Source organism: Mus caroli, unplaced genomic scaffold (assembly GCF_978045245.1).
Source record: "Mus caroli unplaced genomic scaffold, Mus_caroli_1 scaffold_15, whole genome shotgun sequence".
NCBI lineage: Eukaryota > Metazoa > Chordata > Mammalia > Rodentia > Muridae > Mus > Mus caroli.
This window is the reverse complement of record NW_028227270.1, coordinates 111,410,408-111,475,782: the sequence shown is the minus strand read 5'-3', so window position 1 is coordinate 111,475,782 and position 65,375 is coordinate 111,410,408. Positions and strand designations below refer to the sequence as shown.

The window sequence follows — 65,375 nt, the reverse complement described above, 5'->3', positions numbered from 1 at the left end:
GGACTTGCTGTGAAACAAGCCACCATAATGGAGCTTGAGTGGTGGTTGCTGTTTTTCAAAGGAGGTGTGTGTGTTAAGTAAGCCTGCCTGACCCGGAACTTGCTTTGTAGAGGTGAACCTCACCCTCAGTTATCTGCCTACCTCTGCCTCAGAAGTACGAGATTAAAGGCATGTGCAACCATCATCAGCCCTCTAGTGTTTTCATTGCCATTCTGAAATCTTTCACATACTTGTATGTCCTACTGTACATAACTGGGTTTGCGTCCTGTATATACATGGTCTTCATTGTAAATGAAAAAGGAAACCATAGTGGACAGGAAATGAAACCCAAAAGGGTCAGTGCCCTCTTCACTGTGATCTACCTAACATCTAATTAAGCTTAAGTGCTTGTGTGGCACCCTTGAAGGGAATGGGGGGGGGGGAGGGAAATGAGCTGCTTTCTATCTAAATGTCCAGTTTCTCTATTACTGAATTAATACAGTTCCAACTTCAACAGACTTTTTAATATCCAAAATAAATTCAAGACCACCCAGTACCTTCCCCCTTCAAGAAGGACTTTCCAAACTGTACTAGCAGGCAAAGTACAGAGCCAGATAAGGAAGCTGGCTAAACAAATGTAAAAACAGTTTTAGCAGCCAAAATGACTAAGCCTGCAACTGCTAAAATAATATTAGCTGTTTTCAGAGAAATCTTCATAACAAGATAGCAGATCCCAGAAAAATCCCAGTACCCCGCCCCACACTAAATTCTGAGAAAGACTGCAGATCGCCCTGACCTTGCTAGAGTTCCCTGTGACATTAATAACCCACTATGGGGGCAAAGTGAGTCACTAGGCCAGAGGTAGTCACTATACAAACCAACCAATGCGTGAAAGGTTACTTGCTACACCAATGAGAACCCTGTTGCTCAAATCTGCCCCTTACAAAGGTATAAGTGTGTTCTTTGTTCTGGGTCTCTCCTCTGACCTACATGCTGAGGGGGGAGTCCCCAACATGTTGGATCAATAAAAATCCTCATGTGGTTTGCAGCGATGGCAATCTCTGTGGTCTTTGTGAGTGAGGGTCTTTTGACGAACTCCAACAATTTCCATAAAGGAAATAATCTTAATGACCGGAAAATACCACAAGTGCCAGCCAGATGCGGTCTGGGTAGATCATGAAATTGGCTACTTTCTGTTGGTGAGAAAATACCTTATGCTAAACCCAGATACCAGGGAAGTGAAACTCTACTACTATATGAGCTGGGACGTGCAGGAGCTACTGGACAGGGAGGCCTGTGGAGAAGACATCACTGCATAGTTCAGAAGCATGGTAGAGGACTTCCTGTTCCCTTGATGGTCTTATTTTGAGGATGTGTGTGAAAAGATATATCGACTCTGAGGGATATAAAAAGTAATGTTCGAAGCAGGGAATGGGGTTGAAAAATGACTCAGTAACTAAGATGCTCTTGCGTGAGTCCAGGGTTCCATTCCAGCACTCATGGTGGCTCACAACTATAACTCTAGTTCCAGGGGATCTTACACCTTCTTATGACCTCTGTGGGTACCTGGCACGCATTATGTGGTATACATACAGATCCAGGCAAATAACCCATACACATTAAAAAATTTCAATATCTAAAAAAAAAAAAAAAAAGAAAGAAAAAGAAAGAAAAGTTGGGTTCATTACTAGCCCATGGTTAAAATTGTCATGTTTAACAGAAACTTGAATACTAATTTCCTTTAATTGCACTAAACTAAAATTCAAGCTCTTCATTTTAATTGCTTCTTTCTCTCCAGCTCTTAAAAATTTTCAATATCTATGGAAAGTGTCAGTTTTCTCTTAAAACCTTCCCCTGGTGACACCACTCTCCCATGGGTAACACAGGCTCACCTGTCCAGGGTTCTCTCTACAGGTGGCATATGGTGAGTGAGGATGGATATAGATAACATATGGATAACAAAGAGCTTCCTTGGTTTTCACTGGGTTCACAGATTCCACAAGGACTCTTTGTGGAGCTGATGAGGATAATCAAATACTTCCTGCTGTATTTTTACCTAAGCCAGCGCTGAGCCCCAGCACCAAGCATTAAGTCTATCTTCTACGCATAAAACAGTGGCAAAAGTCAAACAATTTATCGTTCGTTGGTGTGGATCAAGGAATACATTTGCTTGGTCAAATGTTATTGTGAATATACTTATCAATAATGACCAAAAGTCATAATCTTTACTATGAGAATTGTGCTAAAAGGTTCAGTCATCAAAAAAACCTGGAAAAGGTCAGTTTACCCCTCACTGACTTCTCATTATTTGCCTAGTGAAGGGAAAACAAAATCAGCCTTCTATTTCATTGCTTCTTAGACTCCTTGCTACCGGTAATTTTATTAGTTATGTTTCTTTTCTTTCTTTTTTTGCCTTACTATATAGCTCTGACTGTCCTGGAACTCACTGTAGACCAGGCTAGCATCCCTCTCAAAAATCCATCTACTTCTGCCTCCCAGGTGTTGGGATCAAATTCATGTGCCAAGCTTTTATACCAAGCTTAGACAATTTTCTTGAAAATTAAAAAAAAAAAAAAAATTGAAACTCCAGGATGTCTTTTATGCCATCACCCCTGTTCTGCTGCAACATTTAAATTCAGCAATTTTTGCACTGGAATTCCCAGGAAGAATCCAAGACTTTTTTCTGTCATCTCTGACCTTCGAAGGCTGATTGCAAATCTGTTTCCCCCTAAATAGCTTCCGTGCAGTGTTGAGGTCACTTACCTCGAATCCTCCATCCTTATGTGGAATAGACAAGATGTGTGCAGTTGCTAAGACCATGTGAGTAATGTTCCCACCTGCCTTCGTCAGGGTCCTCTAAAGTAACAGAGCTTAAAGAATGACTCTCTTCTCTCTCTCTCTCTCTCTCTCTCTCTCTCTCTCTCTCTCTCTCTCTCTCTCACACACACACACACACACACACACACACACACACACACAGGATTCATTAGAATGATTTACACGCTGTATTCCAGATAATCCAATAATGGCTGCCTATGTACAGAAGGTACAAGACCTCAGTAATTGTTCAGTCTACGAGGCTGGATTTCTCACTTGGTCTTTGGTATATGCTAGAATCCTAAAGAAGCTGGCTCTAGATGGCTCAGGAGTTAAGAATGTATGCTGCACTTGCAAAAGACCTGAGTTCAATTCCCAGAACCACTATTGGGTGTTTCACAAGTACCTGTAGTTTCAGCTACAAGTACCCAACACCTCTGACTCCTATGCAGATATCTTCATTCACATGTGCATACCTTACAATAGACTTGCAGACATATACTTAATTAACGGCAAAAATTAACATTTTAAAAGAAAACATTGGTATATTAAAAAAAAAAAAAAGCTGGCTCTAATGCTAATGAAGGAATGGACTTGCTGGTGTAGGCAAAGAGCAAAAGACTCCTCCTTCTATGTCCCTATATAGGCAGAAGGTGCAACCCTAATTAGAGGTTATGTCTTCCCTTATCAAAAGATCTGGATTGAAGTGTGTCTTCTGACCTCAAAACCTAGCATCTTCCAACTTCAAATTAAGCAAAAATCCCTCACAGCTATGTGCTCTCCAATTTGGGTTTTAGTTAATTCCCCATGTAGTCAACAAACAAACATCACACCCACCCCACTGTAAACAACGGTTTGGTTTGGTTTTCTGTTTATTTGAGACAGGGTTTTTCTGTGTAGCCCTGGCTGTCCTGAAACTCACTCTGTAGACCAGCCTGGCCTCAAACTCAGAAATCCACCTGCCTCTGCCTCCCAAGGGCTGGAATTAAAGGTGTGCATCACCACTGCCTGGCTGAGCAATGGTTTTTACCTTGATAGAAATAGACCCTAACTTCAGATCACTGTATTAGTGATATTATCACAGACAGATCTAGAGAAAAATCTAAATCTAGTGAACAAAGTAACCTAGTTAAAAATAATTACATTTTCTGGTTATAAACATTTTTCTTTTTATGTATTGAACCCCAGGAATAGAATAAACATATTATCACTCTTACAAACAAGATGACTGCTATCTTTAGAAAAAAACTAAAAATGAAGGAGATAGTTTTTACAATAGAGTTAGTTATGTTTCTCAAGGGAGGAAGGATAAGTATTAAACAGGATAAGCAGCCAGGCATGAGGAGGTTTCTCCTGGCCACCTGGGTGTTGACTGTCTATCCCCATGTGTGTTGCATGTCAGGTAAGCATTATACCCAACCACCCGAGGGAAGAACTACAAGGGAAGGATTTACTTGGCTTTCTGTGCTTGCCCCTTCTTGGCTGTTGTTTGATCTGACCTTCTCGGTGCTCAGTCGTGTTTCTCACTGACTTTCCCTAACGGTTATAACGGCGAACCCACAGATGCTTTCCTATGGCTATCTGAACATTTGACTCTCTTGTTTGGAAAAACAGATAGTCAAGACTTTTGCCGACTTTTGGTCACTGTTGAATTTACAAACCATGTATTACTCACACTTGCAAACCTGCTCTCCCATTCTGTAGGCAGTCTCCTACAGAATTCTAATCTAGTCCTGTTTATGTACTTTCTCCTTTCCTGCCCATAACTCTGATGTCACAGCCAAGAAATTGTCAAATCCAATGTTATGATGGCTTTATCATTTTCTTTAAAATGTTGTCGTTTTAGGGGTCTTATACTTAGGCTTTTAAAAATGTATGTATCTAGTGGGGTGTAGAGTCGAGTCCAACTTTTGACCATATATGTTAACATTTCCCAAAATGGCTGCTGGAGAAAGAGTCCTTTCCCCACTGTTAGTTCCAGTCCATTTTTTAATACAACTATTTCTGAGTTGTCTACTTTGTTCCAACAATCTGTATGGCTCTCTTTATGACAGTATCACAATGCTATTACTATTACTTTGTTGTATATGCTTACAATCAGAATGAGTCCTCTAACATTTTCCTTGTTAAAGATGATTTAGTGTCTCTCTAGAGGGGATGCTGCTGAATCTTCACAGCATCCCAGCTTCTCCTGCTGGTAACCAGCACTGCTGAAGGACCTGGTAGGCAGAAAGGTAGCCTACCTACCAAGCCAGCATTCACAGCCACCTCTTCCTATTTCTAACAGCAATGAGAACAGACCCCTAACACAGTTCAGCTCAAGGTCACAAACATTCTGTTCCTAAATATGCGTAAGTCCCTTGTATTGAACAGCACTGTTTTGAGATGTCTTTAGAAAAGCCAGGATTATGTATGTCAACAATCTTGGTTTCATAATTTGTGTTGAATTTTCCTGATTTCTGCCATCGGGAAATACAAACTCTAGCTAAGCCTTGTTTTCCTCCTCCCATTAATTTTTCCAGTCTCTCTACCCTTTCTCACTAGTGTCTCAGAAATTTAAATAAATACAAGTTCCATTAAGAAAAAAGCTTTGTCTAGAACTTCAAATGTTACATGACTAATTCTATGATTTAATTAAGTTACTAGGCATACCAATGATTATAGACTTTAATCATCTAGACATTAAAAAAAAAAAAAATCAAGACATCAAACTTCATCAGAGAACTAAAACACATTAGAAAGCCAATTTAAAAAAGAAGTCTCAATAGAGTCCAAAGAATGTTAGGATAGAGTACGTAATCCGTTGGTAAGTCGCTGGATTCTGATAAAGGTCAGAAGCTGTAGCCTAACAGGAAGCACTGACAGTTTGAAGATTATCTTCTAATCTGAGGACAGGGCTGTAGTTCCAGGTACACCGGGATCCCTCTTATAAATGTTTTTGTACTTTCCAGGACATCAATCTTAATTCAGCAATTGTTTATGAAAGAAGACATTTTCTTTTTCTTTTTTCTTTTTGGTTTTGAGCCTATACCCCAGGCACTTACTTCCTTTATTTTTTATTCTAAGAACAAAAAAGCAACGTCCTATTCCCTGCCACCACCACCCTTTTTGGCCATCAAGTGTCTTGCAATTAAATCAAACAAAAGGTAAGTCATCAACTATGTTTTTGCTGGGTGTTTATTTTGGATGAAATGGTTGAAGTTACAATGATACATTGTACTACAGGTTTAGAAAATAATTTAAGAGTAGTTTAAGCTCTGATAAACCCTAAATGCAAGGAGGAGAGCCTTCTGCCTAGACCTCCCAGCAGGGATATTTTCTTAACAAAAATAGGTACTCTGGGTGACAAAAGTCCCACTACAAAACAGTTTTCCTCCACCCATGCTGCCTCCGTCTTTTCTGTAAAATGCTGAAAGCTCATCAAGTACGGAACGCACTGGACGTAAAAACCCAAACTGCGCAGTGACCACAGCACTGCACACTTAGTAGGCTTTACCAGTTTCCAGCAAAGCAGCAAGCATTTACAAGTCATTCCCACTGTTTCTTTTGGTTAACAAATGGTGATTCCAAATTCTATAGCACACCATACCACACCCAAAATAACCAAGAGTCTATTTAAACTGTTCCAACTGAAGAGGACATTATCTCCTGTCCTTTTTACCAGCTTTCCTCTTCCCAGACAGCAAGTGCTTGGGCTTCATATCAAACACATGCCTATCAGCTTCCCCTTTCTTCCCCAAGCGATTCATCTTCTTCTGAGCTTTCTTCATCATAGTCTTGGCTTTCTTCACCATCTATGCAGGAGAAGACACATTAATGAAAACCACATTTCTGTCCTGCACCATAACTCCCTGGGAACCATTTTACCAAAGCCAGTATGTCAACCCCGTTGTCTCAGTCACCACTCTCTCAGACCACCACACTATCTGCAGGAACTCCATGACTATCTGAGGAAACCTTGGATCAGGCTTTCAGAGTAACATACTGAAACTCAGGACCATGAGAGCACATGCCACATCTGACTCATGTCAATGCCAGTATTAAAACCCATAGTTCCATAGTGCACACTTGTAATCCCAGCTGAACATGGAAGCAACCTGTCTGGACTCTCAGCCAGCCTGGGATTCATAGGAAAACACTGCCTCAACTCAACACTCACTTCCAAGACTTCCAGATGAAAATGACATCTGAAATGAGAACTTCAGGCTTCCATTAGAAAGCCTACCAGTTTACAAAGGTTTTCTCTTATATTTGACTTTTCAAAATACTAAAATTTAAAAACAAAAAAGTTTTTTCTTAAAAAGAAATTTCAGTGAGATTTTAAATACCTACCGCACTTCCAAAAGGACATTACAAATAATACCATAGTGACAAGCTACCAACTTGAAGGGGAAACAATTTCCCTAATGACATAAATGAACTATTTTCTCCCAGCTACTTCCTTACAGGAGAAAGCCTAGACTATCCATACTTTATGAGGTCATGTCTCTGTCTATCCTCCAGGTTAAGGGTTTCATAATGGTTTGCCAGACAGAACACCTATCCAGGGCATCCAACTGCTTCTGGTCCAAGTTCCTCTCCAAAGGACGCTACAAAGTGGAAGGTGGAGTGAACAGCTAATCTCTTAATCACAACCCTGCTCAAGTAATGGCTTGTGCTTGCTGGAGGTTCTATAAAGTAAACACCCCTAAAGGTTCTTATTTTTATTTGCCCCAGATCAAAGAAGCAAACCTTGACATCCCGAAGACCAGAAACATCACGTGGAGTTCTAGAACAACTGCGACTCCGGGCTATGGAAGAGGGTGGAACAGATTCTTCTCGTTTTCTTTTCCTAGTGACACTCCGAGATCTTCTTGCCTGGACTGCATAGTGGGCCTGAAACACACAAACAGTGCTCTTGGTAACAATTAAAATTTGTCCAACAAGAAGAGAAGACAGCCAAGATCTTTTTTTTTTTTTTTTTTTTTTTTTTTTTAAAAAAGATTTATTTATTTATTATATGTAAGTACACTATAGCTGTCTTCAGACACACCAGAAGAGGGCATCAGATCTCATTATGGGTGGTTGTGAGCCACCATGTGGTTGCTGGGATTTGAACTTCGGACCTTCGGAAGAACAGTCGGGTGCTCTTACTCACTGAGCCATTTCACCAGCCCGACAGCCAAGATCTTAAGAACCATTATCACACAAGTGAAAGACTCTGGAAGTCCTTTTGCGACTTACTAGCAGAGTGAGGGTCTAGTTTGAAGCCAGGGGTTAAGGGTCAAAGGTACTGTCCCTCCTGAGGTTTCAGGAACGTCCAGCTCAGCACCCATGCTGGTAGTGAGTGAGATGGTGCTCTCGAGCCATAGCTCTTGCACATCCTGTGTGCTAATGTTCTCTACTGGTTATCACCAATCATGAGCGGCAACGACAATGGTCAATGTTGATGTTTTAACCTCCCACTCCAAATACTTGAGGTAGTAGTAGACATGCTTACCATCTACATTTATGTACATCATGTGCATGCTATGCCATTTACATTAATAGAATCTCCTAGTGACAAATTTCTCAGTAGGTATCTACATCATTAAGCAACACCTGCCTCTGGGTAGGGTTTGGTAGCACATGCCTGACTACCAGCACTAGAGAACTAGAGGCAGGGAAATACTGAGTTTGAAGGCGGGTTGGGCAACACAGCAAGACAATGTCTCAAAACAACAAAAGAACAGATCATGTGAAACCACGCTGCCCTCCAGACTTACATTGTTTTTATCATCCATGTCCACACCAAGACTACGCATCTCATTCTCTAAATCTGCCCGCTGAACCTGAAGGAAGGGAGGGAAAATAATTTATTTTAAGTAAAATGTCTGTTGAAACTTAATTTTAAAAGAAAAAAGAGAGGGAAAATATCCAGGTGATACTGTGATGGATGGATAAATGAGTAGGTAGTAGACACATGTTTGCCCCTGTTCCTGTATCCTAGTGTTCACAGCCCTTATCCTTTCCTCAGACACTGGGACAGAAAGGAATACAATGGTTGGACTTTACTCCTTCATTCCAGAAGCTGCCCGAGGTAAAGGAAAGTCTTCACGAACTATGGCACTTCAGTCAGTCAGTCCGTCTCTCAGTTTGTTTTTCTTATCTCTGTCCCCCTTTCACATGCTCCTTTTTCTTCCTAAGGAATAGTAACTGCACCAATTATGTCTCTATGGAAAAACAGGCTACAAAATTGTACCAATACATGTAATATTATATACATTCTCTTCTCCAAGGCAGATGACAGAACTTAAACATGTACCTTCCCCCACCTTTCTGTCTGGGAGCTGCCAGCTCTGATTACCCTGCTCTAAGACCCTGTTTCAGAGGAGCAGAGGTGTGTAGCAGAGAAAGACCCAAGAGGATAAGCAGACCGTGGTGGTAGTCTGTTAGCATTAGATTAGACTCTTGCCCATCACACTTCTACACTGCAGGATCCAAGTTTGTTTATGCAAAAAGCTTTAATAAAAACCTAAAATAACAGAGGTTGAAAGTGAGAAACACACCCAACCACGTGTTAAGAGGGCAGCATGCCCCAGGACGGGAAGGTTCCTTCAGATTGCCTCCTATTCAGCACTGCACTGCCTTATCTTTTAAATTTTAAAATACACTTTATAGTAAACTGGCAAATGTAACCAACAAAAGAGAATGTTTCCCCAATTTGTGAGGTAGTCTAGTAAATTAATCATACTCAAGACAGGATCAGGGAAATCATTCTCTGTAACTGGAGAGTCGAGCTCTAGAGGCCCAGACTCATGACTGACGTCTCAAATGGGGCTACTCTGGTGCAAGGGAACTTGCAGCTTCTCGGTTTTGATGTTACCTTCAGGTAGATGGCGTGAGAAGGGAATTAACTTAGGGGATATCTGGCAGAGTCTGTTGCAGGGTTCACTGATGGCTTGATGATGGAGATTTCATCCACCCACCCACCTACCCTGGGATCAAATAAAGGATCCATGTTGTCAGCACACAGCAAGAAAACCTGAGTTTGTTCTTGCTCTGGGTCTTCAAAGTACACCTTTTACAATGATCTACTACTACCTACAACAAAACGCTTTCTTTCCAGTTGAGTTAACTTCAGTTTCTGGACAGTTCAATTAAATCCCATGAAAACAAACAGTGTATTTGCTACATAGAAGCCATGGTAAGACTGTTAACGTTCTGGGGATAAAAGAGAGTGGCTGCATAGGCTAGAGACGGCACTACAGTTGAGGTAAGACAGACTCAATGAACCAGACTCTCTTCTCAGAGACAACTAAGCAGCAGGAGAAACAACATGTCTGTAAATATTAGCAGCCACCCAATCACACAAAAATAGAATTTTCAAACCAGGAATACCCACTGTGGAATCTACAATGCCAAATCCCTTTCCTCCCCCTCCCATTATATTTTAACTGCCCGGTATGTTGTCTTTTGGGAACCCGCCGCTCCCTTACCTCAACTTTCAGGAAGGCTCTGGAGGTAGTGCTCTGACACGGGCCTAACTTGTCATTCAGACAAGAACAGAAGACTCAATGATATCCCAATACAAAGCCAACAAGTGCACAGAATTTTGATGTCTTCTGATCCACTCAACACCTCCCTATCCTCACCAGTAACAGGGACTGATAAACTGCCTTGTGGATCTAGAAGTCTCAAACAATAGAAAAATTAAGTAATATAAAAATGTTAGCAGCAGCCATAATAGCACACAGCTGTAATCCCGGTACCTATGGAGCAGGAGGAGTCAGGAACTCCTTGGCTAGAGGCTCAAGGCTAGCCTGGACTGAATGAGACCTTTTTTAACAACTAACAAACATCCTCAAACACCATCAAGTTTAGTTCTAACTCATCACTGCAGCAATGACTCAGTCTGTAACAAAGATGATGCACCTGTCAGAGTCTAACAGCCCCAAGCAAAGACCCTGCTAAGTCAGTGCCCCTGAGAATCTCAGGGTGTGCCCAGGTATGGAAGCCTGTCACTCAGGGGGGTTACACAGGATCCAACATGCAAGCGTGGGCCCTGCCTCTGCAATGCTCAAGACTGACCTTCTTGGCAGTTCGGGGCATCCTGGGTCCCTGTGTATTCTTTTCTTTGGACTGTAGAATTTTCAACTTCTTCTTTTCTCTAATTTGCTTTGCCAGCTGTCGGATTTCCATCATTTCCTCATCTTCACTCTCAGAGTCACTGTCATACTCCCCAGCAGCTGTTCTTAGCTCTTCTTCCTTTTCCAACTCTTCTAATTTCTTTAAAAAGAATCACAAAATTCACAAAGAAAAACTTGCACGGAAGTGTAGCAACATATTTATAGAAATGATGTTTCCTTAAGTACCTGAAAATATCAGAATATTGTATGGTCTAGTCACAAGTGGACCCCACTTGTATAGAGTTAATCTCATGGAAAAGGGGATATATGAAGGCCAAAGAGACAGCATGAACACTATATGCACTATTTTTGCCAATTCCATTTCATCTTTAAAGATAAAAGATGTAGGGAACTCTTCCCTCATTCCCTAGTGTTCCCAGCAGATACACAAAATAAATGTGTACAAACCCCCATTCGTCCTCTCAAATAGCACACTAAACACAACTACACTGGTTACAAAATGCAACTTTACACATATAGGTTGGGGATGCAACCAAGTGACAAAGCCTAACAAGCACAAGATCCTGGGTTGATTCCCCAGCACACACACACACACACACACACACACACACACACACACACACCATCCACACATGCACAAACATAGATAAATACACACAGATAAATAAATGAGAAGATAAATATGCAAACACTGACATGCAGTGAAAAAGCAAGCCAGGGACAGGCACCACAGCAGGAGAAAGGTTGGCGATGGGACAGCTCTCTAGGAGAATGTGTCTAAGAAAAAGTAGGGCCCTCCGAGGTAAACCCCCTTCCAGATTAGAAGGATCCAAAACATAAAAAGGTCAGCGAGAGGGAGAAATCTGGAAATCAGACCTCAGACCCCGTGGACGGAATTTTCTTGGTAATTCGACATCACTTGCTAAGCTAGCAAAAGACTGCAGGAGGAGGTCTGAGAAGACTCAAAATATTGATAGTGGCTACAGAGAGAGGACAGAGCCAGTGACAGGGTCTCCACACTGGAGCATCAACACAAGCAAAATAACAAAGCCTCTGCAGCTCAGTGAGGAAGGCTGGGCACCAACAGGACCACACAGAAAGAACCCAGGAGAACTAGAGAACAGTGTCATCAGAATAGAGAAGTGACATCTCAAGAGAGCCGAGAGCAGGGTGGAAGGATTTCTGAGGGCACTGAGCAAAGGACAACAAGGAGTAAAAGCTCAAGTTGTGTTTGCATTTTCTGGTCATGTCAAAATGAGGAAGGTAATTTAAAAAGCATTGCAGACCTTCATGATAGCAGGATCAATATAATCAGCAACATTGTGGCCTTCCCAAATTTCTGGTATCTTATCATATTTCTCAGATGAATTCATTAGGTCCCAGTATTCTAATATTGAAAAGGAAAAAGGAGTTATGTTTATGGTACTTTCTAGTATCTTCAAGTACTATGCCATCAAAATGATATTCTGGGTACCAAGTAACATCACTTTATAGTCTAACAAAAAAGCTGTGCTCAACATCGCTTAACTTAATAAGAATGACTTGGACTCATGTGTCTTAACTCCCAAATACTGCAATAATAATAATAATAATCCTTTCATCTGAAACAACAGGAAATAATATGGAAGACATTTTATATAGCTCTGTAAGTCTGCAACTTTTTTTTAATTAGATATTTTCTTCATTTACATTTCAAATGCTATGCCCTTTCCTAGTTTCCTCTCCAAATGTCCGCTATACCCCTCCACCCCCCCACCCCCACCCCCGCCCTGCTCCCCAACCCACCCACTGCTTCCTGGCCCTGGCATTCCCCATGTACTGGGGCATATAATCTTCACAAGACCAAGGGCCTCAAGTCTGAAACTTCTAATCTTCAAAAAAGTAAAAACTTGGGGGCTGGAGAGATGGCTTGGCAGTTAAGAGAACTGACTGCTCTTGCAGAGGTCCTGAGTTCAATTCCCAGCAACCACATGGTGGCTCACAGCCATCTGTAATGGAATCCAATCCTCTCTTCTGGTGTGTCTGAGAGAGCGGCAGTGGACTCATATAAATAAAAAAATAAATCTTTAAAGAAAAAAGCAAAAGCTTATAAACCAATCAACTCACTGGGAGACTTTCACTGGGTTCCTGTCTTTTCTGAAGCACTTTTCATACAACTGACATTACAAAACACCTTACTTACTCTGAAGATCCAAAATGTAATCATCTCCCATTTCCAGCTCAAGATCTCGCTCCTGCAAGAAAATCCCCAAAAATTTGTTTTAGCTTTTATGTCCCCAAATGCTTTGCAACCTCCTTACCGATGAAACAGTCTCTGACCCTTTATGCATCTATGCCTATCAGGAAGACTGTTCTTGCCTACCTAGTGGACTATGTACCTCATGGACTTTGTTCACTGCAATATAACATCAACTGAATGAAAAGCTTCATTCAAGAGTATGTTAAGAATTCACTACTATGTCCCTGAATCTTGGAGAGCCCAACCCCCAACCCTGGGTACACTCAGTTTGCATCTCCTGAATCAAGTCCACTTCCTGTGGCTAAAGCCCTGTCCTCTGTTATATACCCACCACCCAGCATTACTTTTTTGGTGCACAGGCAGGTCTTCTATCCCTTTTCATAAGAAACCCAAAGAGGTCCAGTAGCCTACCCTCTTCTTCTTGGGCTCTTCAATCTCCATTCTCTTCCTTCGAGCTATCACTCCTTCTGGGATGAAAGGGGGTCTCTCCTAAGAAGACATTGTTTAAAGTATATGAAATGCCTTCCCAAGTATGAGAGAAAATTAAAGGAACCAAACACAAAAAAAAACAAAGGCAATTTGCAAGTGAGACATAAAACAACCCAAACCAACTAAAATAAAATGTATTCTGGGGACTTGAGTTTTGGAGCCAGAGTGGGCAAGAGAGACAAGACAACCCCCCAAATTGATTCTAAAGTTCATTTGGAAAAGAATAAAAATTATCCTAAAACATGTAAGAAAAATACACAGGAAAATAGTAGAATGAGAAACAGACATAAACCTAGGTATGTCTAAAATTCAACAGCATTAAATTCATTAACTAGTTGAGACCAATGACAACCCCATGATATGGGGCCCACAAGTAATAAACCACACCTCCCTCAGGGAAAAATAAATTCATAAATAAACCACACCTCCCTCAGGGAAAAATAAATTCATAAATAAACCACACCTCCCTCAGGGAGAAATAAATTCAGCACACACAAAACATTTTCAGAAGAGAAATGAAAGCAAACAGAAACAAAAGCATGAAAATACAGAGGAAAATTACACTCAAGTATTTTAGAAATGAATGTTGCCAGTTCTCTGTAGAAAAAAAAATCTAATAACTACGAGAGAAGAATTGATGTTAGTGTTCTGAAAATGTGTATCTTATTGAGATGTTTAAGAACAACAAAATAAGGAGGGGCTGGAGAGAGAATTCCGTGTTTAAGAAAATGTGTTGTTGTGTTCCTTCCAGTCTGGGCCGGTGCCCTGAGCAGACCTTGGGCGAGAATTCCACAGCCAGTCGCACAACTCCCAGAAAAAGCTCCACTCCTAGGTGCTCTAACAAGCCCAGGTCCACAGGATCCCAGGATCCCAGAGGCAGCTTGACTCTCAGGAGCTCTGACACACCCAGGATTTCAGGATCCCAGAATCCCAGAATCCCAGGAAGGACAGGCTCCATTCAGTCCATATAGAGAGGGCAGGTAACACTAGAGATAATTAGATGGCAGGAAGCAAGCACAAGAACATAAGCAACAGAAACCAAGGTTACTTGGCATCATCAGAACAGAATTCTCCCACTATACTAAGTCCTGGATACACAATCACACCAAAAAAGCAAGATTCAGATCTAAAAATCACTTCTCATGATGCTAATAGAGGACTTTAAGAAGGACATAAATAATTCCCTTAAAGAAATGCAGGAGAACACAGGTAACAACTAGAAGCCCTTAAAGAGGAAACACAAAAATCCCTTAAAGAATTACAGGAAAACACAAACAGGTCGAGGAAATGAACAAAACCATACAAGATCTAAAAATGGAAATAGAAACAATAAAGAAATTACAAAGTGAGACAACCCTGAAGTTAGAAAACCTAGGAAAGAGATCCAGAGTCATAGACGCAAGCATCACCAACAGAATACAAAAGATAGAAGAGGTGCAGAAGATACCATAGAAAACATTGACACAACAGTCAAAGAAAATACAAAATGCAAAAAGATCCTAACCCAAAACATCCAGGAAATCCAGGATACAATGAGAAGACCAAACCTAAGGACAATAAGGCATGGAAGAGAGTAAAGATTCCCAACTCAAAGGGCCAATAAATATCTTCAACAAAATTATAGAAGAAAACTTCCCTAACCTAAAAAAAGAGATGCCCATCACCATACAAGAAGCCTACAGAACTCCAGATAAATTGGACCAGATCACATAATAATCAAAACACCAAATGCACTAAACAAAGAATTTTAAAAGCAGTAAGGGAAAAAGATCAAGTAACATATAAAAGCAGACCTATCAGAATTACACCAGACTTCTCACCAGAGACTATGAAAACTAGAAGATCTTGGGGAGATGTCATATAGACCCTTAAGAGAAAACAAATGCCAGCAAAACTCTCAATTACCATAGATGGAGAAACCAAGATATTCCATGACAAAACTAAATTTACACAATATCTTTCCATAAATCCAGCCCTACAAAGGATAATAGATGGAAAACATCAACACAAGGAGGGAAACTTACACCCTAGAAAAAGCAAGAAAGTAATCTTTCAACAAACTCAAAAGAAGATAGCCACGCAAACATAATTCTACCTCTAACAACAAAAATAACAGGAATTAACAATCACTGGTTTTTAATATCTCTTAACATCAATGGACTCAATTCCCCAAAAAAAGACACAGACTAACAGACTGGATACATAAACAGGACCCAGCATTTTGCTGCATACAGGAAATGCACCTCAGTGATAAAAGCAGACACTACCTCAGAGTAAAAGGCTGGAAAACAATTTTCCAAGCAAATGATCCCAAGAAACAAGCTGGAGTAGCCATTCTAATATTTGAATAAAATCAACTCTCAACCAAAAGTTATCAAAAAAGATAAGGAAGGACACTTCATACTGGTCAAAGGAAAAATATACCAAGATGAACTCTCAATTCTGAACATCTATGCTCCAAATGCAAGGGCACCCACATTCATAAAAGAAACTTTATTAAAGCTCAAAGCACACAATAATAGTGGGAGACATCAACACCCCACTCTCAGCAATGGACAGATCATGGAAACAGAAACAAAGACACAGTGAAACTAACAGAAGTTATGAACCAAATGGATCTAACAGATATTTATAAAACATTTCATCCTAAAGCAAAAGAATATACCCTTTTCTCAGCACCTCATGGTTCCTTCTCCAAAACAGACCTCAACGGATACAAGAAGATTGAAATAATCCCATGCACCCTATCGTATCACCAAGGACTAAGGTTGGTCTTAGATACCAACAAAAACAATGGAAAGCACACATACACATGGAAGCTGAGCAACTCTCTACTCAATGATGACTTGGTCAAGGAAGAAATAAAGAAAGAAGTTAAAGGCTGTTTAGAACTTAATGTAAATGAAGGCCCATCATACCAAAACTTATGGGACACAAGGAAAGCAGTGATACGATGAAAACCCATAGCTCTGAGTGCCTCCAAAAAGAAGCTGAAGAGAGGCTCTTACCTCTCTCTGGCCTCTTGCTTTCTTGCCTCTCTCTCCCTCTTGCTCCCTCTCTCCCCATTCCCTCCCCCCTCTCTCCATGTGGTCTTGGCCAGCCTCTACTTCTCTACTCTTTCCCTCTCTCTGCCTTTCTCTGCCTCTACTATCCTCTTAACTCCCCTCCCCATGCCCTGAATAAACTCTATTCTATACTTAAAAGAAGAAGAAACTGGAGAGAGCTTACACTAGCAGCTTGACAGCACACCTAAAAGCTCTAGAACAAAAAGAAGCAAATACACCCAAGAGGAGTAGATGGCAAGAAATAATCAAACCAAACAGAAACAAAAATAACTATACAAAGAATCAACAAAACCAGGAGCTGGTTGTTTGAGAAAATCAACAAGATAGATAAACCCTTAGTCAGACTAACCAGAGGGCAGAGACAGTATCCAAATTAGCAAAATCAGAAATGAAAAGGGAGACATAACAACGAAACATATTTTAAAATAACTATTCTGTTTGTTGAATATTAACAATTGAAAGTATTAAATTTATGTTCTACAAACATGGAAATATTGATATTTTTCTCCCTGTGCTTGAAATTAGCATTTTCTTAAATGTTTAATGTCAAAGAGTTTTTGCCATTTTAAAAAATTTAAAATATACTTACTGATAAAATAATTTCTCTCCTAGAAACACTGATAATCTTTTTTAAGTAAACTGTTAGACAATGTACACAAACATATAATGTGCTTTAAATACTCTCTTACTGGGTCAGATGGTATCATGAGGGCTTTTGAATATATTTCTTTTTTGTTGTTGTTGTTTTGTTTGCTTGTTTTTCGAGACAGGGTTTCTCTGTATAGCCCTGGCTGTCCTGGAACTCACTCTGTAGACCAGGCTGACCTCGAACTCAGAAATCCGCCTGCCTCTGCCTCCCGAGTGCTGGGATTAAAGGCATGCGCCACCATGCCATGCTTTGAATATATTTCTAAATGATTCATTTTTATTATTTTATGATCTTTTACTATGCTTAATTCCCAAAAAAAATTTTATAAGTTTTGAAATAATTTAATATTCAACATTAGATATAGGATCCTCAGTTATGGATAGTATTAATTACTCATTAATGATATTTTTAGGGTGTGAAGGGATATGAATATGCAAGTTGAACAAATTTTTAGCATTATTTCATTCTCAAAATACTCATTATTAATGTTTGATGTATAAAATACATTTAAATAATAAAAAAAATAAGAAAAAGAAAGAAAACGAGAAATGTCAAAACAAATAAACTGCCTAATACATACTGAAAAAAAGAAAAGGAAAGAAAATGTGTTGTTCCTGCAGAGGATGTCTCAAGTGGCTCACCACTAACTACAAGTTCAGTTTGGGGGGATCGGATGCCCTCTCGTGGCCTCCACAGACACCAGGAATGCACACTGTGTACATATTTACAAAGTGGGCAAGGAAAAAAAGTGATAAAGAAAAAAAACTTTAGTATCAAAAGATGGCCTAGTAGGCCATCACTGGAAAGAGAGGCCCATTGGACTTGCCAACTTTATATGCCCCAGTACAGGGGAATGCCAGGGCCAAGGGGTGGGGGTGGGTGGGTGGGGGACCGGGGGGGGGGGGGGAGTGTATAGGGGACTTTTTGGATAGCATTGGAAATGTAATTGAGGAAATTACCTAATAATAAAAAAAAAAAAAAAAAACAACTTTAGGAACTTATATTCTGAAATACAGATTTACTTATAGTAACACATATATAAAGATATAGACTGCTTATAATGGCAAAAATAAAAACATAAAAAATAAACTTTCATTGGCTCAATTTAAAAAATAGGGGGATGGGGATGTGTGATAATTACACCCAAGCCACTTCTAAGGGACAAACAACAAGTCACTGGCACCAGACGCTGATATGGAGAAGTGGGTGCACAGACCTCGTCCTTATTTCAGCTCACACACTTGAGCTTCACTTCCCACAAGCACACGTGACTTTACCATGAATGAAAAGTGAAACCTACATGTGAATTTGTGTACACGTGTAACAATCTACAACACCAGGAAAAGACCCGTGGCAAACAGCCACTGGCCAATCATAGCAACACAAAACTGAATCCTGCAAAGCGCCATCTTACCTTATCATCTCTCTTGTTTGGCACAGCTAAATGCAATCTGTTCAGAACCTCATTCACCTTATTTCCTTTCATTTTTGTTTCTACTCGGTGAGCCAAAAGCCTGTCACAAGCCTAAGAAAGCACAAAAACAACAGTCACAAACAAAGCCAATCGACTCCAGTCCCCAGCCTCACATTACAAGGAAGAATCCAGTCCTCCACTCATCCACAGGTTGACTTCCTACATATTTTCTTTCAGAAGGTAACTAGGTTCCCCATAGGACACTAGCAATTTAAACAACTAATCCTATTCAAGGAAAACAAAACAAAACGAAACAAACAAAAAACCCCACCTAAATCATTTCCAGTGTTAGTAATTCCTAAAATGAAAACTTTCCCACCACAACTGACCTTTCTAAAACAAAAACACTGGCCCTGACCGAGTTAAGAAAGCACCAACCTCTGTTTTAACTTGAATGACACCTTCCTCAGTCAGGGTACTGGTCTCAATGACAGGGAATCCTTCAGCCTGCAAGTCTAGAAATATTTTCTAGGAAGAGGAAAAAAAAAAAAAAAAGAAGCTAAACGTGCATTCTTGTTTTCCAGTTTCCCAGAGAACAAAGTATACTTTGCAAATGCAAGCTGCAAACACTATTTGCTCAATAGCTATGACTGGCTTTTAATTCCTGAATAACAGCTTTAAGTTAATTAAATAAATTCAATAAAAAAATAAGTGGAACAGCAAGCCAGGTGGATTTCTGAGTTCGAGGTCAGCCTGGTCTACAAAGTGAGTTCCAGGGCAGCCAGGGTACACAGAGAAACCCTGTCTCGGAAAAAAAAAAAAAAAGAGTTCAAGGCCATCCTAGCCTATATTAGACCTATCTTTATTTTTTTTTAAAGGTAAACATTTTTTAAAAGATTTATTTATTTACTATATGTAAGTACACTGTAGCTGTCTTCAGACACTCCAGAAGAGGTTATCAGATCTCATTGTGGATGGTTGTGAGCCACCATATAGTTGCTGGGATTTGAACTCAGGACCTTCAGAAGAGCAGTCAGTGCTCTTAACCACTGAGCCATCTCTCCAGCCACTAGACCTGTCTTTAAATAAATAAGCAACCAAACAAAACCAAAACTTGCCGTGTTCTACCCTAAGAAGACAACTTAAGACAAGCTGATCTTTCCCATAAACAGAAGTCTCTCCTACTCAGGAGCCTTCCACCTTGGTTTAAATATGACAGATAAATCCAGACAGCACTTTCACGCTAGTGTACTGGTTTCAGAAGCCAGTGTGCATTACACCTGTGCATATTTATACTGCTGCCATACCCCAGGGGTATGGATCAGGAGTCTGTGGGCCCAAGGGTATTAGTTTCTGACTAGCTACAAGGTAAACGTGAGGAGAACTCAGGGCCCACAGTGAGAGCACTGCACAAGTACATGTCTCTCAAAGCATTTATCCTGAAAACTGTCTAAGAGGGTTAAACTGTTTGAAAATGAATGACTCCCAATGCTGCCTACCTCATGAATAATGCTGACAGACACTGTAACATGCTCATAGCTCTGAATAGACCATCTTCTAAAAGCTTAGAAGGGGTTCTCTTTACTCACTTGTCAACCTTACTTAGCTACAGATTCCTTTGTATAATCAAGTAAGCCATAATTACACTCATTCTAAAGAGAAACCTGTGGGAAATACTTCCCTAGAACATTTGCTAAGGCCTGAAAAAGATAAAAGCACACCTCAAGGTACCTGGCTTCTCCTTGGGTACCAATTTAAAAGCAGTCCTTTCCTAGGGAAGCATATTTCCCAACAGGTCAGTGTAGCAACCCCTCAAACCCGGCGTTTCTACTGACTGGACCCAGAGCCAGAATCAGGAAACTGCACTTCAGGTTCAATGTCCTGCCAGGAAACCCCTGAGGATCATCTTAGTTCCAGAATAAAAACCTGTGCTGGAAGCCCTAAAAATCTTTCTAAATGATGGTCTAAGGACTCAAAGCTATTTTTAAAAGAAAGTATAGGTAATTAATGTATCAGTGATTTACCTGATCTTCTTCAGAAAGTTCAGCTATTCTCTTCACATCACATTTGTTTGCTACAACAATAAGAGGCTAGCAAGAAAGAACAGAAGTTATTACTTTTACACTACAGAATAATGTAGGCCCCTCTCCTTGTCCATGCATTTGCTTTCTGCAATTTCATTTACCCAAGCTGAAATCAACTATTGCTATAAAATATAAAGTGGAAAGTTCTATAAATAAACAACATGTAAATTTAAATGGTGTCCTGTCCTGAGCAGTGCAGTAAAGTCTTGTCTTAGTGCTGCATTCCAACCAGGACACAAACCAGTCTGGCTCACTACTGTATGTGCTACCAGGCAGCCAGCCACTTGGGTTATGTAAGTTATCACATCAACTGTCACTTCACTAACATCTGTGGTCAAGGAACATAGAACACTCAATACCATCTATGGTTTCCGTGGTCTTAGAACCCGTTAACTATGAGTAAGAAGGTACTAGCTTGTAAATTAAAGTATTAGTTAGCACACTTACCTTGTTGATAAACAGAGGTCTGATATTCTGGAAGAGTTCTACCTGCTCCTTTAACCCATGTCCACACTGCTCAGACAGATCCATCACATACAGAACTGCAGCTCGGAGGTGGGCCAGGGCTGTGATGGCCTGCATCTCAATGGTGTTCCGATCCTCCAAAGGATGATCCAAAATCCCTGGGGTATCTACAACCTAACAACCAAGCTTCATTAACCAAAGTAAAGAACACTCACTCAAAAATGTCTTGGCTAGTCCCAGAGTCACTCTCATACATCCAAACCAGTTCTAACAAAACTAGCGAGTAAAATACGACATTGAAAACTGCCCACAATAAAATAGACAAAGGAACAAGAAAAAAGTACATATTCTTTATAAGACAAAAACCCAATCCAGGAGCTTGGCATGGTGGTTCACACCTGTAATCCGGACCAAGGAAGCAAAACTAGGACTGCCATGAGTTAAGACTAGAATGACCTCTGCAGGGAGCTAAGGTCACCCTGGCTAGAGTGAGACCCTGTCTGTCTCAAAATACATGCAGGGATCTAAGGAAACCCTGAAGAGCCCCCTAAAGAGATACTGGCCATGGGAGAACTGAGCCTTTTTTTTTTTAAACATGTCTATCAAAAAACAGAAAACTAGAATGAAAAACTCTCCCAACTCCTAATGGCTTCATCATTTTAAAGTTAAATTTGATTGTAAACTAGGTTGGTCTATGCTATTCAATGTAAATGCCATTTCTAGTACAGAGCTTCAAATAACACAGAGATTTTATTCATTAGAAGCATCAGTAAGTAAATGAAATCACCCCTGCAGAACTAATGCAGAAATCCAAACCGCAGCTGACAGCTTCCTCTCTGTTACATGAATGTGGTCTGTTATCATGCATCTCCAATGCTCAGGCCAGTTCTCCTTATGGTAATGGAGAGATTTCCAGTCCTTAGTGAGACCAGAGAAACCATCCCTCTACCTCAGAATTATCCCTAGAGGATGCTGCTAACCACTGGCTGTATATACTAAGTGCTCTCCAGGATGGAGATATGCTTCAGCTCTTTAGAAATCATTCAAGTTTGCCAGGCGTGCTGGCGCACACCTTTAATCCCGGCACTCGGGAGGCAGAGGCAGGCGGATTTCTGAGTTCGAGGCCAGCCTGGTCTACAGAGTGAGTTCCAGGACAGCCAGGACTACACAGAGAAACCCTGTCTTGAAAAACCAAAAAACAAGAAAAGAAATCATTCAAGTCTATTAAAACCAAAACCCAGGCGTCTGTTCTGTGTGCAGACAAGACTCTCTCTCTCACCTGCCAGCGCAGATACTTATAATCCATGTGCCCAACAAACAGAGATTTGGTGGTAAATGCATAGGGCTGAACATCCACATCTGCTCTTGTCACCTTGAAGAAAACAAAACCAAAACCAATATTTTCACAGTCACAAGAGTTCCATACCACAACTTCACCCAAACAACCTAAGCATGGCATCCTGACTTTACCAAGACACAACAACGCTGCTGATGCCGCAGCTATACAGGCTGCTGATGCAGGAAGGTAACAGGCTCACAGTCAATCAGGGCAACCTGGAAAGACAGGCTCAAAACAAAAAGGACGGGGATAGCCCTGCTTAGTATGGGTGAGGCCCTGGATTCAAACACACACACACACACACACACACCCTACTGTTTGGTAGAAAATAAAATCTCAAGGAATTGTACAGGAGTAAACTGCATAGAAGATATTACCCACTTTGGCAAATGCCTGGCTCCTCTTCCCTTGCACTGTGGGCTCACTAACCATTCTGTTCTTCAAAATTTGATTTGATATGCAGTTCATGTTACTGAAATTTCCATCTTGCTAAACTAGTTTAAACCATAATCCAAAAGGCTACACGTGGCAAACTGTATCATCCCTCAGAGCACAGCAAGGTTACAGCAGGTTCAGAGCAAGCCAACAAGCATCTGAAACTTCAATTAGGATCCCTGAGAGCATTGTTTGCTACCAAGTCCGGGCAATGTGTGAGCAGAACTAAAACCTACTGAGCCAACAAGGTAGCTCAGTAGGTAAAGGTGCCTGGCACCAAGCCTGATGACTGAGTTCAATTTCCTAGAACCATATAGTTGGAGAGAACCAACTCCTGCAAGTTGTTCTCTGACCTTCATCTCTCTCTCTCTCTCTCTCTCTCTCTCTCTCTCTCTCTCTCTCTCTCACACACACACACACACACACACACACTCATGAACACATGTACAAATGTTCTGACACTGGTTAAGCCCTAATATGTCCAGAAGTAGCAAATCACTTTTACTTAAACCAAAGCTTAATAATTCTACTCAAGTAGAGAGAGACACAGCCCTGAACTCTGAAGACATGAAGACACAGGCAAGAGGTCAGCCTAGGCTACATAACAAGATCCTGTCTCAGAAAAAAAAAAAAAAAAACAGTGCGGGGGGGTGGGGGGGGAGGGAAGGAGGGAGGAAGGGGGAGAGAGGGAGAGAGAGAGAGACTAATTCTACTACAAAGAACAGCTAGCTCACATGAAAGTTGACACAATCACTACGATAGATAACCAATCACCCAAGTAGCTCCAGGCTCAGAAACTCCAGCTCAGTGAGTGCCACCAGGCATAAGCGCATTCCCAGAGTGATGTGCTGTGCTGGTGTTTCAGATGAGACAACTAAGTGGACATACTTAGATCACAGCATGCATACTTGAAAATACACTGACACAACACTACCATGATACACGCTCTCCAGCTGTTAACAAAAATTAACTGAGACGTCTCAGCTCCTGAGAAACTGTATGGCACACAACAATCAAGCTGAGTGGTCTTGGCAATCACTACTTAAATCTAGATTCAGACACCGAGTGAAACCCTCCAAAGGATGGTGGACGCTTCAGCTTCAGGATCCTGAAGACAGGGCCAGCTCTATTAATGAGTATTCCCAAGCACATTCTAAATCCCACAAAGGGAATTCAGTTAACCAGTGTGCTGCTTTGTCTACAAATAAAAAACAAAACAAAACAATAAAACAAAAAAAGCACCAACCTTGTTGATGAAGCTGGATTTCCCAACATTTGGATACCCACACAAAAGCAGAGTCCTTGTATTTGGATCAATGGTTGGCAAGCGGGATAAATGTTGACGTACTGTAAAGAGTTTTAAGTTAAAAATTGAGAATTTAAGATTGGCTTGAAATTTTACTTTCTATGCCATTATACTCTAAGCTCATAGCTATTTTAATAACCTTAGATGGCACAAATTCCTCACTGTAGCTTTTTAGGGGGGCAATAGGAGCACACTGATTGTTGACCTTAGAGCCGCATCCTGCTAGGAACGCGCTGCATCACTGAGCTGTATCCCCAACACATTTTTACTTTGAGACAAAGTCTCACTATAACAGACTGTGCATTCGATCTTTCTCAGGCAGGTCTTGAACTTGTAATCCTCCTACCTTAGCTTCACGAGTAGCTGGACCACACTTTTGTAATTGCAAAAGTGATGGAGAAAATGAGGGATGTAAGGAAACTGACAACATATACATGAACACACAACACAGAGTATTTTCCAAATATGGCTACACCAAGAGTCATGTACTTATCTACCAATCTACATCTCAGTTGCTTTAAGTCAAGTGAGACTAAGAACCATGTTTGGGAAAGATGATTACGGACGGATAATTGGTCCACAGTGTATTTTCAAGTATGCATGCTGTGATCTAAGTATGTCCACTTAGTTGTCTCATCTGAAACACCAGCACAGCTCTAGCATGTGCCACTGAGCTATCGTGAGAACCCCACAGATCTGTAGCAAACACTTTCAGGGGAAAGAGCACAATGCCCAACAAAATATTTGTAGGGCTTAGGGGTTAGCACAAGGTCCAATTACCAGCTCTAACTCGGAAATTTCCTATTAAATAAAAGTGTTTTCAGATTTATGTTTTACTTACTAAATATTAAGAACATGCATCTACTGAACTTCCAAAAAATGAAAACTAAAAAAAAAAGTCCCAAACATGAAAAAGCACAGTAAAACTTTTTTTTACTGTATGACAACTACCTTGTTCCAGATACTCCAAGCTCTGCCTCTGTCTCTTGATAATAGTACACATTCGTCCGAGGGCCGCACGCTTCAGCTGCTTGCATCGGTACAGAGAATCACCATATTTCATAAGACGCACATAATCTTTAGCAACACTTAGAAAAAGAGAAAATAATCTAAGGGTTTGTATTTTTTGGTAATAACATAAGATATATAGTAAGAAAATACCTTACTTGTCCACCAAGTTTTTGGCAATATTTATTTGACCTAGAGCCAACTTGTAGTGATCCTTGTCATAGAGAATATTCATTAAGTCAGCGTAAAATGGATGGATATCCTATAATGAAAAAATGAAATGTACAACGTCACTCCGTATAAGAAACACTAGAGAAGCTGGGCGTGGTGGCGCACGCCTTTAATCCCAGCACTCGGGACGCAGAGTCAGGCAGATTTCTGAGTTTGAGGCCAGCATGGTCTACAAAGTGAGTTCCAGGACAGCCAGGGCTACACAGAGAAACCCTGTCTCGAAAAACAAAAAACAAACAAACCAAAAAAAAAAAAAAAAAAAAAAAAAACCACTCGAGAAGCAGCTCCCTCTCCCCTCTTCACACCTGCAGCTCGGATCCCCAGACCCCCCCGTCTCCTGGCCAAAGACCCTGTCACGCCACCCCTAAGGAAACAAGCAGTCACTGGTAGTCACACTAACCTCTATCCTACTACAGTGACAGAACTACTTAGGACCCAGTTCTCCCCACAGACACTAGGTTCCACGCCGCCTGCCCGAGGGGGTGGAGCTTGGAGAGGGCCATGGGCTCTCTAAACCACTTTGCTAATGTTCACAGGAGATCAGTTATTTCATCTCTTCTCTAACAAATACATCCATCTGGCTAATATGGCTCTCGGTAGTCTCGTATGTTATGACCATTCTTGTCACTTACATCCAATTTGGGGAAATCCGACAGAATCTGCGACAGTCTGTCATGGTAATTCTGTTGAGTAAACTTGACTTTTCTCATATAAAAATGTCGAATTCGATGAATTTGATAATGTTTATGAATAACCGTTGGAGTCTTTCGTTGAGTCTTGGATAATGTCAGGTCAATAAAGTCCTATAATTAAAGAAAATAATTAAGATAAAATTCAAACATGGACTATTTGCTTATAACTTTCTTAAAACATTAATCCAGTAGTACATGGTTTAAACTACAAAATTTACTTTTTTCAAAAATCAACTGTTTTATATACAACTTGGCTCATCTTTATAGTTTCTGGCCTTTATGAAAACTTGCTACCCACCACCAAGACTAAGATAGTTGGGAGAATCCCAACCCTCCTGAAGAATGCCTGACTAAAAGGGACAGTGCTGGTAGTGTCTCTAAGTGTCAGAGCCTTGCATTATTTATGCCCTCACTCACTCAGCCCCTACACCAAGTATGACACCAAGATCAACTAGGCTGCGCCTCACAAAGACCCAGCCCCATCCCTGATAATGGGAGCATGCTCCATGTGTCCAGCCACCCCAGGACCTGAATTTGGAATGGCTGAAAAACCTGTGAATACTTCCAACTGATGGAGGAGGCCCCTTCCTTGTCACTCTTCCAATAAAAATATGCCTGGGGTGGGAGAGAGGCCTTGCTAATGGTTGCTGAAATATATTTTACCCCATGTTTTTAATGCTATTTTAACTTTCAAATAAACTCAAGAATAAATCAGAAGAAAAAGAGCCAGCTCTTCAATTTCAAGGACTTTGTAGCTTTGATTTTAAAGGGGTATAAAATGAAAAATCTAAAACTCATCATCTAAAATTTCCTGGGTATGCTGAGTAGACTATTTGAGGACTTGAGATATTCGTACTTATTCACTTTTACCCAACCATAGAAAGCTGTTCTACTTTCCCACTTCCATTAATTGAACAATATTGATCATTTTCTATAATAAAGGATAGAATGAACACAATGCTGAAGACAAAACAGTGAAGAAGACACCAAGATCCAACGAAACAAAACCAAAGGCAAGCAGGTAATCACAACACAGTCTGCCAGATCACGGAGAGCATGGATACGCAGGCCTGCTGCTCTTCTACTCTGCTCCTTTCCATGGTCCTCATATCTCTTAAAAGCTGCCCACTGAAAAGTTTCTCCAAACTCACCCAGTTATCAGTATATTCTTTGTTTTTATTTTTCTAAACAGGGTTTCTCTGTGTGTAGCTTTGGCTGTCCTGGAACTTGCTCTGTACACGAGGCTAGCCTCAAACTCACAGAGATCTCCTGCCTTTGCCTCCTCAGTAATGGGATTAAAGGCATACACTAACACAGTTCTCACTACATTCTTATGTTATCCCAAATTCCTGATATTTACAGGAGTTTATAGTCAGGGTTCCCTCTGCCCAAGCCCTCCAAAACAGAGAGATATTTGAGTTCACTTTATAAAATGGCACAGTACTTGTGTGTAGAAGAATCCACATATATTTGTCATATACGGTAAATAGCTGTAACTATATTAGGGAATATTCCTTTAAAAAAATCTGTGTGCATGGTGGCTCACGCCTTTAACCCTAATCCTAGAGGCAGAAATGCATGAGTTCTAGGACAGCCAAGGCAGCCAAAAAGAAAGCAAACAAACAAAAAAGAGAAAATAAAGTCTATGTACATTAAATATAGATGCAATTTTCAAATAGTGTTTTTAATCTGTGTTGGTTGACTCTGGATTTGAACTCATACAGAGGGCCAACTGGAGTTCACACTTCTCCATCATATTGCAGTGGGTATAAACACATTCAGTTATTCCTTCAGAAAATCTTTTTTTTAAAGATTTATTTATTTATTTATTATATGTAAGTACACTGTAGCTGTCCTCAGATACTCCAGAAAAGGGCATCAGATTTCGTTAAGGATGATTGTGAGCCACCGTGTGGTTGCTGGGATTTGAACTTGAGACCTTCGGAAGAGCAGCCGGCGCTCCTAAACCACTGAGCCATCTCGACAGCCCCCAGAATATGATTCTTAAAAGACGCAGACTAGTCTATGTGTTTCTATATACAGAACTTGGCACACACTTTACAAAAGCACCCCATACTCTTCAGATTGAGTTTTTATTTCCAACCACCAAAGGCTTCCTTCCCATCACTCATCTGCAAACAGACCTCCTTCAAGGCAACAGAAACGAAGGCTGCCTTTCCTAGGTCAATTATATCAACAAAGTTCCTTTGACCCAATGAACTCTATTTCCAGTGAAATAAAAAGTGTACGAGTTCCTTCAACATGCACTTGAGAAGTAGTGGAGACAGTCTTGTGGGCTAAAGCAAAATGTGATTCCTACATGTAGTTTCTTTCCAATTACTACAAACGCGTGAGAAACGTATCAGAATGGATATCAGAGAGAGGAAGAAAGGAGAAATACAGAGAGGTGTAAGGAAAACAACTAGTGGAAACATATGGTTTTTGTCTTTTCGAGACAGGGTCTCTCAGAGATCCGCCTACCTTTGCCTCCCTAGTGCTGAGACTAAAGGCGTGCACCACCACGCCCACCAGAAAATACTAGTTCTTTACACAAGTTTTCAAAGCAAGCTCATTCAGAAAGGGGGATGTCGAAAATACCCACACTGCGGTCAATTTAATGATAGTGACCCTGGTTCCCCTAACTGATCCTGCAATTCAATGCCCATGGCTTACCAGAGAAACCAGTGTATCCTTTTAGGTTCTTTAGCCTACCTCATACTCGACATTTGGGAGGAAAGCATCTTGCTACGTTACATAATTTGGGCCTGGCTACTTGCGTGCTTATAACCAATTGCATCTTTTAAGTCCAACAACAAAATGACAGCTACCTAAAATCTTTTTAGACCGTGACATCACGAATCAAATTCTACTTAAAGGGGAGGGTACTCACACGACGCTCACCACTGACCCCATTCAGGCTTCCTACCTAGCTCCTTTCTGTGGCCACCACCCAGACACTTTGTCCTGTCGGCAGGCCACACAAGAATCATAGGCTCTGGAACGGCCCTGATGTCTTGGAGGGATTCTAGGGCTTAGGGTACCCAAGGACAGCGGGAGAGGGGCCTGGTTTCAGAGAGTGGGACTGATCTCCGAGGGTCCCGAGGACAAAGCTTAGCAAGTGGAGCTCGGCACTGAGGGCCGAGGGACTGCACGGTGTCCTCCCTCCCCCAGTCTCGGGGATACAGGCCTGGACCCTCCCTGGCGACTTGTCGGGGAAATGGAGATAGGCGGAAACGACCTCTGTCACCCCTACCTTGGCAGACGGCACCACCGTAATCTTCTTGAAGTTGTAATGCGCCATGCTGCCGGTGGAACGCACGAGGAAACCTGGAGGAGCGGAGGACCGGACTTCCGCCGGCGGAGGTGGGCGGGACTTCCGCTATCCGGCGTGACACAACTTTGGCGGCAGCACTCAAGCGTTACGTCATTTCCTGAATGTCCGCGAGGCGTGGCCCACGCGTCCGCCCCGACAGGCTTCTAGTCCCACAGCGTCCCCGCTCGGCCGGGAAGTCCGCCGCCAAGAGAAAAGTGGGCCGGAAGAGCCGCGGTAGAGATCGGCTGGGCTTGAGAGGTGGAAGAGATAACCTTGCGGGGTGAAAGGGAGACTCCCCGCTGGCCACCTTGGCGGGGCTCTCAGGAAACACTGCCCTCACCCAAGCCGGCTTCGGGGCTCCAAAGGGTGTTTCCAGCCACCTCTGGGGACGCCGCGGCCAGGGCGAGTGACTAGCGGGAAGACGCAGCGCGGGGCTCCTGCATCACTTTGGTGTCCCCTGAGCAAGAAGGGCTGTCGTCTGGCAGTGTGGAAAGTTATTTATTCGAGTAAATTATGTTGACGGGGCTTCTGTTAATGGAGGAGACTGCATCCTTCCAGGTGGCCCGAGTTCCCTCTCCTGACCTTGCCGTCTCGAGGTGGTTTGTAGGTGCTCGACCTTCACCTGACGTGGGCCAGTGAAAAAACTCTGCACCCCCCCCCCCCACACACACACACACAGCTGCCCAGAACCCAGGCACCAGACATGGACACAAAGTCTGATCCGTACAGACCTACATGGATTGAAGCCAACCTTCCCACTTCCGTTTTCCCTGTCAGTTTAATTAAGCCTCCCATTTCTTTACCTTAATCCATCTACTCTCGCCTCATGATTATCTTTTAACTAAATGACCCTTTCTCAGGTGTTGCCATCTTCTTCAAACCTTTCTCCCTATTTTTCTGTGGCATCCATCATTCTGGTACTTGATGTCTAGAATGCAGTCTTCTTTGCTAATTTACCTTCCTGAGTTTCTCCCTAACTAGATAATCCTCAAGGTTCTTCCTCTCCTCAAAGTCTCCTTTCTGATGGGTGGCTTCACAGCCCCAGTGTGGATTACTTTGTTAATACAAACTGCTTTCAGCCTGGTGTTTTATTTAATTCCAATCAGACATTTCAATCAGAAGTGAAATTTCTACTCTACATGACTCCAGATATGTTAAATTGGGTATTTCCCAAGAGCATTTACTTTCTGCTTTTCTGACTAAATGCATCTCTCTGTGCTGTTGGGAAGGAGTGGTGAGATGGCTCAGCGGGTAAGAGCACTAACTGCTCTTCTGAAGTTCCTGAGTTCAAATCCCAGCAACCACATAGTGGCTCACAACCACCGGTAATGAGAACTGACACCCTCTTCTGGTGCATTTGAAGTCAGCTACAGTGTACTTATGTATAATAATAAATAAATCTTTGGGCTGGAGTAAGCAAGAACTGAGTGAGGCTGGGCAGTGGTGGCACACGCCTTTGATCCAAGCACTTGGGAGGCAGACACAGGTAGATTTCTGAGTTTGAGCCTGGTCTACAGAGTGAGTTCCAGAACAGCCAGGGCTACACAGAGAAACCCTGTCTCAGAAAACAAACAAAAAAAAACCTGAGTGAACTGAAATGATCCCAGCAAGCTGGGTGGACTGGAGCAAGCAGAGGTCCTAAAAATTCAATTCCCAAAGCTCACAACCATCTGTACATATACAGTGTACTCACATACATATAATAAATAAATCTTTAAAAAAAAAAAAAAAGGCCGGGTGTGGTGGCGCATGCCTTTAATTCCAACACTCAGGGGGCAGAGGCAGTCGAATTTCTGAGTTCGAGGCCAGCCTGGTCTACAAAGTGAGTTCCAGGACAGCCAGGGCTACACAGAGAAACCCTGTCTCAAAAAACAAAACAAAACAAAACAAAAAAATGGAAAGGAAAGGACAGCCTCACATTCTGACTCCCCACTAGGGTACTGAACAAGTCAAGAGCAAGGTTGACCAGGACTAAAGACCTTGAAATAAAGTTAGTAGGTGAGGCCTCAGGGGCAGAGGTGAGGTCATAAGAAGAGTGGCCCTACTGGTGATGAATCCCAGGAACAGGAGCAGAGGAGGAAAATTATGGAATAAGGCAAAAGAGCTGTCTGTGGTCCCACACAGTGGGTTAGCAGAATCCAGGTATTCACCAAGGAGACTCAGCCCTTGGAGCCCAGCTCAAATAGGAGGAAGTGGATAAGGATGAAGCACTTGGACAATTGATATAATTCACTCCCAGGTAACTCAAGAATCCCATAAATAGGGCTGACTATAACTCAAGCACTGTTCAAAGCAGTTGACCCCAAATTAACTCACTTAGCTCCTACAAAAACCTTATAATAGTTGGTGAGGAAACAAAATTATACAATTTTGTTATATGTAGATATTATATAAAATTATATAAGATATATAAGAATTATATAAAAAGCCTTAAACATGTGACTTGGCTCCTACAAAACCTGCTTTGACATACTGCTTCTAAGTCATTGTGTGTGCTCTCTCACTTTTCAGATCTTTTAACAAGTCCTGCTCTTCTTACATGAAAATGTCTATCATGTTCCCATCATTCCAGTATTAAAAATCAATTTGAAGCACATTGCCATTTGCTATCTTAGCATTACTGCTCATTATTGTGTCAGCAAGTTAAATAAGCATGCTTTGATCATTCTAAATGAAACCTCCAAGATTACTAGAATTTACCTGCTGTGATCACATACTACCCAGGAATGCTCTGTCCAACAAATCTGCAACGAGCAAAGCTATTTCCCCATTGTTCCTTTATTCAGGTCCTGTATTTTCTCAAACTCCTGGCTTTCCCCAAACTATTATAGAACCAACTTCTTTTTTGTTGGACCCTTTTAAAAAAAAAAGTTGTTTTGGGATTTTGTTTTTGTTTTGTTTTGGGATGAAGTCTTGCTCTGTAGCCCAGACTGGTTTGAGACTCATTGTTTAACCCAAGCTTATCTGGAGCTCAGCTTGTAGCCTAAGATGGTCTGGAACTCACTATATAATAAAATTCCTGAAATTTGTGGTGATTCTCCTGCCTCAGCCTCCTGGGTGTTGTTGGGTATATAGATATGAGACACTACCACACTTGGCTAAACTAATTTGATTTTCTTGTAGAGCGCTGGAGATTGAACTAGGCAAGCACTCCTCCACTGAGCTCCACAGCCGCCCCCCCCCCCGGTCCTTTTTCTTTTACCATCGTTTAGATATTACATTATTTGCTTCTGATGGGAAGCCATTCTTTCTTCAGCACTTAATCTAAGGGAAGTAATTGAAAAATATCTTACGTTTACATGACTTTAGTATTTACATTAACTTAGTTATTTACATTTTAATATTTTAAAAAATTCCCAGAAATAGCCAGCCATGGTGTCACCTTTAATCCAAGCACTCAAAAGGCAGAGACAGGTGGGTCTCTGAGTTCAAGGCCAGCCTGGTCTACCGATCATGTTTCAGGACAGCCAAGGCTACATAGACGAACCCTTTCTTGGGGGGGCGGAGAAAGGAAGGAACGAAGGAAGGAAGGAAAAGCGGAAGAAAAGAAAAGAAAAAAATCCTCAACAACCAGCAACCTTCTGATCTGACTAGAGACATACTTCATATCCAAAATCACACAGCTCTAAGTGGCAGGCAGAGCAGACCTGGCAGAAGCCAGCTGAACTTACAGCTATCTCATAAACACAATCATTTATGTACACAACATGCATAAGGGACAGAAGTTATTACATACTATGAATTGTCATTATATGTGATTGCAGTTGCAGGTCACTTGTTCATTCAGAAAAGGACTCACTCATGAAAAGAAACAGAGAAAACAGACTGAAGTTCATGTCAGAAAATAAATGTGAAAGAGTTTCATAAACCAACCCAAAAAAGAGCTAACATCACAAATTTTTTACTCTTTTACCCAAGAATTAAAATTACATTTATTTGTTTCTTTGTTTGTTTGAGATTTTTTGAGACAGGTTTTCTATATAGCTCTGACTGTCCTGGAACCCACGATGTAGATCAGGCTGGTCTCAAACTCAGACATACACCTGCCTCTGCCTCTCGAGTGCAAGCATTAAAGGCATAGAGTCAAAAGCTCTAAGTTATGGCTCCAACTCCAGTTTACAAACTGTGAGTCAGAAGATACTACTTAATTCCTTTGATCTTTAGTTTTCTCTTTGGCAATATGGGGGACAACAAATACTCACCCTCAAAGGATTATTTATGGTAGGTAAGAAATACATGAACACAAAAGCAAAGCACGAGTTGGGGGACAGTGTAGTCACCATTAGTCATAAAATGTAATTCTGAAATTCCTTTGGGTCATCATGTACTAAATGCCAAATTTCTTTTAAGAATTCTTCCTATATGAATGCCAATAATCTCTTAAATTGCTTGTAGACTAGGGAGTACATAAACCTTCTAGCCCTACTTGCTTTCAAGTATTTTGCTTTTAGCTGACTTTGGAAGGCCATGTAACTAAGCACTACGATCTGAGTATCCCACTAGCTTTTCATTAGATGCCCTCAATGAGAATGGGTGCTACCAGGTTACTTTTCAGGGACTTAAACACTACTTTTGTTTAATTCAGTAAATTTGTTTGTTTGTTTTTGTTTTCCAAGGCAGGATTTCTCTGTGTTGTATCCCTGGATGTCCTATAACTCTCTCTATAGACTTCAAACTCAGAGATCCACCTGTTTGTGCCTCCCAAGTGCTGGGGTTAAGGTGTATACCACCATTACCTGGTGAGTTCAGAAACTCTTTACTGCACAGATGTCCAGTGGTTGACTTTTTGAGGTTAGGAGACCAAAACTTTACCCTTAAATCATACGAACACTGTAATTTTCTGAATATATGCCATAAAGTTTAATTACACATGGTTACTTTGCCTCCAATCAACTTTTTCCATGCCTTAAATTACCCCCTTTAGCCCACAAATATCACCAAACCCTATCCTGAATTATGTAGTTTTGAGACTTGGGTCTGTCTTCTTATCCTTAACATCTTTTTTTTTAAGATTTATTTATTTATTATATGTAAGTACACTATAGCTGTCTTCAGACACTCCAGAAGAAGGCATCAGATCTCATTGCAGGTGGTTGTGAGTTACCATGTGGTTGCTGGGATTTGAACTCAGGGCCTTCATAAGAGCAGTCGGTGCTCTTACCCACTGAGCCATCTCTCCAGTTCCTATCCTTAACATCTTAATATAATTCTTAACTCTTGAAAAAAAACCCTCATCATTTCAGTTATTTCCATACAGATCTGGTTCAGTAAGATATAGTCATGAAAGAGGAAAATTACTGACCACCAGAACTCTCACCCCAGAGTACATTCTGAACTCTCACACCAGAGTCAGACCCCCTCTCAAATGAAAACTGTTCCGGGGACATTTCTGAGATAAGGGTTTCCTGGAACGAACCCAGTCCTACCCCTCCCAACTAAGGACTGTGCCAGGGACATTTTTGAGATAAGGGTGTGAGTAAAAACCTCAGTTCTAATGAATCAAGTACATGGCCAAAGTGTGGGACGCGGTTGCAAAAGCACTTTGGAAAAACCCTTGGCTGAATCACTTAGTGACGTAAAACCTGTATTTTCCCTGCCCTGCTCCCCCCTTACCTCCTACCTATAAAAGCTGGTGAAAAGTTTGGGCTAATTGTCGAATCTCCTCTACACCATGCTGGGTGTGTGTGGGTTTCGACCCCAGAGCTCTAGTTCATGTATTTGCTTGCTGTTGCTTTATGGAGCTCTGGTATATGTGCTTTTATGTGCTTTCTTGTCGTTGCTGTATTAAATCTTACTATCTATACATCTTAAGTACCGGTCTCAGTGTCTTCTTGGGTGCGCGGCTGACCCGAGGCTTGAGTAAGTGCCTCCCTTTGGGAGTTTTTGAGTCTTTCATTTGGTGCGTTGGCCGGGAATCAGCGCGTTTACCCAGAAGTCCTGGACCCGCTCAGAAGTAAGATTTACTGTTCTGCTTTGGTCTGGTGTCTGTGTTCTGTTAATTTCTGAGAGGCCAGGAAGGCCATTCTGTATGAGCGATCGCTGTTCTGGTTTTGCGTGACGCTCTGTGCTCAGTAGGAGCACCAGAGATCGCACTCCGGGAGGGAATGCGAAGTGGGTAAGAGTAGACGTGCTCAGGTGCCCACCGTCCGATCTGCCCCTGGGAGACGTCCCAGGTGAGATAGGGGAGGACTAAGGACGCTTAGTGGACCCCTCTGTGCGAGATCGTGGGTTCGAGTCCCACCTCGTGCTTCAGGGTGCGAGATCGTGGGTTCGAGTCCCACCTCGTGCTTCTGGTTGCGAGATCGTGGGTTCGAGTCCCACCTCGTGCCTCTGTGCGAGATCGTGGGTTCGAGTCCCACCTCGTGCTTCAGGGTGTGAGATTGTGGGTTCGAGTCCCACCTCGTGCTTTGGTTTTTTTCTTTTTATCTCAGTCTCGTGTCTGCTTTTGTCGTGTCTGCTTTTGTTGTGTTTGCTATTATTCTAGAAAATGGGACAATCTGCTGGGTGTGTAGGTGTGGAACTGCTGCATTTGTGTATTCTGAGATTGTGGGTTTATTCTGGCAGTGGCTGTGAGAGGACGACTGTCTATGGCCTCACAGTTTGCACCCCAAAGAGATGTTCCAAGGGAGACCCTGGAAGGAGTGCCCAGGGTACAGAACAGTCAAAAAGACCTGGCTGTTGCCTGGCAGAGTGAAAGAGAGAGAGAGTTCTCTCTGCCAGAGCGGGAGTGGATGTGGAATCCCACCCCTATCAGGAAAAAGAGTCAATGTGAAATCCGACCCCGTCAAAAAGTGGCGTTTGGCTGGTTGTGTTTGTGTCACGTGACAAGACTGTGTGTGTGTGTGTGTGTTAACCCTTTGTCGACTGTAGACTTGGACTGACGTCAGGACAAAATTTGTCAGCAATAGTTTTAAAAAGGAAAAAAAAGGAAAAAAAAAACTCAGTGCTGGTGAGTCCCAGACTGCTCAAAAGAGCTCTGAGATTGCAGAGCTGGGCTAAGAATTTCCGGCTTTGGCAGCGCGGGTAGGGCTTTGATAGCAGCAGTGGCGCTGAGGTTCTAGCTTCTGCAGGCACGGCAGAAGCAGAGGCTGTCTGTGCCCTGCGAATGAGTTGTAAAATGCTGATAGTGAGTGCAGCGGCCTGCCGGCCCCCGCCTGCCAGTCCCGGAGTGGCCGTGAAGCCTGCCACAGCTGGGGAGGGGCCGACTACAGCGTCCCTCTTTTGGTCCCCCCCCCAGAGTCTACCCGCACTCCCTTGTGCCGGCCTGGCTGCGTGCTCCCTCCCCAAAGACAGTGCAGAGAGCACCAGGAATCTATCAGGTAGTTAAATGGTTAAATAGCTGACTCTGCCGCCTTCCCCCTCCCTGCCAGCGTTTGTTTGCCACTCCCAGAAGTTTACGCCGCATTCCGGTGCGCAGCGGAGACTCGGGCGCTGGGCTCTCCGCATCAAAGGATTTGTTTTCAGCCTTTGCCTGCCTCTTGGGTGGGAGAAAGGCTCATTCTCCTGCCCCCTGTATCCTGTCTCTGGTAAACAGAAAAAATTGTGTTCATTTTGAGATATCAGTGGTCTGGTGCAGCCAAATAGAGCTGCCCTCCCTTCTCTGCCCCATGTGTTTTCTCTTCTCAGGCACGGCCCTGAGCTGTGTGAGTTTGTTCTAAGCTCCGGTGAGGGAGACATACAAGGTAAGGAGCACCTGACTGCCAGGCTCTGTTGAGGGTCTCATGTCTGTGGGGCTAGTAAATGTCCCATCAATCTGACCTAGGTAATAGGTAATAAAAAGTTATAGAAGTTAAGAAAAGGATAGAGGTCTGAAAAAAAAGAGCTGAGAGCAAAGCTTCAGCAGACTCAGAAGAGATAGGTTAACAGTGAAAAGAGGTAAAAATAGAGATAAAGAAAATTAGGTCTGAAATGAGAAAGATACTCTAAATGAGAAATATTTAAAAGAGGAACCAGTAAAATGAGGCTGGCAAGTACAGAGACCGGAGTCAGAATCAGAAATGTGCTGTAAGACAGAAAAATAAACCAGGGTAGTCGAACTATGAAAAAGTTAAGTGACAGAATATAGATGTAATAATTAGATAACATTCAAAGTAAGCAAGGACAGAAGAGAGACAAAAAGAGATATATATAGATAGAAAGAGAGACATTATATGAGATCTCCATTACAGTTAAGAAACAGGAGTAAAAAGAGATAAATGACAAAGATTAGAACTTAGCACAGTGATACTTGCTAATAATACTAGCACTTAGAGATGATCTGTAAGAAATAGGGAGCCAGAAAATTTTCAAAAAAGATAAGAGAAATAAAATGCCGGCCACAAAAGTCAGGGAAGCTAGAAAACTTAGTACCCGGCAACAAAAGCAAGCTTTTGGCTGAAGATCAAAGTGTTTACTGTTATCTGTTAAAGAAAAAGAGCACTGAGTGAGAGACTGTCCTAACAAAAAGAAGAAGAGCCCCCCTCATGACCAAACCCTTCACCTGTTTGTGGCTGAAAGTAAAGAAAAAGCAGAAGGGGTGCTAACACAGAAGCTGAGTCCTTAAAAGAGACCGGTGGCCTACCTGTTAAAAGCAGCTAAAAAGAGACTGTGTTTCATATTCCTCCACTGACCAGTGCAAAGCAAGTTTAAAAGGTTCCTGGACACTGCGGGCCTTTGTAGACTGTGGATTCCAGGTTTTGCTGAATTAAAAAGATAAACAGCCCTTCGTATAAAAAAATAAAAGAACAACCTTGGATGGCCTTAGATGCTATTGAGACTGCCCTAATGTTGTCCCTAACTTTGGGACTCCTAGATGTGACTGAGAACAAAAGTATTGCTAAAGAGGTTCTTACTCAGAAATTGGGACCCTAAAAGACCGGTGGCATACTTGTGAAAATTAGACCTGGTGACTGTAAGATGACCTGCTTGTCTGCACATAGTGGTTTCTGGTCAAGGACGCAGATAAACTGACTCTGAGACAAAACTTGGCACATGCCCTAAAAGTGTGGTTCAGCCCCCTGACCGATGGCTGACTAATGCTCTGGAAAACATGAACTCCTGGCACTAACCCAAGCCCTGCGGTTGGCTAAAGGCAGAGACCGAGGTGCCGAGACGACGAAAAGCGGTGGCTCACCGAGGCCAGAAAAAAGACTGTGATGCTGATCCCAACCCCCACCACCCCGCGCCAAGTACGTGAGTTTCTGGGGACGGCGGGCTTTTGCAGAAAGAAAAAGTCCCATTCACCTGGACTGAGGAACACCAAAAAGCCTTTGACAGCATAAAGGCAGCCCTGCTTGTTAAAGACGCTGACAAGCTTACTCTGGGTCAGCATGTGACTATACCCACTACCAGAGTTTACTGCTCCTTGGCGGATGACTCCACTCCTGTACATCAATGTGCTGATGTCCTGGCTGAGGAAACTGGAACAAGAAGAGATCTGACTGATCAGCCTTGGCCAGGTGTGCCTGCCTGGTACACAGATGGCAGCAGCTTTGTCACAGGAGCAGCAGTAGTTGATGAAAAGCAGCTCATATCCATGGGGCCATCTACCAACAGAGGGGGCTACTTACCTCGGCAAGTAAAGATCAGATCAGCCTTGGCCTGAGAGTTTGAGCTGGTACACGGACGGCAGTAGCCTCACGATTGAAGGTAAGCGGAAGGCAGGGACAGCAGTGCAGTGGTGGACAAAAAGCAAGATCTAGGCCAGCATCCTCCCTAAAGGGACTTCAGCCCAAAAAGTTAAACTTGTGGCTTTGATACAAGCTTTATAAAAGTCTACACTGACAGCAGGTATGCTTTTGCCACTGTATGGAACAATATACAGACAAAGAGAGCTGTTGACATCTACAGAAAAAGACCTAAGATGCTGTGAACAAAAGAAATCAGATGGCAGATCTAACCGCCAAAAACAGGCATCCCAAAGAGCAATGATCCTAGCAGTCTGAAGACTATCAAGTTATAGACAAATTAAGACTGGTAAAAAAAACCCTGTATAAAATGGTAAAAACTGAAAGAAAGAAAACTAGTCCTCCCTTGAAAAGACAGACCTGACATCAACTGAGAAATAAACTTTACTGAGAAAAAACGTTCTCAAAATGGATAAATGAGACTGCTCACATAGTCATCAAGAAGATTATTGAAGAAAATTTTTCCAAGGTTCAGAGTGCCAAAAGCAATAGTGTCAGATAATAGCCCTGCTTTGTTGCCCAGGTAAGTCAGGGTGTGGCCAAGCATTTAGAGGTCAAATAAAAATTACATTGTGTGTATAGACCTCAGAGCTCAGGACAGATAAAATAAATTAGTTTAAAACTCTATGACAGACCTTGACTAAATTAATCGTGGAGACTGGCATGGACTTGGTGTTCCTTCCCTATGCCCTACTTAAACGTACTAGAAATACTTCCTCTTGATTCAGTTTTATCCTTTATGAGACTCCTATGCCCATTATAGTCTTAAATGATGTGTTTAAACCTATGTTGTTATAATAATGATCTGTATGCTAAGTTAAAAGGCTTGCAGGTGGTCTGGTCACAACTGGGAAAAATTGGACTGAGTACGCGGACGACATTGCTCCAGGGATCCCAACAGCTGAGACAGTGAACGAGCTGGGTATCCCAAGGACATCTCACCAGTTCCAGCCAGAGATCTGATCTACGTGCACCTACATCGTGCCCAGACCCTCAAGCCTCGCTAAAAGGGCCCCTGCCTAGTTCTGTTTACTAATGCTTCTTGTTCTGTTTTTGTTCCCATGTTAAAATAGAGTCTTTCATTTGGTGCATTATGCAGTATCTGAAATTCTAAGATTAGAATTATTTACTAAAAGAAGGGGGGAATGAAAGAGGAAAATTACTGACCACCAGAACTCTCACCCCAGAGTACATTCTGAACTCTCACACCAGAGTCAGACCCCCTCTCAAATGAAAACTGTTCCGGGGACATTTCTGAGATAAGGGTTTCCTGGAACGAACCCAGTCCTACCCCTCCCAACTAAGGACTGTGCCAGGGACATTTTTGAGATAAGGGTGTGAGTAAAAACCTCAGTTCTAATGAATCAAGTACATGGCCAAAGTGTGGGACGCGGTTGCAAAAGCACTTTGGAAAAACCCTTGGCTGAATCACTTAGTGACGTAAAACCTGTATTTTCCCTGCCCTGCTCCCCCCTTACCTCCTACCTATAAAAGCTGGTGAAAAGTTTGGGCTAATTGTCGAATCTCCTCTACACCATGCTGGGTGTGTGTGGGTTTCGACCCCAGAGCTCTAGTTCATGTATTTGCTTGCTGTTGCTTTATGGAGCTCTGGTATATGTGCTTTTATGTGCTTTCTTGTCGTTGCTGTATTAAATCTTACTATCTATACATCTTAAGTACCGGTCTCAGTGTCTTCTTGGGTGCGCGGCTGACCCGAGGCTTGAGTAAGTGCCTCCCTTTGGGAGTTTTTGAGTCTTTCATTCATAAAGAACCTGGATTCTAGCCGGACGTGGTGGCACACGCCTTTAATCCCAGCACTCGAGAGGCAGAGGCAGAGGCAGAGGCAGGCAGATTTCTGACTTTGAGGCCAGCCTGGTCTACAGAGTGAGCTCCAGGACAGCCAGAGCTATATAGAGAAACCCTGTCTCAGAAAAAAAAAAAAAAAAAAAAAACCAACAACAACAAAAAAAACCCCACATTTCCTCTGTCTTAGTTAGGGTTTTACTGCTGTGAACAGACACCATGACCAAGACAACTCTTATAAGGACAACATTTAATTGGAGCTGGCTTACAGGTTCAGAGGTTCAGTCCATTATCATCAAGGTGGAACATGTTGGGATTCTGTCTGGCATCATGCAGGAGGAGCTGAAAGTTCTACATCTTCATCTGAAAGCTTCTAGCAGAATATTGACTTCCAGGCAGCTAGGGTGAAGGTCTTAAGCCCACATCCACAGTGACACACATACTCCAACACCTCCTAATAGTGTCACTCCCTGGGCCAAGCATATACAAACCATCACATCGTTTTGTTTATCTGTGAATGTGAAGTTGGAAAATTGTTTCTGGAAACCAAAGCAGCACAGTACACCATATGGCATACACCGCCTGCCTATTAGTAAGAATCACCATTCCATCCACCCCTCTCATGATTCGCCTGTCTCCATTTAGCTTCCTAAGGGCAGATGTGTGTCTCAGATGTTTGAGAGCACATTTTACCATGAAACATACTGATCCTCCTTATCCAAGGCGAACACACCACTGGTCACCTTCTCCAGTAAAACCAAACTGCTGAAGGCCTGTTAAAAGAACTGAGAGAGCCACCAGCAGCAGAAGTCACATGGTTGATCCTCCATTTCATTACAAAGAGATTCAGTTACCAGAGCTAAGAGAGTGTGTATGTGTCGTGGTTTGAATATTTTTTGTTCAGGGAATGGCACTATTTGGAGGTCTATCCTTGGAGTAGGTGTGTCACTGTGGGCGTGGGCTTTAAGACCCTCTTCCTAGCTGCCTGGAAGCTACTCTTTTCCTGTTTGCCTTTGGATGAAGATGTAAAACACTCAACTCCTGCTGCACCATGCCTGCCTAGACATTGCCTTGCTCCTGCCTTGATGATAATAGAGTGAACCTCTGAACCTGTAAGCCAGCCCCAAGTAAATGTTGTTTTTTATAAGGATTGCCTTGGTCATGGTGTCTGTTCACAGCAGTAAAGTCCAAACTAAGACAGTGCCTTAGTACAGAGGAGAGCCAGCTTTGGCTATAGTAAAAGGTCATTTTCAAGGGCATTCTGCCAAACTTCTGCCTGAAAAAGGTATCATGGTTTTAAAAGAGAGGAGGCTCATTTTTCAGGCCTCTATTTTGTAGACTTGTTCTCTGTTTTCTATCTGTAATTCTGATTGATGAAAAGTGCATCTTGGGATGGATGCTGTGCCAGGGAAATGTAAGCAAACTTCTTACCTAAAAGGCGCTTTTGTGTGGGGATTAGCCATAGGTAGCTGTCCTTTCAGAGGTATTAGGAGAAACTTAATGTGTGTGTATGTTATTTCCGTGGATCGCCTTAGGAACTGTGCTTTGACAAGTTACTTGTAAATCACACGCTGCTTTTTTGATGTCTAGAAACTCTCCTTATTTCTAAAAGCAATAGCCAGGTCTTCAAGGGCAGGGACTGTACCTTTTTCCATTTCTCAAAGCAAAGCTTCACTGCTCTGAGAATGCACAATGACTGGAACTCTGTTGACTGAAAACTGGAGTAAGTTCCCAGTACACTTGGGGAGCAAACATTTGGGGGTCTGTGGCCTCTTTATTCATCAGGATGCTTCACTGAATCACAAGGCTGTTGATTCCCCTGCTCATAGCTCTGAAATAGGTCAGATCTCCCAACTCTATCACAGGAGAAAACCACACTGGCCTTCCAGCCAAATGACAACTGGGGCTTGTTTCAGCCCAGAAACATGTAAATCTTTGGTGCCTAGAAGTTAGGAAAGAGATGCAGGACCTCAGAGTCAGGGACTGCAGCTTGAATCCCAGTGGTCAGACACCCCTCCGATGAGGCAGTGCTCAAAATACTAATTCCTGATCCACAGTTTATGCTGAAGTAAAAATGCAGGAGCCCATGGAGCAGGCAGGATGACACCTCATTCACCTACAGGTGTGCACATCTAACTTTCTACCACAAAACCATTTTCTGACTCTTGACCCATGGCCTCTTAGCATAAATTGATACCTCAAGTGGTCAACTAGGGCTGTAAGCTGAGTCCACACAATGTAGGTCTTTCAATGTCAAAATATTTAGTTATGAAGAGAACTCACTGAAAAAAAAAAGAGTGGTTAATCATAGTTTTTCTTTAATAATGGAAACAGATTGAAATTATACCCAAAGAATATTAGGCAATATATTTGCTTGTTTGTTTGTTTCGAGATAGTTTCTCTGTATAACCCTGGCTGACCTGGAAATTGGTCTGTAGCTCTTGTGTAGCCCAGGCTGGCCATGATTCTGAGATTTGTCTATCTCTGCCTCCCATGTGCTGGGACTAAAGGCTACATTTGTTTTCTTTTCTTTACTTTATTCATTTTATTTATTTATTTTTTGAGGCAGAGTCTCACTGTATGACCCTGATGACCTGGAACTGGCCATGTAGACCAGTCTGGCCTCTGACTCACAGGTGTGTTTCTGCTTCTACCTCCCAAGTGCTGGCATTAAACACATACATCACCATATATGGCTTGATATTTTTAAACTAATATACTAGATTTGTGCAAGGTTTGTAAATTTTTTCTTAATTTAAATTACATTTATTTATATTGGGGGGGTAGGCATATGGAAGTGAGAGGACAATTTACTGGCGTCCACCCACTATGTGGGTTCCTGAGCTCATACTCAAGTTCTCAGGCTCCATAGCAAGTGCCCTTACCCACTGCCTATCTCATCTCTTCCCAGGTCTGTAAGTTTGGTTCAAGTGTAGCTGCAGGACAGGTCAGAGTCCAACAAGGAAGTCACAGTAATACCATTATTCATGGAGAGTATTGATCACCCCTTATCCAAGAGTATCATCCAGTCATCTGTGGAATTCCATGACTGTTTAGAGTGTATGTTCTGTTTTTGAAACCAAGCTCTACCCTATGTGATCCTTAACAAATATTTCAATGTCCATAAGCTGTGATTTCTTCATATGTAAGTTGGGAGCAATAATTTGCACACAGAATAGGCTAGTGAGAGACCAAGTGTAAAGTATATGTTAACCTGGTATGTAGTAACTATTTTTTGTATCTGTTTCTATAGAGTGTTTAGTTACACTAATTTTTTTAAAATCTTACTTTATTTTTCACATTGAGCCTTAATAATTACAATACAGAGAATTGCTACATGCCAGGTAACTATCTTGATTTCCCCAGTAAGGTGGACATACATAAGAATGCTGTTTGTGATTGTTCATGCCAAATGCTTATGAGACTGAGGTGGGAGGATCATAGCTGCCATGCCAGTCTAGACTTTATAGCCAAATACACTCATCTCCATTACACACACACACACACACACACACACACACACACACAGCCACACTGGTTTTAGAGAGACTGTGACTTGCTCACTCTTCTACAGCTCCTAAGGAGTACAAGTGGAGATTGAATTCACAACCATCGGACTGCAAAGCCACAGTTTCCATATTCTGCCTCCCAGGAGTGACTTTGTTCTTGACCTCTTTCAGGTTATTACCTTTTTGAGTGTGACTGCCAGTGCATGACAAGTTGCACATGGGGTTGTGTGTGTAAGCCATCCACTTCCCAAGTGTTTGACTAAAGCACTGTGTGTACATGCAGTGTTTCTTCTGTGAGTACACTGTTTCTGTCCTTCGTGTATGACACGGGTGAGATGGTTGCCACCATGCCAATGAGCTGATGCCCTCGCTGACATCAGCAGCTGTCAATGAGGGATGTTTCCACGTGTTAGTTATAGCACCTATATATGATTATTCATTCCACCATGTTAACACAGTGTTAAAAACATTGTTTCCACTTTGCAATTCCCAATAGGTTGTTTTAGGTTTAATAATAATCTCTTAACTTACTTTCTAACTTTTCAGCTTTTTTTTTTTGGAAATGCATGACAATAAAAGTTTAAAATGTATCAATTTATGTTTGAATAATCAGTCCACAAGTGATTCCAAATTTTTACATATTGCCCGCGCTTTTGTTCCCCCTGGTAAGAACATGCTCAGGGCAACCGGAATCTTCTGCAGCACAAGCTTTATTGCTTACCCCATCAGGAGCCAGTGGAGAAGAGAGCCAGAGAGAGAGAGCGAAATGGCGGAGCCCCATCCCCTTTATGGAGGACTGTCCTCCGCCTCTGACGTGTCGTTCCCTGATTGGCTGCAGCCCATTGGCCGGAGTTGTCGTCACGGGAAAGGCAGAGCACATGGCGTGGAAAGCTACCCCGGCACATGCGCAGCTTGCTTGTTTACTACTTAGAACACGGGTGTCAGTGCCATCAGCGCCATCTTGTAATGGCGAATGTGAGGGCGGCTCCTTACATTTACAGGCAAAATTTTTTAAGATAAGCAGGCTGTATCATACCTCAAAAACAAGTTTCATCTTGATGATTATGAAAACTGGTTCAGCAGCTAGCTGTGCTGCCTACCCCTCAGAATAAAATAGCAAACAAAGTTATTCTGAAGATGTGATAGTATTGTCACTAGTTTAAAAATTGATTATGAAACTCTATGAGAAGAGGGTGATGGTCTTAGTAATTTCAGGTTCCCATAAAGGAGAGATAGAACTTTTAAGAATTTATTTATTTATTTAAATTTGTGTTTTGCTTTCTGTTATTGTATAGGTATTTTGACTTCATGTCTGTTCTCCACTTGGGTGCCTAGTGCTAGCAGAGGTACCGTTGTCAGATTTCATGAAACTGACTTACAAATGGTGGTGAACTGCCATGTAGTTGCTATGAACTGAGCCTGTGTCCTCTGGAAGAAAGAGAAGCCAGGACTCAACCACTGAGCCATCTCTCCAGCTTGAAGTTAATCTCTTCTCCCTTACCCACTTTTAGAGTACTTATAACTAAGCTTCACTGTTATCTATTTGTTTGTTTGTTTATGTTTTCCCAGACAGGATTTCTCTGTGTAGCCACGGCGGTACTGGAACTCCCTCTGTAGATCAGACTGGCCTCAAACTCATTTACATGTCTCTGCCTCCAGAGTGCTGGCATTAAAGGTGTGCACTACCAATGCCTGGCTATGTAATTTATTTATTTTTTATTGAAAGCATAATATTCTTTGCCATGATGAAATGTAATCTAGTCTCCATTTACTTCAAATATCAAAATCTATGACTGAAAGAAGTAGCAGAGCCGAGATAGCTTTGACTAGCACATATGCTAAATGTAGGCTCACTCCACTGTTAAAGAGAATCCACTTATTTCACCTCATTCCTTTGCTACGCACAAGAACATATTTCTAAAAATGATTCTTAAGTCTGTATGTGTGTGACATGAGTTAAGGTGGAGGGGGGGGGGTTGTGAGTGGTGGTGTGAGTTCAGAAGACTTTGAACTCCCTGGAGCTGGAGTTGTAGATACCTGTGAGTTGCCTAACATGGGTTCTGGGAGCTAAACTCAGACCCTCTGAAAGAGCAGTGAGCCTCTTAACTGCTGAGCCATCACCCTAGCCCTACAGTAACAAATTTTAAAATAAAGAAGTTCCATTTCTTTCACATGGTCAGCCAGGACTCCAAATCAGTCTTGTATTAACAACAACAGAATACTAGGGATCACAGGCAAGCCTGAGAAGGTAGAGAGAAGTGGATGAGGGTCCTGCCCTAGACCCTTCGGAAGGTTCACTGTTGGTGTTATGCATCCAGCCCCGTAGACTGTAGGAAGTAAGTTTCTGATGCTTAGGCTTTCACATTTTGGAACTTCATTACATAAGCCCTAGAAAACTTATACACACATATCAATGTGTTAGGGATCCTCTGTACTCAAATACTTCATACTGTTTATCATGATACTGCCCAAGTACCATCTGTCATCATTCAAAGAGCAAATAACATAAGAAGCCCAAAATAAAATGAACCAGGATGCATTAGAAATTTCTTGAAGGGGGCTGGTGAGATGGCTCAGTGGGTAAGAGCACCCGACTGCTCTTCCGAAGGTCTGGAGTTCAAATCCCAGCGACCACATGGTGGCTCACAACCATCCGTAAGGAGATCTGACTCCCTCTTCTGGAGTGTCTGAGGACAGCTACAGTGTACTTACATATAATAAATAAATAAATAAATAAATAAATAAATAAATAAATAAATAAATAAAATTCAAGATCATTAAAAAAAAAAAGAAAGAAATTTCTTGAAGGGCAGTCACAAAAATGAAAATATTACCTACACATATAAAAACACTATTTGTTCTTGAATATGTCATGTACAATGACTCCAGCACTTGGTAGTTGAAGTAAGAGGACCATGAGTCCCAGAGTAATTTCTAAAGCTCATCTATAAATAAATACATAAATATGAAATGCATTTTTAGGGTTTGATAATGATGAGCTACCAGTTAGCTGATGTACATTGGCAGCTGTGATGTACAGAAATATATCACATGTAAAACATTTAAGTAGAGCCAGGCAGTGGTGGTGCACGCCTTTAATCCCAGCACTAGGGAGGCAGAGGCAGGTGGATTTCTGAGTTCAAGGCCAGCGTGGTCTACAGAGTGAGTTCCAGGACAGCCAGGGATACACAGAGAAACCCTGTCTTGAAAAACTCAAAAAACAAAACAAAACAAAAAAAACCATTAAGTAGAATATAATCTGTAATACCTCATTTAGTTCAGGAAATTTCCATTTTAACAAGAGAGAAGAAAATTGAATGGCAAGCAGCCTAATTGCCCTTTGTTTTGTTTTATTTTGTTTTATTTTGTTTCCGGGGTAGGGGGGCGGTGCTGAGACAGGGTTTCTCTGTATAGCCCTGGCTGTCCTGGAACTCACTCTGTAGACCAGAGTGGCCTCAAACTCAGAAATCTGCCTGCCTCTACCTCCCAAGTGCTAGGATTAAAGGTGTGTGCCACCACCGCCAGGCCAGTGCCCTTTGTTTTTATACCTGCACTGGTGCCCCCCTTCCCTCTGTCTATTCTGACTTTCTCCCTACCAAAGACTCTCACTCCATGAAGTATATTTTCTCTTCCCAAATTCTTCATTCACAGAGGTGTACACACATGCTCATGGATGGACACACACACACACACCTTTGTCCTCCTCACAGTGTCTGTCCACAGTACTGTAAAGGCTCTTCTTCTCTGCCATGTACAATAGGAAAGCACTCTTGTACTTTAGTGCAGTTACACCACAGCAGAATGTTTGTATGAGCTCTCCTAAGACCTAGCTAATTTTTACTACACTGATTATGGGGAAATTTTCTAGCCAAAAAACAAAACAAAACAAAAGCTTAAAGCTTAACCTTGGAGCTGTTTTTATATGATCCCATGAGAACTGCCTATATACTTCAGGTTAGAATAGAAATATAAACCAGAAGTTCTCCAGCTACAAGTTGTAACATCATTGTGAATTGAGAGATTTGTTACAAATGATCTGTTACAATTCTCCATTTCATCCTAGTTATCTTTCCTTTTTGAAGACCCCTATGATGTCACTCAATGATTTATCTTCTTTACTAGAAGTGGGGAACAGTTACTATAACCAGGCCCAGCTAATTTAGTTTTCATATCTTTTCTGATCATTCCTGGTTGTGTGTAGAGCCTCTGAGTGTCATCTCATGCAAAAGAAAATGGAGAAAGGCTGGTATGGGTGCTCTATTAAACTCATGAATGGGAAACATGGGAGTTGCTGTTGGAGTCAGGAAGGTGTCACTGAAGAGGCATGATTCAGTCCACACATTGAGACATAGTTGGAGTTCAGATAGCAGAGGGGTCATATCAAGGGAGAGGAAGTGACTTGCCCGATTAAGAATAACAAGCTTGGGCCGGGCAGTGGTGCCACACACCTTTAATCCCAGCACTTGGGAGGCATAGGCAGGCAGATTTCTGAGTTCGAGGCCGGCCTGGTCTACAGAGTGAGTTCAGGATAGCCAGGGCTACACAGAGAAACCCCGTCTCAAGAAAACCAAACCAAACAAACAAACAAAAAACAAAACAAAAACAAAAGAATGAAATTTAGATCCATATTCCTCACTGTGGTGGTTTGAATATGCTTGGCCCAGGGAGTGGCACTATTAGGAATTATGGGCCTTGTTGGAGGAAAGGTGTCACTGTGGGGGGTGGGCTTTGAGAGACCTTCCTCCTAGTTGCCTGGAAGCCAGTCTCCCACTTCCCTTTGGAACAAGATGTAGAACTTTCAGTTCCTCCAGTACCATGCCTGCCTGGATGCTGCTATGCTTCCTGCCTTGGTAATAATGGACTGAACCTCTGAACCTGTAAGCCAGCCCCAATTAAATGTTGTCCTTTATAACAGTTGCCTTGGTCATGGTGTCTCTTCACAGCAATGGAAACTCTAACTCTGCACTCAACATGCAGAAAAGTCAATTCAAAATGGATCAAATATCTGAACCCAAGACCTGAAGCTTTGAAACTACTAGAGTAAACAGGGAAACTATCTCAACACATAGGCAAAGGGAAGAATTAGTCCTAACAGGATTCCAAACACACAGGAAGTAGCCCTAAGAATTGACAAATGAGATTACATAAAATTAAAAAGCATTTTCACCATAATGGAAACAATTACCTGAGTGATGAGTCAGGGAATACTTCTTTTCCACATACACATCAGGCAAAGGATTAATGTCAAGGATATTTAAGGAACAGCAAAACTGAAACACTAAGAAACCAAATTATCCAATAAAAAAAGTGAACTGAATAGGCAGTTCTCAAAAGAAGGAGTGAAAATGACCAATAAATACTTTAAAAGTGGCCTGCACCTTAGCCATCAGGGAAATACAAATGTAAATTGCTTTAGGATCCCATCTCACCCCAGACAGAAGGAGTATCATCAAAAACCATGCAGGTGAGGATGTGGAAAAGGCGGAACCCTTGGGGCTGGAGAGATGGCTCAGCGGTTAAGAATACTGACTATTTTTCCAGAGGTCCTGAGTTCAATACTCAGCACCCACACAGTGGCTGACAACCATCTGTAATGAGATCTGAGGGACAGTATGTCACATACATAAAATAAATAAATAAATCTTTTTTTAAAAAGGGGGGAACCCTTATCACTTTTGGTGGGAATGTACATTAGGGGAAGCCACTATAGAATTCAATATGGATGTTTCTCAAAAAACTAAAAATAGAACTATCATGTGACTCAGCTGAACCAATCACTGTCCAGTCTACATCTGAAAGGCATATAACGGAGGTGTTTGTTCCATGTTTGTTGCTGTGCTGCTCATGGTGAAAAGGAAGTGAAAAGAGCTGGTCTGATGAATGCTAAAAATAAAAGAATGGTGCATATATATATATATATATATATATATATATATATATATATATATAGTGGGATCTTCCATGCAGCCACAAGAAAAAGTGAGACCATGACATTAGCAGGGGAATAAATGAAAATGGAAAGAAATCATGTTGAACAAGGCATGCTAGACTCATAGAGACAAGTACCTCACATGCTCTTGTACATGTAGAACCTAGATTTAAAATTGCATATACATGTGTTTATGTATATGTGTGAGTATGTGTGTATCGATTATAAAACCAGAAAGGGGATCATGAGAGGAGAGGAAGAGATCTTAAGGGAGGGGAAAATGACAAGGTAATGGGATTCCTGTGATAAGAAAGCAGACGATGTGAGTAACTGGTGAAAGAAGGGAGCCAACCAGAAGAGGGGATAGAGTATGGAGGAGAGCGTGAAAGAGGACAGCAATTGAGAACAAAGTATAAGGAGGTGTACATGAAAATGTCATAATGAAACCTGTTACTTTGATGATGATGGTGGTGGTGGTGGTGATGATAAGGATACAGAAAATAGTCTGAAATTGGGCTGAAGACATAGCTCAGCCTCTAAGAACATATACTGTTCTCGCAAAGAACTCAGGTTCAATTCCTAACACCTACATGGTAGCTTAAAAGTATCTGTAACTCCATTTTCAAGGTATGCCCCACCCTCATATCTAGCTACTTCTCCCAATTAGTTGTGTGCAGCTCTGCTGTACTTGCATATGGCCTCAGGAGGGAGGACCAGTACTGGGGAGAGGGATCCATTTATGTGTCTGTGGGAAGGCCATCATTTCTGCTGGGTAAAAACTTTACAGTGGGGCATTTTGGGAGGGCATCCACATTCCTGCAAGAAACCCTTCATGTATGCTCTGTAAGGAAACCCAGGAGACTCATTAGTTTCCCAGAGTGACCTGTGGTGGAAATGCACCTTGGTTTGTCACTGGGATTTTAGAAAGAAGGATACATCACTCCCAACAAAAAAATTTTTAGTAACATAAAGCTAAATGCTCTGTATACTCTAATCCAAACGAGAGGGCTGATCTTTACATTTGTTTTCCTTAAACAACCTAAGTGTGGGCTCTGAAAAGTATTGGGAAATAATTAAAGCAGTCAAAACACAGCTCATTATGAACCAAATAGTGTACTCTGGTCTGCTGATTGTATAATACAACTTTTGACAAAGGGGAAAGCAAGCTACACTAATGTTATCCTTGGTCTTGTCACAATAGGCTACAGAAGGCGGGAAAGAATGACAAGTACTACTTGAATATGGCAGGGGTGGAACACAACAACAATAACGTCTAATTTCATATGAAGCTACATAATCCTGTCAAAGTAGCATGTTTCTGAGAACTCTAGCCTCTATACTACTTTATTTTAGATTGTTAAAAATATAGACAGATGCCGAAATATACCTGCATATATTTAAATCTGTATGTGGAGATATAAATATATATGTGGCTATTTGTTCATCTAGCTACTGATAGGCTAATATTACCTATATAGAGGCAAGATTAAGTGAGTGGAGAGATGTTTTGGCAGTTAAGAGCCCAAGCTGGGGGTTGGCAAGATGGCTCAGTGGTTGAGAGCGTCAACTGCTCTTCCAAAGGTCCCGAGTTCAAATCCCAGCAACCACATGGTGGCTCACAACCATCCAAACGAGATCTGACTCCCTCTTCTGGTATGTCTGAAGATAACTACAGTGTACTTACATATAATAAATAAATAAATCTTAAAAAAAAAAAAGCCCAAGCTGTTCTCCCAGAGGACCCAGGTTTAGTTTCCCCTACCCACATGGCAGTTTACAACCATCTGTACTCCAGTTCCAGGGGACTTAATGTCGTCTCCAGCCTCTGATAGCACCGGGCGTGGATGTGGTGCATATACGTACATGCAAAACATGTATATGCATGAAATAAAATAAATCTCTTTAAAAAGAGATATGGGTAGAATTGAAGTGATTTCCCCCATGCTTTAGATTTCCAAGTAATCATCTGTTCTTGTGTAAATGCCAGATATTAGGTCTTGCTTTGCTGGGCCCTTTAGATAAATATCATATAACATAAAGTACTAGGGACTGAGCGGGAGATGTAGCTCAGTTGAGTGAGTGCTTGCCTGGCATGCATGGAGCCCTGGCTGTGGTGAAACATGCTTGTAATACAAGCACTCAGGAGCTAGAGACAGGAAGATGAGGAGTGCCTCAGGGCTTCTATTGCTGTGAAGAGACACCATGGCCATGGCAACTCTTCTTTTTAAATTGTCTTATTTATTTACTTTAAAAAATGTGTTTTATTTATTTACTATGCCACCCCCTTTTTAAAAAATAAGATTGACTGATTGGTTGTTTGGTTGATTATACATGAGTACACTGTAGCTGTCTTCAGACACACCAGAAGAGGGCATCGGATCCCATCACAGATGGTTGTGAGCCACCATGTGGTTGCTGGGAATTGAACTCAGGAATTGAACCCCTTTGGGGGCCATTTTCTTTCAAATCACTACAAGGAGTTTTAGGTCAGTGTCCCAACTGACAGGGACAGAGAGGGCTTCTGGAGGGGGAAAAAAAAAAGATCCGAAGCTCCAAGCCCGGCCACATTGGCTTGGAAGTTGGGGCCTCAGTGTCCTCTCGGCCTCAGAAATACAGAGCCCCTGCTGATGGGGACAGAGAGGGCTTCTGGAGGAAGAAAGAAGAAGGAGGAGGAGGAGGAAGAGGAGGGGGGAAGAGGAGGAAGAGGAGGGGGAGGAGGAGGAGGAAAGAGGAGAAGGAGGAGGAGGAGGAGGAGGAGGAGGAGGAAGAAGAAGAAGAAGAAGAAGAAGAAGAAGAAGAAGAAGAAGAAGAAGAAGAAGGAAGAAAAAAGAGATCCAAAGCTCCAGCTAGCTGGACTACATCGGCTTGGAAGCCGGGGCCATCTCGGCCTCTTGGCCTCATAGCTACATATGAGTCCTCTTCGGCTACATAGCAAATTTGAGTCCAGCATGGGACACATGAGAGTAATAGTGACCTATCAGTAGTTAGATGGATAGATCAATATTCGTGTGAGTGTGTGTTGCCAAGGAAACACACACAACTTTGGTAGCCTACCAGTAGCTAGAAGTAGACAAATATCCATAAACATAGTTTCATAAGACATTCACCTCTGCAAAATCCCTGATTGCACTAAGTTGCTATCATGTGCCTGGGGTCTATTCTTCAAGCATCTCATTTCAGATCTGGGTATGAAGCTCCTGTCATCCTTGCACTTGAGAGACTGGGGTGAGCGTTTAAGCCTAGCCTGAGGTAAATACTGAAACTCTCATCTCAAGAACTTTCATATTTTACAAATTTGAAAATTAAAGGATGGGTGTAAGTCTCTTAAATGCAGGCCACGTTTCCTGATTTTCTGTTCATTTTCTGTCTTGTGCTTCACCACACTACCAAAAATTTCTGTCACACCTACCTCAACAACCATGATGTGTGCACATTCACGCTTCTGACAATTGGTGGAGATTCCCATTGCTTCACCTTCATTATTGTATCTATTTCACTTTTTTCAAATTTAAACTTTTACATGTGAAAGTCTACCCCCAAAAGCCTGTGCCCAGTGACTGGGACAAAGTATGTGGAATTCTAGTATATTGAGAATTCAGCAGAAGAGTCAGGTATTTGCATAACACCAGCAACAATAGTAGCCAGCTAATGCATATTAAATCCCAACTGTGCTGTGGGTATTGCTCTGAGCACTTGAAATATATGAGTAAGTAAGATAGAATTATTCTTGCTTTCAGAACATTTGAGCCTAATGGGGTACAATAGGTGGATGTTAATAATTCAGCTAAGTCAAGAGTCAGGAGAATCAATTTGAACAAGCTTCTTTCTAACTGGTAACTGTAAGCCCCACTAACACCCCAGGGGCTTGCTATATTCCCCAAGATCATAAGCAGGCAGGCAGACCTACAGACAGACAGACACTCTGCCTAGGCTAACCTTGAACATGCAGTCCTCAGCCTCTCAAAAGCTGGGATTATGGACATAAACCAACACATCCCACTTGGAAATTCATTCCTAATTAACAATTTTTTCTTTTTCTCCTGCGTTCCCAGAAATCTCTAAAAAGAATTGGTATTTATTTTAAGTTTAAACATTAACTGGTCTCCACAAATACTTCCATGTAGTACCTAGACATTTCTATGTACTGTGCATACAGCAGTGAATGAGATCACTGGGCAAAGAAAGAAGCTGGCATTAGGTGTGAAGAGGATACACCCCACATTCCTAGACAAAGAACATCTCTAGGTTCTGGCTCCTGGCCTTACCTCACCTCCCACTGCTATTTTCCCAGATGTTGTGACACATCAAACCTGTTCCCAAACCCTTTAATGACTGGGTAGGAGTGTCACGTATTTGCATAACAACAGCAACAATAATAGCTAACACTTGCTGAGAGAAGGCTGCATGCCTAGCAGGGTTCCAAGCATTGTATGTGCACTAATTCTCTCATCTGGCACATTAGGCCTTCAGGTATATATCAGTATGAGTACACTGTAGCTCAATCCTTCAAGAGATACTATGTATTCTTAATTTATAGATAAGAAACTGATGCTCAGAGAAATGAGCCGAATGTTAAGTAACTTATTTAACGTTACACAGCTAGTAAGGAGCTGAGGTCACAGAACTCAGCATTGAGGAGGAAAACCCAGATACACTTTTCTACAATGATGCTCCCCAGTGTTAGACTGTCCATGTCGTCTCACCCACCCTACCCCAACTCCTATCCAAATATCAGGCCACATCCCCTGCAGCTCTTTCTCTGGAGCAGATAGTTGGTAGGAAAACATGCTGTTTAGTGGCTTTGCAGTCCCCCTTCCTAGCAGCTACAAGGTAAATGTTTAGGTCTTATCTAGCACCTAGCTCTCTCCTCGTTGGCATTTAGGCCAGTCCAGCTTTACCCTCCCCACTAGCCCTGAAAACCTAAGAGTGAGACCCTCCCTTTGTTCTTCAGGTCTGAAAGAAAGCTTCTCTCTCTTACTCTTAAGGTTCCATTGTGTTTGACTATAGCTCGTCTATATTTCAGGATCCATAAGTCGTGCTCTCCCTTCAGGACTTCTGTCTTGCTATAACACTGGTTCTCTCTTCTTATGCCAGTCCTTTGTGGACTTGAAGGCCAACTATTCTGGCTTCCGAACTCCCTCTCCTAATGAAGCCCCTCTGCAGGGGAGGCTCCTGCCTGCTCTTTCCCAAGAATGTGCATTGGAAGTCATTATTCCCAGGAGGGGTTGTTTCAGGAGCTCCATACAATCTGAACACACAGTCAACAGAAAGCTGCAATGAGCGAGACACTTCTAGTGTTGGATTTCACTGCAAGGGCTGTGCTTCAAGTGTGAGTTGTGCTGAGTCACCCCTCATGGGACCTTGACCAGGCTGCTCCTCTTGTTTACTTCTGCTGCTTTGTTTGGTGAAAGAATGTCCGTGTTTGCTGTTACACACCAGCTGTTGCAGACCTTTATAGAAAGGTGTTCTGTTTGACCCGCCAGGTGAAACCACTTTCATTTCCCAGAGTCTCTGAAATCTTAACCCCACTACCCCCACCACGTCTCTCAAATAAAGGCATTAGATATTTGAGATGTTAAATTTGTTTGATATTTGTGTCATGTTAGGTTTATCTTTTGGGGTTTTGGAGGCCATGATAGTACCAATGGCTACTAGGTTTATCCATTTACCCAAAGACTGGAAAATTCACCTTTACTGAAGTATACTTAAGGTATAGATTAAATTTAGGGGGACTGAAATTATTCCATTTTACCCCAACATGAATAAGAGAATACAAATCTAGGATATATATGTGCTTGGCTCACATGTATTCTGTGAACCATGTTCATTCAGTGCCCACAAGAGACCGAAAGAGAGCATCAGATAGATCCCCTGGGACTGGAGTCACAGACAGTTGTGAGCCACCATGTGGGTACTGGGAGTCAAATGGGTACTCTGGGTGATCAGCACGGCTCCTAATCAACCAGCCATCTCTCCAGCCCTTGTTTTACTTCTTGCACCTCTTTGTATACATTCACATGCTTGAATGTGTGTGCTCTGTGGATTCATGTGGTGGTCCAAGGATACCGTCAAGAGTCCTCCTCAGTCTCCTATCTTATTCACCGAGGTAGCATCTATCGGATGAAATCAGAGTTCACCATATAGTTCATCAAGGTAGCCAGCTGGCTCTGGGGATTCTTTGTCTGCCCTGAGCACTGAAATGACAGGCAGGCTCTCCCGCTGATCCAGCATCTGCTTGGGTTCTAGAGATCCAAATGCAGCTCTTCCCACTTGCATTTTGCTTTATCTACTGAGCCATCTTCCTGGCACAGATGATTGTACTTTTCTAAGTCCCACAGTATAACTTCTTCCTTGAGGCAATGGAAGATCTGTGTTATTTGTATGTCCTAAGTGCCACATAATTCCTAAAAGCTCTGAACATATGCAAATAGCAATACCATTAGAATGAAAGCTAAACTAATGAAAAAAATATTTCTATGAATAGAACATGGGGGGTTGGGTTAAAAGTGAGGCAGGTTCTGAGATGGAGCAGTGAAGCCTGACTTACACAGAACAAGGAGTGTATTATATGTCCCCTAACTGAATATATCTTGTATCCATGAAGTCTGCTGAGGTTTCCAGCTACTGTGTGCATTACAGCCCCACCCTCCCGAGACTCTGGGTCTGTTCTTTTTAAAGCATAGCTGATATACTTACCTGTATGGGAGGCTGAGGCAAGAAAATTGTAAGTTCAATGCTTTTGTGGGCTTCAGAATGAGTTCAAAGCTAGGTCGGGCAAATTTATAAGATTCCCATCTCAAAAATAAAAGTAAAGATAGGTCTTGGGATATAGTTCAGTGGTAGAATATTTGCCTGTTTGTGTGAGACTGAGTACTATTTATGTCCAAGTTGGAACTGCTGGAGTTGTCTCATTCAACCCTATCACCAGTTCTCCCTCAATACCCTCTGTATGTGTATACTTTTGTATATGGATGCAGACATCAGAGGACAACTGAGATATCTTTCCTCAGGTGCTGGCCACTGGGTTTTTTTCTTGGGGGGGTGTTTTTTATTTTCCTTATTTATTTATTTAAAAGATTTATTTATTTATCATGTATATAGCATCCTGCTTGCATGTACACCTGCAGGCCTGAAGAGGGCACCAGATCTCATTACAGATGGTTGTGATCCACTGTGTGGTTGCTGGGAATTGAACTCAGGACCTCTGGAAGAGCACCCAGTGCTCTTAACTGCTGAGCCATCTCTCCAGTCCCTTTTCCCTTCTTTTTATTTTTTAATTGTTTGTTTGTTTGCTTGCTTGCTTGCTTTTTGAGACAGGGTTTCTCTGTGTAGCTGGGTAGACCTGAATGTCCTGGGACTTGCTCTGTGCACTGGCTTCAAACTCACAGAGATCCACATGCCTCTGTTTCCCTGGTGTTGGAATTAAAGGCATGCACCACAACACACTCTCTCTCTCTCTCTCTCTCTCTCTCTCTTTCTCCTTCCCTCTCTGAGATAAGATCTCTCATTGACCTAGCAAATAGGCTGGCCAGAGCCTGTGTCCATGTCCCAAGCCCTGGGATTACCACCACACAATGGGTGATGGGGAACAATCTCAACTAAGTGAGTTTTCTCCCTAGTCCCTGTTTTTAAAATAATATATTTGATTAAGGTGTTGCCTACATGTATATTACTGTACCTTGGCTCATATTTGTAGCCCACTCCCCATTTCTCTTACTCTTTGCCCCTCCTGCTGATCCCCTTCCTACCTTCTTTCTGGTTTTATATCATACAGGTATAGATATATACATAAATACATATACAGACACTGAAAGCCAGGAGCTTCTGAAGTCTGGGCCTTCCTCCCGTCATCTGTGAGAGAGGGAGAGACCCTCAGTAGAGTAAATGAATGACCAATCAAGCAGGCATTTGCCCTTTGACGTCCACCCTGGAGCTCCCGCTGTTGTCAGCGACCTCAACCTCATCGTGTAACCTGAGCACCACAGCGGGTGGTAACCGCCAGCTCCAGGAGGAGCTCTCACAGCAAAGTGCCAGAGCCGCTCTCAGTGGCCCGCTTGACAGCCTTTACAGAAAATGTTCTCTAGAGCAGAGAAGTGGCTCCAAACAAAACATGGAGAGGCAAATGTTCTAATGCCAAGGACATTGCTCGTGACCGTGGAGGGAGGGGGAAAGACTAGCAGGGGTGGTGTCTTTGTTTTTTTCCAGCCACTTTTCTCTGCCTTTTGACACTTAAAGGTATTTATTGAAATGCATTGTAGACTCAAGAATGTTCAGTATTCTCAACAACCGGGTCTTTTGCGATTGCTTTGAAATTGCTAAGTATCCCTTTCTCCGTCTAGAAACTAATGCCATGACTAGTTGAAGTTGTCTCTCTTTGACTTTTAAATCCTACCCCTCCCTCCTCTCTCTCTCTCTCTCTCTCTCCCTCTCTCTCTCTCTCTGTATGATCTTTCTCTCTCTCTCTCCCCCCCTCTGTGTCATCTTTGTCTCTGTCTCTCTCTGCCCTCCCTCTCCCTCCCTTCTTCGAGTATGTGTGTGCCCAGGTCTGCACACCTGTGTACAAGTACAGAAGCTCAAGGACATATTGGTGTCTTCTTCATTCTCTTGACATCAGGCTCTCTGACTGAATCCAGAGCTTACCATTTCAAGTAGACTGACTGGCCAGTAAGCCCCAGTGATCATCTAGACTCAGTGCCCCACCCTGCACCATGCATGTAGGTATGCATAGCCAGATCTTACTTTTTACATGGGTTCTGAAGATCTGAACTCAGGACCTCATGCTTGTGCAGTAAGAGTTACAGTCCACTGAGCCATCTTCCAAGCCCCTGGGTGTTACCATCTTCAGAACCACTGACCCCTTTGAGAAAATACCTTTAGTCATAGACTGTATTTGACAAGAATACAGGCTTATCCCTACACATCTTTTCCGATCTTCTTAGTGGGGGTTGTGGATAACAAACAAATAAATGAAACCACTTCTTCTGAGTGTATACAGCTTTTAAGCCATATGTGGCAGCTTGGGCAGTGACTTATGCCTGTGGTCATCTACCCACTATTTGTGGCAACCAGGCTGTTGTGTAACTTACTCCCTCTGAACTTTCCTCATATTTAGATTGCCTTCCTTACTTTATACTTGTGTTACTGTTGTTGATATTACAATAGTAAATAAAAAATTTGGTGCACAAAAATTATTCCATAAGCATCAAATCACAGTTCATTTCTGCTCCCTCATTATCATGATTTCCCAGGCCAACACCAAATGTCATCTTTTCTTTTCCTGAATCAGGAGCTGTCTCTATGGCTCTTACTGTACTGTGGAGAGGATCTCTGTGCAATGGTTTAGGATACATTTCAGCTGCAGGCTGTATTAACAGAGCTTTGAAGCAGCCTTTTTTCCTTCCAGTAAGTACTGCAAAGTACTTAACTCCTTTTTATAAGAAGAAATCCCACCTTTTCCCATTTGAGTTTCTTTAGGATTTCTCTAAAGCAAGCTCTTAAAATCCCATAATCTTCAATCTGTTCATGGTGTAGTAACATGTTTTATAGTCTACTTACTACCATAACAGGAACAACTTGTAGACCTGAGTTTTTTTTTTTTGTTTTTAAAGCACCACTCCCAGACTGCTGTTCCCTTTGCATGTCTTGATACAGCCTCTGCTAACAGGAATCACCTATTGGTTTAACCAACTCACAGCTTCCAAGTTGGGAGTATCCTCAAAAAGGATTCAGACAAGGCTTCACTCTGGCTCCCGATGTCCAAGATATTCCTTGTGGCTCTGTGTAGTTGTACACATCTTTCATCCCAGCAATTAGTAGGCAAAGGCACGTGGATCTTTGTAAGTTTGAGGCCAGCTTGGTCTACATAGCAAGTTAGCAAGTTCCAGGACAGCCATGACTACACAGTGAGATTTTATGTATATGCATATGCATATGCATTGTGTGTCTGTATGTGTGTTTTCTGCTTGTTGAAGTACCATATTATAAAATATTTTTCTTTTCTCTTCTTTTTTTTTTTTTTTTTTTTTTGACACATGGTCTCATGGAGCTCAGGCCAGCCTCAGACTTACTATGAAGCCTTAAACATACTCTGTAACTGAGAATGACATTGCATTTCTTATCATCCTGCCTCTAGAGCATTAAGATTACGTTAAGCCTCCACACCCAGTTTATGTCAGGCTGGGAATTGATCTCCCAGTGCTAGACAAGCATTATACCAACTAAGCTATATCCCCAGTCCCAATATTCATCTTTGTAAGGAAAAAAACTGTTTAACAATAAATTCTATATATGCACGCAGGGTTTTTCATGTTGTCTGGGAAAAATGGAAGGGTTAAACACAAGATTAATGAGCGAAAGACACAGTCTGAAGAGAGATTCTTCCTTATAATGAAACCTATTCAGTACCAAAATGGCTTCTATGAGGTTCTTAGAAATTGAGTAATTACTGGGATTGGATGGTGGCCCACTTCTCCTCGACTGACCCTATGGTAGGGCAGATTGCAGTATTGTGTGTGTGTGTGTGTGTGTGTATGTGTGTGTGTGTGTGTGAGAGAGAGAGAGAGAGAGCTTTTAATTTTCACCAACAAAGCAAGAGGAAAGAATTATTGCTGCCAGTGCTATGTGCTAGTGATAAGTGTGTCCTAGTGATAAGTGCAACCAGTTTGTGGCATGAAAGGGGAGACAGGGGCTTCCTGGGAAGCTCAAGTCTGCTAACGGGTGTGCCAATGAGGAGCCGTTCTTCCTAGGTTGCCAATGAGGAGCCATTCTTCCTAGGTTGCCAATGAGGAGCCATTCTTCTTCCTAGGTTGTCAGATGCTATAAGTCTGTGGAAATCTACCTCTTCCCTACATTTTTAAATGCTTGATATTCTGCTAGATTAGGCAATTCCAAGCTGAAGTATTGCTGAAAACATCAAAATTGTCACCGTGCAAATACCCCCCTATTTGCAGCTTTCAGATCTAATTTGGAACATCGGAGAAGGTGAGAAGACCCTTCTTGAGATTCAGAAAGAATACACAGATCTGTCCTATGCTGCCCAACTGGTCTCAGTACTTACAAGTTCTACCTTGTTGGGAGCATAGTGGTCCTTGCACCCACAGATCTCCAGGGAAGCCAGGAATGTTAAGCATGCAAAGATTATCCTCTCAAAGGAATGTTCATATAATCTGTTCTTCCATCCAGAAAGCTGGAAATTGGAGGTGATTGACAGCCTACTGATCAGTGTTATCTGTTGGGCTAAGCCATATCAAGCTCCTATACCTAGGACCACAGGTAGCTAGTAATCTAAATGATCTTTGTATGACCTGTACAGCCAGGGGCTCCCCCAAGCTTCCACAACCAGGACCAACTATGGACAGCTCAAATGACCTCTACGCTGTCTGTATGACCTAGACCATGCCAGATCTTTCCCTAGGCTTTTAGGCTAATATAGGTAGCCAATCTCCAGCACCCATCTTTTTGGAAGAAATGACGTGTACCCTGAGTTGAATTTTGATATAATTATGCTTTCTTGTACACCGGTGATTATATTACACCAGGAAAATTTTTTCTAAATTATATTGGGTTTAAATATGTTGACAGCCGGGCGTGGTGGTGCACACCTTTAATCCCAGCACTTGGGAGGCAGAGACAGGTGGATTTCTGAGTTCAAGGCAAGCCTGGTCTACAAAGTGAGTTCCAGGACAGCCAGGGCTATACAGAGAAACCTGTCTCGAAAAACCAAATAAATAAATAAATAAATAAATAAATAAATAAATAAATAAGTTGACAATAAACCACCTTACATCAGACTTCCCGAGGTCTGATCTAGATTGGCTAAGTCAATTTGAACCAAGTTTTCATTCTCATCTCTCTATAATTCACTTCCCTACCTGCCTGCACCTGCAGGGACACCCCTCCCCCTTCCCCTCACTAGGTGGTGTCTTAAACTCTTGTCAAGACCTCCACTGGTCACCTAGAACTCCAGCTGGCAGAGTTCCTGAATATCATTGGACCTTTAGCACATTAGCATTTATTCTCCATCTGGAAAGGCCAAATATTAAAATATCCATCGCCTGAGACATTTTCGTATGTCTGACAAGGGCTAGGAATTTCTGTGGTTTTATTCACTTGTCAGTGCTGATAACTCCAGACTCTGAGACCAGCAGCTCTCAGAGCAGTAGCACACAAGTGTTTGAGTAGAATCTCATTGGTTTCTGTGCTTTCCCCTCTGCCCATACATACATCAGGGTGCTTCTTGTCCCATCCTGGCACTCAGAATGCTCTGCTCCCTGGCTGTCACTGTCCTCGGAGTGGGGCTTATTAGTAGAAGCACGAATAACACCTCTGATGGTGGTGCAGCGGTTACTGAAGGGAGAAGAAGCTTGCTGATTTCTTATCAGAGTGACTCCAGGAAGTGGCACGGAATTCTGCTGCAACAGGCACAAATGCCTTTCTATGTAGTGAAGTGGGCCAGGACCTTAGAGAAACCGGAAACGCCCACCTCTGACAGGGTATCCCTGACCTTTCCTGTGGATTTACAAGCCTAGTCAGTCAGTGAATAGGTTCTGGGAATCCAGAGTACCTAGTCCAGCTAAGTCAACCGAGTGCTTAGTAAGTTCCTACCATGCACTCATACAAACACTTTCCACATTAAGATATCCCTTATAGGGCTGGAGAGATGCCTCAGCGGTTAAGAGCACTGGCTGCTCTTCCAGAGATCCTGAGTTCAATTCCCAGCAACCACATGGTGGCTCACAACCATCTCTAATGGGATCTGATGCCCTCTTCTGGTGTGTGTCTGAAGACAGCTACAGTGTACTCACATAAATAAAGTTAATAAATAAATTTTTAAAAAAGGAAAAAAGAGATATCCCTTATAAGATCACATTTGGGCGCCAGAATGAAGACCCTCCACCAAAAACTTTGCACTTTACCACACCTGAATCCTACATACTAAAACTGAGATATGGTATATTTGCTGATACCAAACACCTGACATGTTAATAACTATGCAGTAAAGATAATATGTACTTATAGTAGATTTTCGTATCTAATCTATCTCTATATACACATACAAGTTCTGCGTATGCACATTCAACATAAAAATGATGTAGAGGATGTTTTATTCTCTCTGTGGTGAGGAACACACACACACACACACACACACACACATATGTATATACATGTTTGACCAGATCATTTAAGATTCTGAGTGAGGCCTGAGTTTCATTTCTATGACACAGTGCTATTCTGAGACATATTGTTTCTTACCTGGACTAACCTTTCCCTAATCTGGTTCCCACTTTCTCTGCACCCACAATCCAGTCATAGCAAATATGGTTGTTTCATTGACTTTCTCTGACCCTTTCATAATTCACATCACCAGTAAGTTAAAGTCTTATCATAACACCACCATGCGTGGACCCTGTTTACTCTCTCCTTGTCTTCTACTGGGTGGACCTTGTCCTGTACAGTTAGCGCCTGCCCTCCTCACACCCTGCTTAGGATTTGCAAAGGAAGTTCCCCATTTATCAAGAACTCTGACCCATCCCTCAATACTTCCTCTTTTCCTACCAATCAAGAAAGAGGGCTGTTCTCTTTACCCTGCTCCTCTAGTGAGTGTGTGTGTGTGTGTGTGTGTGTGTGTGTGTGTGTGTGTTTATATTTATAACCCTGCCTTGTATTGACCACATGCAAGCCAGGAATTGCTTGATGCCTTCTCTTCTTCAGTCTTGTTTCTTGAAGGCAAGAATCTGAACGAATCTGTAACTGAATCACAGTATGCTGCTTTGTACTTTGTAACAACCAAAAGATGATGGTGGGGGGATATGAAGGAATGATACAGTGCGAATAAACTGGGGCAATTTTACTGTCACCTATTTCTGATATGCACTTATATTAACTTTACTCAACCATTACTGGACAAGGTGTCAGTTCTGCATACTTGGGATATAATCTCATTCTATAAATTCCCCTATGCCTTCTTCTTCCAGTGGCCACCACTCATATATCACCCAGTCCTCCTGTCACCAAGAGACAAAGTTGTAAGCCTGGTATGGGTGTGCACACCTTTATCTCAGCATGCTAAAGGAAGAGGTGGGAGAATCTTTTAGTGGTCTAGGCCACCCTTGTCTAGGTAGCAAGCTCTAGCACAGCCAGGATTACATAAAGAAATCCTGCCCCACAAAAGGACCAAACCACAGGTAAGGTTCCCATTGCCATGGGTTCCCTTCCCTGGTATCAGAGTCTTGACCAAATACAGGAATAGAAAATGTGGAGCGTGACCCTGTAGCCCAAACACTTGCTGTGGTGGGCTAGTTGGCTTACTCATGAGGAAAAGGAAGACAGGGATTATATCATCATTGTTTCATAGTAAGGGGAACGGGCCAATGGTACAGGAAGAAGCTGTCCTCTTCCAGCATGTAATCACTCCTAGAGTTTACACCTTAAAGCTGCCAGAAAGAAGTCTACATTTAAGGCCAGCCTTAAGTCACCACTTGCCATGCCATCCCCATAAACCTAGGAGAATGTGCATCTAGATATACCACTAAGGTACCTACCATAAGTTTGTTTTGTCAAAGGATATCATAGAACCCAGAAGCGTTGAAAATGGAAGAGGCACAGGATGCCATCAAGAACCATCAAGGCAGAAGAGGCAAGAAAGGAGATGCAGACATTGAGGACAAAGATAAACACATTTCCTTAATTACCTATCCAATCCTCTCGAGCTACCTACCTGTGGCCTCCCTTCCCCCAGCCTGGAACCTGCCTGCTCAAGAGTGGAGCTACCGGCTCATTCGTCCTGCCACGCCTACCTACTGCTGGAACCTGCCTTTGCCGTCTGGAGGCACACACG

General features: G+C 42.2%; 1 protein-coding gene across 1 annotated transcript; it reads right to left on the bottom strand.

Annotated features, from left to right (window-relative positions):
• Positions 1–5,957: 5,957 nt before the first annotated feature.
• Gtpbp4 (GTP binding protein 4) lies at positions 5,958–29,705 on the bottom strand. The gene is made up of 17 exons (XM_021179876.2): positions 29,574–29,705; positions 26,261–26,431; positions 25,556–25,659; positions 25,341–25,477; positions 24,330–24,430; positions 22,589–22,681; positions 21,292–21,483; positions 20,785–20,850; positions 19,199–19,288; positions 18,761–18,871; positions 13,555–13,632; positions 13,087–13,138; positions 12,191–12,291; positions 10,846–11,043; positions 8,541–8,606; positions 7,528–7,671; positions 5,958–6,590 (listed from the first exon to the last, which is right to left on the bottom strand). The coding sequence occupies exons 1-17, from the start codon at positions 29,619–29,621 to the stop codon at positions 6,438–6,440; spliced, it is 1,905 nt and encodes a 634-aa protein (XP_021035535.2). The 5' UTR covers positions 29,622–29,705; the 3' UTR covers positions 5,958–6,437.
• Positions 29,706–65,375: the final 35,670 nt, after the last annotated feature.

Bases quoted from the DNA above. Each gene is read 5' to 3' on its own strand.
- Gtpbp4 (XM_021179876.2), bottom strand. From the start codon at position 29,621: ATGGCGCATTACAACTTCAAGAAGATTACGGTGGTGCCGTCTGCCAAG. The intron at 25,478-25,555 runs GTAAGGTATTTT...TCTTTTTCTAAG, and splicing joins GCCAAAAACTTGGTGGACAA to TGTTGCTAAAGATTATGTGC. The intron at 12,292-13,086 runs GTAAGTAAGGTG...TTTCAATATTAG, and splicing joins TTACATTTTGGATCTTCAGA to AATACTGGGACCTAATGAAT.